We start from the raw sequence: 72,089 nt of genomic DNA, 5'->3' as shown, positions 1-72,089 counted from the left end.
AATTTTACTTTTTAAGCAAGTAAATATCGGTCTCAATAACCCACTGAGGCAAAAAAAATAAAAGTCAATATAAACCATATCCCATGCCATGACACAAAGTTATTGAATTTAAGAGAATTGAAATTATACTTGGGGTAGACACATCATACCAATTGGAGTAGGGGCAGAGCAGAGCCGCCACCCGTGCCCGCAAGGTAGGCAGGCCTGTGACCGACCGGCGGAACAGGCCCAGCGGCCTGCCGGCATGGTAGACACGTCACACCAATTGGAGTAGGGGCAGAGCAGAGCCGCCACCCGTGCCCGCAAGGTAGGCAGGCCTGTGACCGACCGGCTGAACAGGCCCAGAGGCCTGCTGGCGCGGCAGACACGTCACCCCATTTGGACTAGGGGCAGAGCAGAGCCGCCGCCCGTGCCCACAAGGTAGGCAGACCTGCGACCGACCGGAGGAACAGGCCCAGCGGCCTGCCGGCATGGTAGACACATCACCCCAATTGGAGTAGGGGCAGAGCAGAGCAGCCACCCCCTGCGCCCAGGACAGGCCCAGAGGCCCGCCGGCGTGGTAGTCACGTCACCCCAATTGGAGTAGGGGCAGAGCAGAGCCGCCCGCCCGCACCCTGAACAGGCCCAGCGGCCCGCCGGCGTGGTAGTCACGTCACACCAATTGGAGTAGGGGTAGAGCAGAGCCGCCGCCCACGACCGGAACAAGCCCAGTGAACCGCCGGTGTGGAAGTCACGTCACCACAATTGGAGTAGGGGCAGAGCAGAGCCGCCTCCTGCGCCCGGAACAGGCCCAGCGACCCGCCGGCGTGGTAGACACGTCACCCCAATTGGAGTAAGGGCAGAGCAGAGCCGCCGCCCGCGCCTGTAAGGTAGGCAGACCTGTGACCGACCAGCAGAACAGGCCCAGGGGTCCGCGGGCATGGTAGACACGTCACACCAACTGGAGGAGGTGCAGAGCAGAGCCACCGTCCGCGCCTACAAGGTAGGCAGACCTGCGACCGACCTGCAGAACAGACCCAGCGGCCCGCCTGCATGGTAGACAGATCACCCCAATTGGAGGAGGAGCACAGCTGCTGCCCGCCCTGCAAGGGAGACTTTTCAACTATACAAGAGCAATATAAATATATAGGGGGAAAATTTCAAAAACACAACAGTTTCACCAAGCAGAAAGAAATGCAAGCAGTATGAAACGAAAAGCAAAGAAAGGACCACAAGCAATGCAGGTCAACTCAACTTTAAAGAGGTAATAGCTGCAGCAGATGGAATGTAAGATTAAGAATTCAGGATATACATACTTCAGATGATCTGGAGTCTCAAGGAAGACATGAGACAGCAAAATCAGACAATGAAAGATCACTTTGACAAGGAGCTAAATAAACAAATCCAGGAAGCAAAAGATCAATTACACAGGGAGATAGAGGTAATAAAAAACAAACAAATAGAAATCCTAGAAATGCAGGAAGCAATAAACCAACTTAAAAACTCAATTGAGAATACTACCAGCAGAGTAGAACACTTAGAAGATAGAACATCAGACAATGAAGACAAAGTATTTCAACTTGAAAAGAACATAGACAGCTCAGCAAGACTGTTAAGGAACCATGAGCAGAACATCCAAGAAATATGGGATAACATAAAGAGACCAAACTTAAGAGTCATTGGGATAAAGGAAGGTATAGAGCTCCAAACCAAAGGAATGAGCAATCTATTCAATGAAATAATACAAGAAAAATTCCGAGACTTGAAGAATGAGACAGAATCCCAAATCCTAGAAGCCTACAGGATGCCGAATGTGCAAAATCATAAGAGATCCACACCTAGACACATTATAATGAAGATGCCCAGCATACAGAATGAGGAGAGAATTTTAAAAGCTACAAGAGAAAGGAAGCAGATTACATTTAGGGGTAAACCAATCAGGATAACAGCTGATCATTCAACAATGACTTTGAAAGCTAGAAGATCCTGGAATAACATATTTCAAACACTGAAAGAAAATGGGTTCCAACCAAGAATCGTGTATCCAGCGAAATTAAGCTTCAGGATGGAAGATGAAATTAAAACCTTCCACGATAAACAAAAGTTAAAAGAATTTGCAGCTAGAAAACCATCTCTTCAAAACATCCTTGGCAAAACATTCCAGGAAGAGGAAATGGAAAATAACAATGAAAACCAACAGTGGGAGGTAGGACAGTAAAGGGGGGAAAATAATCAAAGAGGAAAACAAACCATGTTTAGTAACATAAATAAACAAATATGGCTGGAAGAACAAACCATATCTCAATAATAACCCTAAATGTTAATGGCTTAAACTCACCAATTAAGAAACATAGGCTAGTTGAATGGATCACAAAACAAGACCCAACAATATGCTGCCTACAGGAGACGCATTTGATAGGAAAAGATATACATAGACTGAAGGTGAAAGGTTGGGAAAAATCATATCACTTATATGGATTTTGGAAACAAGCAGGAGTGTCCATACTCATATCTAATAAAATAGATTTCAAGCCAAAGTTAATCAAAAGAGATAAAGAGGGACACTACATACTGCTCAAGGGAACCATACACCAACAAGACATAACAATCATAAATATATATGCCCCAAACAATGGTGAAGCTATGTTCATCAAGCAAACTCTTCTCAAGTTCAAGAGTCTAATAGACCACCATACAATAATCATGGGAGACTTCAACACACCTCTCTCACCACTGGACAGATCTTCCAAACAAATGTTAAATAAAGAAACTATAGAACTCAATAGCACAATTAATAACCTAGACTTAATTGACATATATAGAATATACCACCCAACATCAAGCAGTTACACTTTTTTCTCAGCAGCACATGGATCCTTCTCAAAAATAGATCATATATTATGTCACAGGGCAACTCTTAGACAATATAAAGGAGTAGAGATAATACCATGCATCTTATCTGATCATAATGGAATGAAACTGAAAATGAACGATGAAAGAAGGAAGGAAAAATCATGCATCACTTGGAGAATGAACAATAGGTTACTGAATGATCAATAGGTTTTAGAAGACATCAAGGAGGAAATTAAAAACTTCTTAGAGTTAAATGGAAACACAGACACAACATATCGGAATCTATGGGACACATTGAAAGCAGTTCTAAGAGGAAAATTCATTGCTTGGAGTTCATTCCTTAAAAAAAGAAAAAACCAACAAATAAATGATCTCATACTTCATCTCAAAATCCTAGGAAAAGAAGAGCAAAACAACAGCAAAAGAAGTAGAAGGCAAGAAATAATTAAAATCAGAGCTGAAATTAATGAAATTGAAACAAAAGAAACTATTGAAAAAATTGACAAAACTAAAAGTTGGTTCTTTGAAAAAATAAATAAAATCGACAGACCCTTAGCCATGCTAACGAAAAGAAGAAGAGAGAGAACTCAAATTACTAGCATACGGGATGAAAAAGGCAATATCACAACAGACACTTCAGAAATACAGAAGATAATCAGAAATTATTTTGAATCCTTATACTCCAATAAAATAGAAGATAGTGAAGGCATAGATAAATTTCTTAAGTCATATGATCTGCCCAGATTGAGTCAGGAGGATATAGACAACTTAAACAGACCAATAACAATTGAGGAAATAGAAGAAACCATCAAAAGACTACCAACTAAGAAAAGCCCAGGACTGGATGGGTATATAGCAGAGTTTTACAAAACCTTTAAAGAGGAACTAATACCAATACTTTTCAAGCTATTTCAGGAAATAGAAAAAGAGGGAGAACTTCCAAATTCATTCTACGAGGCCAACATCACCCTGATTCCTAAACCAGACAAAGACACTTCAAAGAAAGAAAACTACCAACCAATATCTCTAATGAACCTAGATGCAAAAATCCTCAATAAAATTCTGGCGAATCGGATTCAAAAACATATCAAAAAAATTGTGCACCATGATCAAGTAGGATTCATCCCTGGGATGCAAGGCTGGTTCAATATACAGAAATCAATAAATGTTATTCACCACATCAATAGACTTAAAAATAAGAACCATATGATCATCTCGATAGATGCAGAAAAAGCATTCGACAAAGTACAGCGTCCCTTTATGTTCAAAACTCTAGAAAAACTAGGGATAACAGGAACATACCTCAACATTGTAAAAGCATTCTATGCTAAGCCTCAGGCTAGCATCATTCTGAATGGAGGAAAATGAAGGCATTCCCTCTAAAATCTGGAACAAGACAGGGATGCCCTCTCTCACCACTTCTGTTCAACATAGTTCTGAAAACACTGGCCAGAGCAATTAGACAGACGAAAGAAATTAAAGGCATAAAAATAGGAAAAGAACAACTTAAATTATCACTATTTGCAGATGACATGATTCTATACCTAGCAGACCCAAAAGGGTCTACAAAGAAACTATTAGAGCTAATAAATGAATTTAGCAAAGTGGCAGGATATAAAATCAACACTCATAAATCAAAGGCATTCCTATATATCAGCGACAAATCCTCTGAAATGGAAATGAGGAAAAACACTCCAGTCACAATATCCTCAAAAAAAATAAAATACTTGGGAATCAACCTAACAAAAGAGGTGAAAGACTTATACAATGAAAACTACCGAACCCTAAAGAGAGAAATAGAAGAAGACCTTAGAAGATGGAAAAATATACCCTGTTCATGGATAGGCAGAACTAACATCATCAAAATGGCTATATTACCAAAAGTTCTCTATAGGTTTAATGCAATGCCAATCAAAATCCCAATGGCATTTCTTGTAGAAATAGATAAAGCAATCATGAAATTCATATGGAAAAATAAGAGACCCAGAATAGCAAAAACAATGTTAAGCAGGAAGTGTGAATAAGGCGGTATACCGATACCAGACTTCAAACTATACTACAGAGCAATAGTAACAAAAACAGCATGGTACTGGTACCAAAACAGGCGGGTGGACCAATGGTACAGAATAGAGGACACAGAAACCAATCCACAAAACTACAACTATCTTATATTTGATAAAGGGCCTAAAAGCATGCAATGGAGGAAGGATAGCATCTTCAACAAATGGTGCTGGGAAAACTGGAAATCCATATGCATCAAAATGAAACTGAATCCCTTTCTCTAGCCATGCACAAAAGTTAACTCAAAATGGATCAAGGAGCTTGATATCAAATCAGAGACACGGCTTCTGATAGAAGAAAAAGTTGGCTACGATCTACATACTGTGGGGTCTGGCTCCCAATTTCTCAATAGGACACCCATAGCACAAGAGTTAATAACTAGAATCAACAAATGGGACTTACTCAAACTAAAAAGGTTTTTCTCAGCAAAAGAAACAATAAGAGAGATTAACAGGGAGCCTACATCCTGGGAACAAATCTTTACTCCACACACTTCAGATAGAGCCCTAATATCCAGAGTATACAAAGAACTCAAAAAACTAGACAATAGGATAACAAATAACCCAATCAACAAATGGGCCAAGGACCTGAACAGACACTTCTCAGAGGAGGACATACAATCAATCAACAAGTACATGAAAAAATGCTCAACATCGCTAGCAGTCAGAGAAATGCAAATCAAAACCACCCTAAGATACCATCTCACTCCAGTAAGATTGGCAGCCATTAGGAAGTCCAACAACAACAAGTGCTGGAGAGGATGTGGGGAAAATGGTACACTTGTTCATTGTTGGTGGGACTGCAAATTGGTGCAGCCAATTTGGAAAGCAGTATGGAGATTTCTTGGAAAGCTGGGAATGGAACCACCATTTGACCCAGCTATTCCCCTTCTTGATCTATTCCCTAAAGACCTAAAAAGAGCATGCTACAGGGACACTGCTACATCGATATTCATAGCAGCACAATTCACAATAGCAAGAATGTGGAACCAACCTAGATGCCCTTCAATAGATGAATGGATAAAAAAATGTGGCATTTATACACAATGGAGTATTACTCTGCATTAAAAAAATGACAAAATCATAGAATTTGGAGGGAAATGGATGGCATTAGAGCATATTATGCTAAGTGAAGCCAGCCAATCCCTAAAAAACAAATGCCAAATGTCTTCTTTGATATAAGGAGAGTAACTAAGAACAGAGTAGGGACTAAGAGCATGAGAAGAAGATTAACATTAAACAGGGATGAGAGGTGGGAAGGAAAGCGAGAGAGAAGGGAAATTGCATGGAAATGGAAGGAGACCCTCAGGGTTATACAAAATTACATACAAGAGGAAGTGAGGGGAAAGGGAAAAATAATACAAGGGGGAGAAATGAATTACAGTAGAGGGGGTAGAGAGAGAAGAGGGGAGGGGAGGGGAGGGGAGGGGGGATTGTAGAGGATAGGAAAGGCAGCAGAATACAACAGACACTAGTATGGCAATATGTAAATCAATGGAAGTGTAACTGATGTGATTCTGCAATCTGTATACAGGGTAAAAATGGGAGTTCATAACCCACTTGAATCAAAGTGTGAAATATGATATGTCAAGAAGTATGTAATGTTTTGAATAACCAACAATAAAAAAATAAAAAAAATAAAAAAAAATAAATTATACCCAAATGCATATCAACAGAATATATAAACCAGATATATTTCTACAATGGAACATTACTTAGGAATTAAAAGGAATAAACCACTGATACATGAAAAAAAAGAAATTATACTTGGTGTGTTCTTTTACCACAAAGGACACAAACTAGAAAACAGTAAAAGAAAATATCCAAAACCTTGGAAAATAAACTCAATTCTAAATAATGTAGGTCAAAGAAGTTTAAAGGGAAATAAAACAGACAATGAAACTAGTGAAAAACAACATCTAAAAATTTGTAGAATACATCTAAAACAGTACTTTGAAATTGATAGCATCCAAAACACATTAGAAATGAAGAATAAGCACAAATTAATAATCATTTTTTACCACTGGGAAATTTGGGATAGTAGTAGGGGGGTGGCTGGGAAGCAAATAAACCAAAATCAAGCAGAAGAAAGAACAAAGAGCAGAGATTAATTATATCGAAAATAGAAACAATGGAAGAAATCAGTGAGACAAAGACCAGGGTTGTTTATTGAAATGATTAATAAAATTCAAAAATTTGTAATAACATTGGTGAAGGAAAGATTAGACAAATTTCCAATATCAAGCATATTTAATGCTTTCAATATAAATGCATATTTAATGCTATGGTTTGGGTACCATGTGTCTCCACTTCAAATGGTTCATGTATTGCATCTTGTTCCTCACTATGGTGATATTGTGAAATTTTTAAGAGGTGGACCAAGTGGAAACTGAATGGGTAATTGGATATCAGGAATTTGCAAGACCATACCCACTAAGGATGTGTGCTTAATTGATAAGTCCAGGAAGTTATATGATTGTATGGATTGATGTAGAAGCATCTTATGACAAAATCCAACAATTATTGAAAAAATTCTTAGAAAAATAGAAAAAGTGCATGTTATGGGTTAAATTATATCTCTCAGAGTATTTGCATAGGATCTCATTCCACACCTAGGATTAAGGCCTTTTTACCTAAGATGGAGTTATAAGGGAGTAGAGCACCTTTCATTTCAGTATGACTCATGTCCTTATAAAGGAGAGCAGGGCAGGCTACTGGTTCAGTGGGACCTGTGTCCTTATAAGGAGAGCAAGGCAAGTTCTTGATTCACTATGCCTTGCATCCATTTATGATTATTTTCTCTTTTATCTAATTGATTTTTTTCATAGAGTATCCCTTTCATTTTAGGTATGTCCTAAAAATCTATAATAACCTTTTGCTTTGACAGACCACAACACATCTACACTCAAGGTATTCAAATCCTTTTTCTTCCAAATTCAAATAAGTGATAGCACTGCACTCACATGGTGATACTATAATAAAATGCTCTATTCCTTAAGACATCAAATTAAAATTAACAAATTTTAATTTCTAAACAAGTAAATATCAGTCTTCACAACCTAATAAAGCAAAAAAAATGTCTGGAGTCCTTCCTAATTCCTATTCTGAAAATGGAAAATGTTCTGGAGGGCCCAAAGGGCAATGACCTCTGGGGGTTATGGCCAGGCATGATTGGGTGATTACTTGCTCTGATGTTATAAGGAGCCATTGTGAGTAAGTTTTAAGAAGCAGGTATATAAGGGGGTGGCTGCAGCTGGACTTTTGTCCACAAGTACAGGAAGCTCTTAGTGGTGACCTGTGGGAGTCCCAGGTAGTTTGTACATTTGGTGGTTGATGGTTGCTGTTGGTGGTCTTTGGATATTTGTTCTTTGATTTGGATTTTTTGTTTTGTCTTGTTTTGGGTTTTGATTTTGATTTTTTGTTTTGGTCTGTTATTTATTTATTTTAGCTAGCATCCTTGGTTCATGTTCCTACTTAGGATGTATAGCCAAAGTAGTCAGACTAGTGTAGTCTTCAGGGACCATTTTAGGTTCCTGAAGGGAATTGGACATGGTGGGTTTGGCCAGGTAAAACTAGCCTGCCATTGCCTCACTGGGGCAGAGGTGACAGTGAAAATCCTGCTAAAGGTAGCACAGAATCTCCTCATTTTCTCCAAACCAGATATGATGAGGACCTTGGAGCATCCCAATATGATTCAGTCATTTCAGGTCATTGAGACCCATAGAAATATCTACAGTGTGATGGAGCACGCAGATAGCAGATGGCTATTTGACTATGGTCCACAGGGTGATATGCAGGAGAAAGAGACCCAGAGACTTTCCAGGCAGATAGTATGTACTGCAGGCTACTGCCATGACAAGGGCAACATGCACTGAGACCTGAAGCCAGAGAACATCAGGGTGCATGTCAGAGGCCACTTCAAACTCTGGCCAGCCTGCCTTCCATTCATCTCCATTTCCTGCATGCAAGGACACCCGCACCTGATATAGCCTCCCAGGCTGTGCCCCAGACACCCAAGGCCTGGATGATCCTCTTTAGGTGAGTCAGAATAGCAGCCTGCAGTATTCCCTCCTAAGATACATCCACAGGGCAACCCCATGACAATAGAAAGTGCTGGATGGGGGTGACTAGGAAGATTGCTACTTGTGCCTGACAACTATGCTGTTGCGTGCCACGGGTCAGTAGTGAGGTGGCTCCAAAGAAGGAGGGAAAAATGTGACAGATTGATACATAGTGTGGCTCAAATGGAGGGAAGAGCTGAAACATACAAAACTAGTGGATCAATGGGTAGGGATGGGAATCTCTGTGGATCCTGACATGACACATGGGTCATGTGGACTTTGAACAGCTGCAGGAGCAAGATGTGCAACCACCTCGGGTTTCTCTGCAAGGGTTCCAGCCAAGAGCCCTTCTGGATCTGCCAGGACATCAGGAGTCTCCTCTGGATCTGCCAGGACATCAGGAGTCTCCTCTGGATCTGCCAGGACATCAGGAGTCTCCTCTGCCCAACCTGCGGAAGACATCGGAGACTGTTCTCGCTGACACACTTCCCTTGCCCTGCTCCTCTGTCCTTTCTCCATTCTTCTGAGATGTTTCTTAATAAATTTGTTTCAAATTGTGTTGATAAAATTGTTGTTCCAAAGATTAAAAATGGGCTGATTAAAAAAGAAGAGGCCTCAGGTGAAGGCAGGAGCCCACCAGCCATCCTTTCCAAGTCCTGGAACACTGTTCCTCCCCTCCAGTGCAGATGGAGACTCACCTGCCTTTAGCTAGAATACATGGGGACTCACTAGCCTTGAGCCAGTGTGGAGCATTCACTTTCTTTGACCCAGTGCTGACAGACTCATTCTCCTTGAGTGATGGAGACTCTCCCTTTGAGCCAGTGTAGACATGACTTTTAGCTGGTGACCTTGGCCAGAAGGAATCTCTCCCCTAGTGTGTGGACGCAGGGGATGGGGGTGGGATGGCAGCAGTTGGAGAAATCACATCTGAGAAGGCGGGGGACCATCGTATTCTATGGCATTTTCCTCATGGTACTGTGTGCAGGGAAGGAAGAGGTGGTCAGTGGGCAGGGGCAGGAAGACAGGTATTTTTATTACCTCCACAAATCCCTTCATATCTTTTACTTTGCTCCTCCATCCCTGGCAATTGATCACTATAGTTTTACTTAAAATATCATAGTAATAGAGTAATGCAATATATATTCTTTTGCTTTTGGATTCTTTCCCTTTACCACAATGTTTTTGAGGTTTGTCTGTTATGTTATATAACAGAAGTTCACTCTCCTTTTTATTGGTGAGATGTATTCCTTGTATAGGTACAACTGACTTTATTTACTCATTCTTTTTTTTTTTCTTTTTTTTGCTGCTGGGGATTGAACCCAGGACCTCACACATGCTAGGCTAGTGCTCACACTGAGTTATAGTCCCATCCCTACACATTCATCTGTTTATAAGCATGAGGTTGATTTCAAGTTTTGAAATAATAATTAAGTTGCTATGAACATTTGTATACAAATATTTTGTAGTTATGTATTTTCATATTATTTATAATTATTCATTGTAGCCAAACTGAGATAATTAAAACAACAACAACAAAAAGATTATCTCCAAAGTGGATGACATCCCTCCTAGCAAGAAATCAAAAATGTCCTACATACAGGAAGCAGAGCAAACTGATTATTAAAATTGTCATTTAAGTGCTTGCTATTGAGAATAAAATATATTAAGAATTGGGCAAGATTTAAGGTGAGTTTAAAACATTTCTGAAATGTAGTGATCTTACTTGACAGACAAATTATTCTTCTTGAAAACAACATTTTCTAACAAAAAGCTCAAATCTTTTTTTTTTTTTGCAATATTAGAATTGGTAAATAAATAGTTCTGAAATTACAGACTAATCTTAGCCAGTGGAGATTTAAACTTAGTGATGAGGTTCATAATGTTTCAAGCAACTAAATTCTTTGTCTTGGTAATCTAGAATTATAGACTGTCTGCAGCTGTATGGTATTATAGGAGACTTACTGGGCTGAAGTGGGCATAGGGTCTAGCCCCATTCTGCAAGGAACCTTGGGTTTTGTCATGTCCCTTGAATTTCACTACTTAAGGCCTTAATGAGAGGTTTGAGGGTAGTAAATGACTTTTGACTGGAGACTTAGAACATCCAAATTGGGCCATCTAAATAACCATTATTCTGTAAACATCTCAAGGGAAAACAGTACACTACTTAAAAAAATATATCAAAGATGCTCATCTCCAAGATTAGAATGTGGGTTTCACATTGCTTAGATCTGAGGTCTTGTCTTTCACTGAAGCACAAATCTCAAATCTACATCCAACTAGATATTTGCTGATAAAAGAGTGAAAGTATCTAACTGCTTCTGAGAAGAAGAGAAGAGGAAGAAAGCAGAGCAATATGGGCTTTATTCTTAGGGAACTTGACATCAACTCCATTTCGATAGTCAGGATGACTTTTAAACAAACACAGAGTGACCTGCCTACTAGTAACCCCAGTCCAATCAGTGTTCTGGAATCTGGCCACATATGATTCAAGTTCCTTTCCCTTGGAAAAATGTGAGAGTGGTCCAGATGTCTTTGCTCCTCTTACCATTAATCCTACAAAATCCTGTGGAAGGTAATTGAGTAATATTGTACTGAAGTATAATTTGTGGGGTGTGTGCTTCTGGTATGCTTCAGTAAGTTCCTTCTGGACTGATGCTCCCATAGAAAACAACAGTAAACTCCAGGAAAAAATACAAAATAGTAACCACATGAAGACACTGAGGAAGAAACAGAGGCAGATTCTGGAGGAGAGTTCACATTTGAACAAAGAGAATGATATAGGCATAATTTCCTGTACTGTAAGGATTTTAGATTGAGAGTCAACTCCCATCAGTGACAAAAACTCTTATAGAAAACTGGCAGTTCTGCTATCCAAGAGACAGATTTCAGTACAACCAAAGCCACTGGAAAATGAGAGTGGAATTGCATCAAGGAGAGAACCAGAAAGGGAGGAAATGCAGACTCTCCATAAATTCTGCCCAGACTTTTAGCTGACCCTTGAATTAAACATGTGCGTGGTAAACAACAGGCAAAGGCAACCCACTTAAGGATTTAAACATTGAACTAAAATTTTAGTTCCTTCTCAAAAGACATAATTTTCAATTTTGGTTCCATCAGGTTAATTGGCTTCTAAACAAACAAACCAAAATTAGCTCTCTTTAAAGAACTTTAAGAAAATTCAGTCTCCACAACTTAATATTCACAATGTCAGGCTGTAATTTTAAAAAATCCTTGACAAAAAGGAACAAGAAAATGTGTACCATTCTCACAAGAAGTCAATCAATGGAGGCTGACCCTGATGTTGAAAATCACAAAGAAGGATTCTAATGTAGCCATTATAACTATGCTTAATGACATCAAGGGAAATATTCTTGAAATAATTTAAGAGAGTTTTCAACAGAGAAATAAAAGTTTTAGAAAAAGAACCAACTGGGATTCTAAGATAGAAATATATAATATCGGAATAAAATCTATTATTAAGTAGGCTTGATAGCAAAGTGGAGATGACAGAAGGGATTAGTGAATTTAAAAATAGATCAATAGAAAGTAGAAAGATTGATGTTAGATATGGTTGGTTGCTTGAAGAATTTATTATAACATTACATCTACAAGCCACAACTTAAAAATGTTTGCAGAACTAATGTTAGCTTCACTGCCTTCACTAGAGATTTGGCTTCATCATTCACTTATAAAGTGGTTCAAAAGAAACTTAAGTGATCACATACTGATTTGCACATATATCACCAGGAGATGGAGATCTATTTCTCACTGTAAATTAACAAGTCATATTAGGATTTTGGTAATTAACTGCTCTAATTGCTATGGGCTACTCACAAAATCAAAACATTTTCTAATTAAACCTCCTACAATGATCAGTTTTTAGCTCTTGGATCCTTTTGTGATTACTCAGGTAATAATAATAGCTAAACTTTATTGAGCATTTTGGGCTAGATAATGTACTTGGAATTTACATTGCATATTCCCTAAAATGAGAATTAGAAATCATTTTAGTGCTATTTTTAGAGATGAAAAAACTGAGGCTTTATGATGTTACTTATATCTATGTCATATAGCTAGTAAATGGTGGTGTCAAATATAAACACAGGTTTTTGAAGCCAAAGGCTATGTAATTATCCCTCACACAGCCACCTCAGCTCTTCATCATTTTGTAGCAATACCTAGTTCTACATCCTTCAATATACATGAATTAAAGGCATATGTCATTAATTGTAAATGATTCTAACATTTTCCAGTTATTTAAGTTTAATCTGTTCAAGTACCTTTCAAAAGCTACACATTTAATGAAATGTGGCTGATGACTATAAAAAGTACATGTTTTTATAATGTTTATGCATTGCTTCATGTGTGAACTCTGCTCAAGATAAACGGCAATTCTTAAGCATTTTCATTAGCAGGTGGCCTGCAACAATTCTTCACCTGATTTAATGGATACAAAATAAACTATTATGGCAATTAATCCACAGCATATTTTGGAAATATAAAGTAACTAATAAAGATATTGTTATGGTTTTAATTTTAAATGTTTTCTCAAAGTTCACGTGTTGAAAGCTTGGTTCCCAGCTTATGGCATGATTGGGAGGTGGTGGAAACTCTAGAAAGTGGGGGCCCAGGCAAAGAAGTAGGTCTCCGGACATGTGCCTCTGATGTATGTATTTTATCCCCAGTACCTAGCTCTCTTGCTGCTTCTCTGAAGCCATAAAGGAAGCAGTTTTACTCTTACTATGTGCTTCAGGCTATATGGTGTTTTGCCTCACTGCAGGCCCCAAATCAATGGAACCCCATGACACGGATGGAAACCTCTGAAATGTTGTGAGTCAAAATAACTCTTTCCTCCTTTAAGTCATTTTTTTCAGGTATTTATCACATCATTGGAAAGCTGACTAACATAGATTTCATGGTATTTTAGTTTAACATGAGCAATGGAGCCCTTATATACTCTTCTGAAAAGAACCCTAAGACTACTTTGGCTTATTCGTTTAAAAGTATTTTTAGTTTCTGTTAAAATAATCCATATTTGACATCAATCTTTCTACTTCCTATTGATCTGTCTTCAAATTCACTAATTCCTTCTGTCATCTCCATTTTGCTTTAAAATATCAAATAGTCTTAAAAAGGTAATAAATACTAGTGGTACCCCAACACTATTGGACTATTTCCTAAAAGTCAGTCTCCTCAACTTTTTTTAAAGCTATTTTCACTGGTATTTATCATTATTTTTGAATAATATGGGTATTCTGCTATTTTTAAATTTTGAAAACATTATCCATTGAATTTATTCCATCCCAGCAGAAGGGCTGCTTGTGTTTGTTGAGTGGTGAGAGAGAATAGTTTTCTAAAAGATTGCCCATACATACTGAGTTTGGTGAGGATGTGAAGAAATTGGAACTCTCACAACTAATGAAAGGAGTTTGGCAGTTTCTTAAAAAGTTAAATGTGATCTACCCATTCCATGCCTAGGTCCTTTATTCAAGAGAAAGGGAATCATGTGTCTGTATGTAAAGATTTGTGCATGAATGTTCATAAGCAGTTTTATTTGTAATAACCCTCAACTGGAAATAACCTAGATGCCCATCAACTGATGGATGGAAGCAAACTGGTATGTCCAAAGAAAGAGTACTCAGCAATAAAAAAGAATGAACTGATACATGCTTTAATATGATTCTCTCAAAATATTTACATTGACTGAACAGACCCAGGAAAAAAAGAAAACAGTTTAGGATTCTGTTAATGTAGAATTCTAGGTAATGCAAATTAATTTATAGTGACAGAAAGCAGATCACTGGTTATCTGGGTATTATAAGGAATTGTAGAAGAAATTATGAAGACATATGACACAAATTTGGGGGGTCCTGTTATGAATATGTTCATTATTTTGATAATGGCAATGGTCTCATGGATGTATACCTATGTGAAAACTTATTGTATATATACTTTATATATATATGTATGTGTATATATATATATATATATATTTTTTTTTTAAATATATATGAAACTTATTTGTAACCAAAGTGAATTTCAAAAGCCCTAAGTCTATCATTAATTTAGCATACAGGTTAAAAATTTAGTACTAGCTATGTCAACTCACAATTGCTAATTTTCACTTTTCCTGAACCATTTTCATCTTATACTTAGTTAGCATCACACTTTCCTAATATATATTACATATATATTTGAATAAAAGTTACTGTTCAACTTATTGAATCTTTACTCTATGCCAGGTACCATTTTTGAGTCTTTTGCTTATATTTATAAATGTGTGGATATACACATTTAATTTAGCATCTGCCTTTTAAATGCCCTGGTAACACTGGGACATTAGCTGTTCCATACATGCTGTTTTAGTCATCTTTTTCATCACTGTGACAAAAGTGCCTGACAAGAACAACATAGAGGAGGAAAGTTTATTTGAGGCTTATGGTTTCAGAGGTTTCAGGCCATGGATGGCTGACTCCAGTGCTCTGGGTCCAAGGTGAGGCAGCACATCTTAGTGAAAGGGCCTAACAAAGGAAAGGTGCTCAGCTCATGGCAGGGTCAGAAAGCATAGAGAGGGAAGAGGGAAGGGACCACAAGGAAGATGCACTCCCAGTGACCCACATCCTCTAGTTATGTCCCACCTGCCTACAGTTTCCACGCAGTCAGTCCATTTAAATTAGGATGAATTGATAAGGTTACAGCTCTTACAGTCCAATCATTTTACCTTGAATATTCCTTGCATTAGTAGGAGAGTGGGGGGGCACCTCACATTCAAACCATAACACACACCTTGCATTTCTGCCTCCAGATCTATGTACAAGATCTCTGCCACGGAAGTCCCCTTGATCCTTGTTCCTGATTCTCACCACTAGTACCTTATTTGAAACTTAAGCCCTTCACCTCTAAGAAGCAAAATCAGACCACTCCCATAATTAATCTTTCCCTTCCCTACGTCCATATACCATCTGTTATGATGTTATTCCAGTCTGCCTAACTCAGTGCCACTTATGTATATTTGTAAGTTCCCTGTCCTGTCGTGCTAGGAATACTAGAGGAAGAGAGGCTGTTTTTCATCATTCTTCATATTCCCAGCCAGGGTCTGCACACAGGGAGACTAAATCACATTTGTTGATATATAATTTTTCCTTTTAATGGACTATTAATAGCATCTATCTACTGTATTCTATCCACAAGAAACCCCTACCCTTCTAATTCTTGTGTCTGTAGAATTTAAAGCAAAAAGCAATTTTTAAATGTTGGAATGTAATCTTTAGGTTACTTTCTTCACTTTCTGCTTTCACCATTAAATAAAATTTTTTAAAAATCCCTGCATATATGGAGATGATTTTCATTTTTCAAAATCTAATTTCATAATACATAAAACATGTATTATGTGCGAAATATTTCTCCAGTAATCCTTCCGGACAACAGAAAGCCCCAGGGCCCTGGTGCTTTTGTTTGCTGTCATTATGTTCTTTGAAATGTTGCTCTCACATTAGATGCCCTCAGTGTAACTATTCTAAAGTCAAATAATTTCCAGGCTATCCCTCTGACATTTGTTGTAAAAGGTGCTTCCTTTGATTTGATTTTTCCCCCTGATGCTTTGTCTAGTTTTGCTGTTCAAGCAAGACAATGTACTATGGGGAGGAATAGAAGACTCACATATGTAGGAGCTGAATAAACCTTTGTGTTATGAATGAATGAATAGGTGATTTTTATAGGCAAAAAGCCATTACCAATTTCATTCATTCCCTAGAATGTTAAGGGGAGAATCAAATAAAAATCAAGCCAATTTATTTTGGGGGATATGTTTTATTTAGGATCTATATTCAGAGACTCTGTCGATAAGGAGTCCAGAAAAATTTACCCTTGCTCAGTTTTCATGTCTGAAATGTTCTTATTTCTTGGGTTAACTTTTAAAATTAGTTTTAAGTAAAGAATTAGATTAGAAAAAAAATGAAGCAAAATCTCTAGCCTATCTCCTAATCTCCAGACACATAGATCCAACTTATAATTTACATATCTACTTGAATGTTTAAAGGACTTCTCTTCTGTGTTCAGAACTGAGATTCTGATCTGTTCCCCTCAAACCTGTTCCACTAGGATTTTTCCATCTCAGGTGATGGCAGCTTCATCCTTCTGGTTCTCAGGCCACTACCCTTGCAGTCAACATCGACTTGTCTATTAAGCTCACTCTCATACCTTTCTCACCCCCTCCATGTTACTGCCTCTGCCCAAGCTCTTGGGATAACTTGGTGGGATGTGGTGCTCATTCTTAGTGGGCTTTCCTGCTTGTTTTCCCCAGCCTCCTATATTCTATTCTCACAGCAGAAAGTGTGAAACTTTAAAAATGTAAGTCATGTCAGAGCACTTGATTGTTTAAAACTCTGCAATGTCTCCCCACCTCACTCAGAGGGAAACTGAGAGCCCTGTCCAAGGCCACAGACCCTTCATGGTCTTGCTTGCCCCAGTCCTCCTCCCCATCACTCCTGCCACGTTGAGAGCCGCACAGAATTGCCCCAGCACCAGCTGATTGGCTCCTCTGTGGTGATGCTCATCGGGCTGTTTTCCCTGCCCTTTCAGACTACGGAGCTGCTCATTGGGAGACTCTTTTGGCTCCGCCCACACGACCCAGCCAATCAGCCTCAAGAGCAGTTGAGAGGCTGGCCAGGAGAGACCCGGTAGTGGCAGTTGGGCTCTGAGGAAATTCCTGAAGAGCTCGCATGGTGCTGGCATGTGCGGTCAAAAAATAAAGTTCGTTCCTGCTTAATAAGTGGCTAGTGAATTGTGCCCAGCCAGACTGCGGCACTGCCACTCCCTCCACCTTTGCTCCAGCCATGCTGGAGAACTGCTTGTCTTGGTGGAAAGTGGCTTTCCCTCTGGTTGCTCACTCTGCCTATTACATCCCCTTTCCTCGACTAACTTTCTTGGTGTTTTCCAGTATCATCCCTACATTCCAAATCTGCCTTGTCTTACTCTATTCTTTTATTATTATTATTATTTTCCCCTTAAATTTGTTATTTATCTTTCCTACTAGAATATAAAAACCACAGAACTGGGATCTGTGGTTTGCTAATGGATATATCCAAAGCTTCTAAGATAGTGTGTGACACATAATGGAACACAACACATATTCTTTGAAATAATTCATTCTTGTTTTAGTATGTATTGTGTGGCTATAGCATCATACTACAGACTGGGTAATTTATAGAGAGCAGAAATTCCTTTTCTCACAATTATGGAGGCTTGGAAGTCTAAGAACAAAGTGTTGGAATGTTTGGTGTCTGAAAAGGGCCTGATTTCTGCTCCTGAAATGGCTCTTTGAATGCTTCATTCTCTGGAGGAGAGGATTCCTCTTCCTCATTTGGCAGGGCTTTCCCGAGAGCCCTCTCTATAGCAACATTCGTGTCATATGTCCCATCAAACCCCATATTTCAATATAACCTGTGGATGAGGCAAACACATTCAAAAATTGCAGACCTCAATTGGGAAGTGAGGAAAACAAAGATATTAGAGAGCATTCCAAAACATATTTGGGGAGAAAAACCTTTATGTGAGAAACTGGTTTGCCAAGGTGCTGCAGTCTGGAGACTATGGAAGAGGTGACTGCTTTGGCTAAATGAGGCTTCAGAGACAATGGTTTTGAGATTCTGTTTCTGTGTCCCTGGGGGCCTTACTCTGAAATGACAGGACAATATGGGAACTGGAAAGCTCAAGGAATCATAACCGGGAAGAACAGAACCTAGCAGCTGGTTAAGGCTATTAGATATTAAAGTAACATTCATTTGGCAACTAAAGCAGAATGGAAAACAAGAGAAGTTCTTTATTTGCTGGCAGGCACTGAGTAACAGGTTGTACATTTGCAGCCACTCTGAGGAGGATGAGTCTTGCCAACACCATTGGTAATACCTGCCAGATGGTAAGTGGCCACTGGAGAATAGAGAAACACAATGGAAGCACCAATACTCCATGTGTTGAAAGTCACCTTTTAAACACTCAATCCCATTTTGACAAGGCAAAGAGCAGAATAAATGTCAGAAACTACATCTGATGATGGCTTTTATTCTTGGTGTGAAGTAGAATAAAAGGAAAATATTTAGAATTTTTCAAACATGATTTTAACAACCATGTATTTGAATTTGTTATATCTTTGTAACCAAAATCAAAATATGAAAATTCAATTAGTGACCAACCCTTTAAGTTTGGATTTTTATGACCCAAAGCACACCCAGGAAAGCATGTTGAATCATGACATGGCTTTTCTCTTGGCTGGAGAGTCTAGGCTGAGCTATGTATAAAGCAAGAGAAGAGATGAATGTAGGTGACAAGTTTGATTATATTCTCAATTAGTACTGAGGGCTAAAGCTATTTTTTTTTGGGGGGGGAGGGCTCCAGGGATTGAACCCAGGGGCACTTAACCACTGAGCCACATTCCCCGCCCTTTTAAATATTTTATTTGGTGACAGATTCTCATTGAGTTGCTTAGGACCTCACTAAATTGCTTAAGCTGGCTTTGAACTTCACGATCCTTCTGCCTCAGGATCTCAAACTGCTGGGATTACAGGTGTGAGCCACTGGACCCAGCTCCAGAGTTATTTATTGACTTATGAAAAGATAAATAAGGCCAAGAAGCATACCCAACATGACAATTTACATGGAAAAGGGTTTGATTAATTACAGAGATCAACCACAACATACATGGTGATTATAGAAAAAAATCTTATGCAAATTTCTTAATCTCAAGCAGACACACAATGGCAAACTGTATTTTTACATTCCTTCATTGAAAAGAAATGCTTTCCCTCAACGAAGTCTTTTTGTCCCCTGATTTTTGAGTGCTCAGGAGCTTGTCACGCACGCTGTTCTCCCATAGCATTTCTTCTCTTCTTCCTCAAGTCCTTGTTTTCTTTTGAACTCGTTTCATAGTCTTTCCTTATTCTAAGATATATCACTTATCTTTTGCACAGTCTGATACAATCTCTCTGGTTTGTGTTTCTTCTTCTTTTGGGGGGATTTGTTTCAGAACCTGCTGGACTCATCCCTCAATTCTTTCAAAGTTGTCTGTCTCTCCCTTTGAACTGACGTGACCTAAAAAGCAAATGCCTTCTTGAATCTGATATCTTAGGAGTCTTTCTTGTTTTACTCTACTATACACCCTGATGTACACGTGTGTGTACATAAGTTTGTTATAGATTTAACTGACAAAAGGAATGAATAGTACATGATTTATACAGTTTAATATATTTATGTAAGTTACATTTTAAAGTTTCAGTCAAGCCAGATGAATAAGCTCTAGAGATCTGTTGTACAGCATTGTATCTAAAGTTACAATAATTTATGATACATTTAAAAATTCAAGAGAGTAGATCTTATGTTAAGAGTTCTTAACACAATAAAGCAAAATTAAATTAAATTTTGAATAAGAATGATGCTTTACCACAACAGCTTTCTAAGATACCTGCAATGAAACATGAAAGACAGGGCTGTATGAATGAGTAGCTGTGTCAATTTTGGGTGAAACCATGTAACCTTTTCCGGCAAGTGAGTGCTGACTTAGGGTGACCTGTGTCAGTTTTCTGGTAAGCAACTAGGGATTCTGAGATGGTGGCTATTCTATTAGGCTGGATTTCTGGGTGACAAGATGAACAGCACACTTCTGCAGACCTAGTATGGAACCAAAGTGTGAAAAAGAAGTATATCTTTGTTAATTTAAAGCATGAATTCCTTGGATGTTGCTAACACAGTATATTCCTCCCCTAGCCCTTGACATAAGTGCAAATATGAAATTAAAACGTTATAGCATAAATATAAAAAGACTCACTGGAAAGCTGCATGTTTCAAAATTCCCCATTGTGGTGACAAATCTGTCAGATTCATTCAGTTCCACTCAGATGACTAAGGTTCCACCATATTGATAAGGAGGCAAATGGTTAAAAGCAGCTTGAAGGTTGGGGCAGGGAGAGTGAGTTTCAAGGAGAAATATTCAGTAGCTGGAGAAAACCTTACGTTGTCAGCCTAATATTTCTATAAGCTGATAGGGTTTTGTAGGCAGAGCTTTAGAGAACTGAAGGGAACCCTTGAGAACCAAGAAGCTCTGAGAAACCTGAAAATGTCTTCTCCTGACAGTACCACTGCCCTTTAAAAAGCAGAGCAGATATTTATTTATTTGTTTTTAGTTTTTTTCGGCAGACACAACATCTTTGTTTGTATGTGGTGCTGAGTATGGAACCCGGGCCGCACGCATGCCAGGCGAGCGCGCTACGGCTTGAGCCACATCCCCAGCCCATAATTTGCTTAATTGTAGTAACCATTTTGTTTTATGTATTTCATAACATCATGTTGTACCTTATATATACATAATAAACTTTTTTAAAAAATCATGCTTGTAACAGGGCTGGGGCTGTAGCTCAGTGGCAGAGCACTTGCCTAGTATGCATGAGGCACTGGATTCGATCCTCAGCACCACATAAAAATAAACAAATAAAATAAAGGCATTCTGTCCATCTATAACTACAAATTTTTTTTTTTAAATCATGGTTGTGGATAAACTTACCTGATAAGAAAATATAAAGTGAAAATATAAGAATGTATAGGTTACTAAGTAAGTCTTAAGAAATGCAAATATTGAATTCAGGTAAAGAAAAAAAAGGCTGATAAAGGAGATTTACAAAGAGTAAACAAGAAAAAGTAATTCCACGGAAGCCAACTGAAAATAAAGAATGGTAAATTATGTTAGAAATCAAGGTATTTTATTTTTTATCAGGCAAATTTTCAAGCTTAAAAAAGGTAGACTGTTCTATAGTTCCAATGATTTTGAATGAAAATTCTTCTTTCATAAATGACTGCTGAGAATAAAAAAGAAACTTACCTTAAGGAATGGTTACTTAACTCAGATTATTACTTAATCAGATAGTTAAGATTGGAATAAAAAACTTTTGGTCATGAAGGAGCTTTCATTTTTTCAGTTTTTAGTGCAGAAAGCATAAGAGTTAGCAATACATTTTAATTTATATGATATGTCAAGAACTATGTAATGTTTTGAACAACCAACAATAAAAAAAAAAAAAAGCAGAGCAGGAGTATGAAACCAGGTGATGCTAATCAGTGTGACAAGACAAAGACAAACACACTCTGGTGCTTTTCCCACTATTGATTTTATTCCATTTGAGTTATTTAAAATTGTGCACAGTGGTCTAATCAGAGTCTGCATCCACATGAACTCCCCCCAAATCCCTAATATTCCTTTATTTCAAGGTGACCATCTAAGTTATTGTCCAAACTAGGACAATTAAGAATGAAAGGATGTGGTCCTCCTCTTTATAACTCATATATATATATATATATATATATATATTGCTATGAAAAGACAATTTTGATAATTTATATTTGTCTAAAGAACTGTTTGTTTCAAATTTGTTTCCAAATGTATCAACATAGAATTGTTCTAAAATTCTATTATATATTGTCATTTTTATCTACTACACCTATAGCTTTGCCCCTTTAAAGTGAATCTCACCATTGTGTACATCCAAAAGAATACGGTCCTAATTAGGAAGAGATACATTCGATGCTTGTAAAATTATATACAAAATGGATTCTTCTGTCATCTATAACTAATCAGAAACAATAAAAAAGATATTCCAAATAATATTTGTGTGTACCATCTCTTTTCTTTCCTGACCAATCTTACTGGATCTTTTTTTAAATTTAAATGCTTTTTCCCCCTAAGAAGAAACAACTATTGACTTTGGTAATCCCCTCTATTCTTTGTTTTTTATTATACTGATTTCCTTATGTTTACATTTTTTTCTCATCTTTGAGTGAGTTTTGCTATTTTTTTTTAAAGTTTGTCTTATCTTCTTAAGCTTCATGTAGGTTCCATGTTTTAGTCTTCTTTCTCAGATAAGTATTTAAGGCTGTGAATGTAGTTCTTTATGCACATTCTATAAACATAAAATGCTAGGATTTCCATTGTGATTTAGTGTTATTGTTTTTATAATTAAAATATTTTGTTCCATGGGTAATTTGGAAGTATGTCTTTAAATTTACAGATAAGTAGGAGGCCAATATTTTCGTTTCTTATTTCTCACATTTTTAATTTATTCAGAGGATGCAGTTTGTACAACAATAATTCTTTGGTATTTGTTCAATCTTGTGACCTAGCAGGAAGACAATTTTTATAAGTGTTTGAAATTGATGTATATTATTTAATTACTGAGTATTGCACTCTATGGAAATCCTTTAAGGCAATTTTTGCTAGTTGTCTTATTCAATTCTATGTATTGACACATTTTATCTGTTTAATGTACTAATTTAGGAGAAAAAATGTGTTAAGTATTACTGTGATTATAGGTTTGAAATATTTCTTATACTCTGTCACTTTTTAATTTTATTGAAATTAATAGAGCTATTCCATTTTTCTTTGGGTTCCTATTTCACTGATATATATTTTTCTATGTCTTTGCTTGCAACATTCTTTATCCATGCGGCTTAGATGAATCTATGGCAAACAATATACAACCATATTTTGTTGTTTTAGCAATTTAGAATAATTGATTTTTAACTGGCAAGTTTAATTGGTTTGTATTTACTGTAAATTTATATACATTTTGAGGGATAAATGTTTAAAACGAAAGCATAACAGAGAAGGATGCAAATATCATGAATGTCCAGACATTAATTTTTACAAAGTAAACACATCTATTTAACTGCCATCAGATCAAGATATAGAATGTAAGCATCTGGGAAAAGGAGCTTGTGCTCTCTTATTCATTATTGACCCCAGTAAATGACTGTTTTTACTTTTGTTATCATAGATGAGCATTTCCTGCTTTAAGCCTTTGTGTGTACATGGATCCATATGTATACATATTGTGTCTGTTTTCTTTTGCTCAGCATCACGTATCCATGTTGTTGCATGTCTCACTAACTATTTCAAAATTCCATTGTGGTATTATGCCACAATATACTGTTTTGCTGTATTCCCCAGCCCAAGTTGTGCCTACAATAAATATTCTGTTTTAAATATTTCTGTGTATGCTTGTTGCACATATGCAATGCCTGTAATCACATATGCAATTATTTGGGGACATATATAGATTTGGAATTTCTCAGTTTTAATGAAAGAGTTCAACTTTAGAACCATTTTCTAGATAGTTTGCATCAATTACACTTCCACCAGTAGTAGATGAGAGTTCCATTTATTGTCAACTCTTGGAACTACTAAATTTTAAATTTTACCATGTAAATTTCTGGGTATTGGTCCCTGACTATGGTTTTGATTCATATGCTTTTAATTGATGAGCTGTAATATCTTTATGTATTTATTAGTCTTTTATATATTTGCTTTTGTGAAATGCATTTTAGTTTTAATTTGTTATTATTTTTACTGTTTTGGAGGAGTTCTTTATGTATTCTGATTTTTTAAAATTGGTAATATCTTGTTTTACTCTGTGACTTGCCTTTCTGTCCTACTAATTGTGTCTTTTAACACTGTTAATGGCACAAACAGAAATTCTTTATTTTAATGAAATCAACATATTAATCTTTTCTTTAAAGTTTATACTTTGCTGTGTTCTATTTAAGAAATGTTTAACAACTAAAGGTCAGGAGGGTATTGAATACTGACATATAGAAATCTTATTCTTTGCTTTTATAGTTAGGTTGATAATCCATCTGTGAATGTTTTTTGTGCATAGTGTGAGAAAATATTAGACAATCTTTGTTTTTACATATGGTTATCCAATTGATCCTATACTTTGTTGTAAAACAAGTAACCATATGTGCATGGATTTGTTTCTTGATTCTCTATTTTGGAATATTTTTTGCCTATTACACTAACATCACAACACTTTAATTACAGTAATTTTTATGAGGATTGATATCTGATAGGATAAGTCTTCCAATATTCTTCAAAATATTCTTCAAAATGATTTAGTTATGCTTGTTCCTTTGAAATTGTGTCTAATTTTATAATCTACTTGATGAATTTCATTTTTTAAAAAAACTGCTTGGATTTTGATTTACATCATACTACCTCTGTAGATAAATTTTGGAGAATTGATATTTTTTAAAAAGTAAGTTTTTCAATACATGAACATGATATATCACTTCTTTTATTTAGGCATTTAATTTTATTAACTTTTTAAAGCTTCTTTGAAGACATCTTTCATTAGGTTTGAAACTAGGTACAGATTATTCCCAACTTACCAGAATTTGACTTTAGATTTTGATTTTATAATGGGGTAAAAGACATATGCATTCAGTAAAATTGTACTTCAGATTGTTAGGTAGCAGGTAGACATGAGTGGCGGAAACCTGGAGTTTGAAGGGTTAATTCAAAATGACAGCCTACATGTTAACTCTCGGTGTGTATGTCTTTCTTCAAAGCAGCTCACATAAGGCCATTGTGACCCAGCTCTAATTTTAAAAGATAACAGCAACCCAGGTCTAATTTTAAAAGATAACAGCGTGTTACAACCCTTGACTGACAAGCTTGTTATTTTCAGGGTGTTCTTCTTTGTCAAGGTTGACCAATGCATGGCCAAAAACTCCTCCCTTGATGTAAAGAGCACAAGTCACCCTGACCTGGGCCAGAGCCAGAAGAGAGAGGGCCTTTGTGACCTCACACAAACCACAATGACTGAGAGTTATCTTTAGGTAGAAAGATGTACAGCAGGGACTTAAAAATTCGATCTGGTCCTACCGACACTCCAAAGTTAGGAGGTAGTGCTTGGCTCAGATTTTCCAGAAACCTCTTCTCTTACCCCAATAAAACGGAGCTCACAAAGAAGTGAGTTGTCGCTGTCCTCTCTGAGAGGATCCACTCTCTCAGTTGAGTGTCTTTCTTTCTTCTTTCCCTTCTAATAATATACCTTTACTAAGTCTCATATCTTGCTTGAAGTCCTCCCAGGCCAGAGCACAGAGCTGTGAACATAATGCAATCTCTGGTAAGATCTTATCTCAGGTCTCATCATATCTGTTCTCAAGATTTTGAATTTTTTTACCATTTCCCCGGCTAGCATTATGTGGTTCCCTGCTCTCTTGCATCGCTGGGCAGTGACAGCAAGATACAGCCCCCTATCTGCCATGTGATCCCCAGTTTGAATTAAGGCATTCGATAATTTACATGAGATATTCAACAGTTTATTATAAAATAAGCCTTTTGTTAGATGATTTTACCCAACTGTGTTCTGAGCATCTTTAAGACAGGAGAGGCTAAGCTATGATGTTTGGTAGATTAGGTGGAGTAAGTGTATTTTCAACTTCAGATATTCTCAATTTATGGTGGGTTTATTGAAATGCAACCACATCCTAAGTAGAGGAGCATCTTTATTGAATTTTTTGATGCTTATAAGTGATATATGTAAAAAGCTTATTCCCAATATTTGTTCCAAACATTCAGACCTACAGTTGATTTTTACTTATTTATCCAAAGATATTGCTAAATCTCATTTATCCATACATTCCTTTGAATTTTCAGAAGCAATAACAGTTTTCTTTTTTTCGGTTTTTATCATCTTATTTCTCTTCCTAGCCTTATTGCACTAGCTAGAACTTGCAGAACAAGACTGAAAAAAAGTGGTGAAAACAGATATTCTCGCCTACTCAGTCACAGAGAGGAAATTTCAACCATTCAACATTTACTGAGGGATATTTTGTTGTTTATGATTTGTTCGTTTTTTAATAGGCTTCTATTTTTATTTGCTAAGAAGTTTGTTTTTGTAAAATTGTGAGTGGGTTTTGGTAAGTGCTTTTTCTGCATCTAATTTGATAACCATATGGTTTTCTCTTTGTTCTGTTAATTCTAATAGCATTCTAATTTCCCTTGTAGACTAATGTGAATTACATTGATTTATTTTTACTATTTACTTTATTGAGGATAATTTACATATGATAAAATGAATCATTTTCAATGTACATTTCAACAAGTTCTGCAAATTTTTACTCTTGTAACCAACATCAAAATCAAGAGTTACTACATTTCCTCCTCTTCCCTGTCAACTTCCCCCCCATCCTGAGCCTCAGGCACTGATCTGTTTTCTACCACTATGCAGCAGATTTATTTCTTCTGGAGTTTCACACAATTGAAGTATATAGTATATGCTTTTTTTGTGACTGGCATTCTTGCTCAGCATAATGATTTTGAAATTCATCCTCGCTGTTGTCTGTATCAAAATTATACTCTTTTATAATAGCCCATTATGTAGATATAATGCAGTTTGTTTATAAAAATTTACATTTTTCAGCTGTATGAACATGAATATAAAAGACCAGGAGAAATTATAGTTTTCAAAGTACAGTATTTCTCCCTTCTTATGCTTACAGAAATACCAATAATATAAAAATGGTTCTTAATATTTTCTAATTTAAAGTAGGGATAATTACTCTAGGATGATTACCACTGTATATAAAGTCGCAGAGGTCAGGGCTTGCAGTCTGTTATTTCTGCTGATGTATCTTAAGTGTCTAAAACATGGTTCACTATTCATTAAATAGTGAACAAACTAATGAAATTACTTTGAAGAATTTTTAAATTTTTAGTGGCTTACATTTATATTATCTTAAATTAGTATATTTTATTTGATAATTTTGCAAAAAATATAAAAGGAAGAATCTTTAGAATTGAATAATGAATATATAGTGAGAACCAGCCATCTGCCTCAATATTTTTATTTACTTATTTTGTGTTTGTGTGTGTGTATTTGTGTACATGTGTTTAATCTTGCGTGGATTTAAGTAGTGAGGGCCAGAAATAAGGGTTTTTAATTCAATATTTATAGGTTAAAATTTTTATGATTGATTAACTTTCTGAATATAATTGATTTGTTGAAATCACTTTTATTCATTTATTTATTATAAATGCTACCTCTAGAATAATTTTAAATCCACGTGTATTTTTCTTCCTAGGTACTCTGTCGTCTATTATTATGCATATCGTCCAGCTGGAAAAATCTTAAAAGCTGGAGCTAAGACTGGGCCCCCTTGGGATCTGCTGTGGAACAAAGGACAGGTGAGTCTCCCAGCGTTTTTTTTAATGGGCAGGCAGGGTAATTCCTGGGCTGTGAGACATAGGCCTTTCTGCATCTGCTGCGGGGAAAAAGATGGGCAAGCCTCTCCTGGTGGACAGGATGAATAAGTATTCCTCTGGGTCCCTGTGTAAGCAGTACTAAGTTGGGACACCAGCTTAGGGACTGGAGCTGATTAAAAGGGTAACATTCAGATCCACAGCTGAGACCCATGATAACAGGGTATCTAGCCTCTCTATCAAGGCACTAATGTGTGTGATTCTTGGACTCTTTGGCAGATAATTGTGGTTGCAGGCTCAAAGTCATGCAGGGCAATAACCAGGCCCTTTGCAGAATGGGACTATGTACAGCTATGTATTTTGGAGCATAATAGTGGGCTCTGCCCAAGTGGGTGCTAGTCTATATTCTCAAAAGAACTCTCCTGGGTCTTAGGCTCCACCAGAGTTTCACAATCTATCACTTGAAATCCAAGGTTACCATAAAGAGACTTTCATCTGTAGATGGGTGCAGAATTTTTGTTAGGGGTACACACAGGTGACCTCTCATTCTTCCATTTTGCTAATATCACAGACAAGGCTGTACATAGGCAGAGCTTGTTGGCATGTTATGCATTTACCTTTGTACTGAATTTTAAAGAGATTGAAGAGAAGGACCTTGACTTGGAATCTGAGAATAAAATCTTAAGACTTAAATTATAAAGCCTAAGGAGAGAATAAAATTTATATATTATGGTCTCCACAGGCAACAGCATCCCTACTGTGAAATGGATAATTTGAACTGCATTAGTCTGTTGCCTTAAGTATACATAACTCCCCTTATTTGAACTCCAAGTTCAGAAACAACTTTCTGATTAGGATTTGGCTTCCTTTGTACCTCTGCCCTGAGGGCAGATTCTGTGACAGTATCTTTCTCATTGTAATTTAACAAATTAACTTTCTGTTTCTGGCTCTGGTCTCAGTAGTCTTGGTTAAGATGCTGTTACACTAGTAATACTGACAGATTAGGAACCTCCAAGCCTGAATAATAAAACTCTAATCTTGAACTAGTCAATTTACCAATGCTTTAACAATCAAACTGTTTGACTTAGGTGTCAACATACCAAACTAGTACAAGCAGATTCCCTCTCTCCTTGCACAGAAGATCCAGCCATTTCATTCTGGTGCTGATTTCTACACTGGTCAGTGAGGTTTTTGATACCACTCACCTCAGTTCCCAAATTTGCAACCCTCTGATAGGACATTTCCAAGCATATGTAAAACAATAGATACAAACCTCAAATACTTCTAACATGTACAATGTTGTGATCTCATATACACAAGCCCTAGAATTGGATAGGAAGCATTGGAGGACTTGATCAGCTGCTGAAAATCTAGTCTTCCTTCTCCTGAGGAGAAAGTATGGCCTGGGTTCTGGCTGATGAATTTTGAGATACGGCTCCACCAATAGCTAGCAGTATCATCTTGAGGAAATCAACTGTGAGGTTTCATTTGTGAAATAAAGTGCTGGGAGTACATGGCCATATAAGGTTTTTATACCTGTCAGTTTCTGTTAAACCCATACATAGGAGGAACAAAAAGGTAGCACACATGTTTATGTTACTAAGAGATCATTTAGTGGCATTGGCATGGTATTGGATATGAAAGAGCAATTATATTGTATCCTTAAATTTTGTTTTTCTGTATTTCTTTACCCTGTGGATTCTTATTTCCAGTTATGTGTGTAAGTTTCAGATGCCGCATCCTTTGATTTCGAATGCAAAGTTTTGAGTTTATGTGTGCGTGTTTTCTTTGGAATGTGTCAATTTGTTATCAGTTATTACTCAAAGGAATCTGCAGGCCTTGATAGATTTATAATCTCTTATCACAGTCTGTTTCTGCCGCTATAACAAAATGCCATAGACTGAGTAATCTACAAAGAACAGAAATTTATTTCTTACAGCTCTTGAAGCTGAGAAGTCTAAGATGAAGTCTCTGGCCTTCCATGTATGAAAAGGGATTTCTTGCTGTGTCCCCACAGGGTGAAAAAGCAGAAGGGGAAAGTGAACCTAGCTAATAAAAGAACCAGCACTTTTGTAAGGCACCAATCCCATCCACAAAAGCAATGCCCTCGTGCTTCATCTTCTGAACACCCTATATCTTAATACTGTTGTGTTGGGTATTAAGTTTCAACAGGCATTTTGGAGGGGACTCCAACATTCAAACTAGAGTACCCCCAAATATCCAAACCTTACGTTAGGAACTGATTCTTCAGGTTGAATAGCATCAATTTGACTTTCCCATTAATTTCTAAATCTGTAGACATAAATGACTCCAATTAGGGGGGAGTAATTATATGCCTAAGTTGATTATCTTTCCATCTAGCATGGAAGATTGTCATGATAACTCTGATTATATAATTATATTATCTTTAGTAATAAGCTATTATAAAGCTAAATTTTTATTTAATACAAAAATCTATATAAAGAAAGCAGTCAGGGCTCAGTGGCAGAGTGCTTGCCTCTCACATAGTGAGGCACTGGGTTCGATCCTCAGCAGCACATAAAAATAAGCAAAATAAAGAGATTGTGTCAATGTATAACTAAAAAAAATTTAAAAAGAAAGCAAATAGAAACAATAATTTCATGTATATTTATATTATATTTGGTTTTGAATAGTGAGAAGTGAAAAGAACCTAATGAAAGAGTTTTCTTTGGGAAAAAACATTGCACTTTACTTATTTCTGAGCATATGAATTCAGATCAGCTGATATTTAAAGAACAAAGGTACATAAATCTAAAGAAATGACTACAAAATCATTCATGAATCACTCTGCTATTCACACATTTTGCTTTATATGATGTAAATCTCTAATATTTGAAAAAAAAAAGTCTTTGGCCTAACAGAGGACAGATTCTAAAGCATCGACTTTTATTTCAAGAGACATGATAAACTATATTTACAGTTAATAAGTGAGAACTGATTAGAAAGGTAATTTTCTATCAATCTAAGATCATGATGTGTCAAATCTGTGAATTTCAGAGAAACATGGTCCTTTATGAGTGAAGAAATAACACTCTAGTTTGAATGTTGGAGTCCCCTCCAAAATGCCTGTTGAAACTTAATACCCAACACAACAGTATTAAGATATAGGGTGTTCAGAAGATGAAGCATGAGGGCATTGCTTTTGTGGATGGGATTGGTGCCTTACAAAAGTGCTGGTTCTTTTATTAGCTAGGTTTACTTTCCCCTTCTGCTTTTTCACCCTGTGGGGACACAGCAAGAAAGCCCTCCTCATACATGGAAGGCCAGAGCTTTCATCTTAAGACTTCTCAGCTTCAAGAGCTTTAAGAAATAAATCTCTGTTCTTTGTAGATTACTAAAAGTAGAACATCTAATTTCTTTCAAGCCCCTTGTCATTTTGGGGACCCACATAAGGCAGCATTGCTAAGGGTTCAATTTATTGAATTTGTTATTCATGTTATGTTCATATAAAAGTGAGGAGTTTCTCCACAGTATCTTTAGCCAATCAAGTTATCTTTTACCCCACTAATTGCAATTCCAAACAATTCTAATATCTGTTATATTAACTCACAAAAAAACTGAGTTGTTGCTCAGAGATTTTAAAAAATAAACAAAATCCTTTCAGTAACTGTCCATAGCATATGGCTTTTACGTTAAGTATTAGCTGATCAACCCTGAGAGCATATTCCGCATGAGGGCAACTTAACACCTCTTTGGTATAAATTTAAACCAACTGATAGACACATACAAATCATATTGTCTACACTGAAGGTTTTTAAAAGTAAACTACAAACAACATAAACCTCTACACCTATATATTTCAATGTCTAAAAAATAAGATTGTCTTCCTACATGGCCAAAAATAACATTATTGCGTTTGTAAATTTATAAGTCTTTAATAATAATCACATAGCTACACCATATTTATATTTTTCCCAATTGTTCTTCCCTAAATTCCCTTGAAACTGATTTGTAAAAATCAAATTCAATCCAGAATCACATTTTGCCTCTGGTTTTTATGTATCTTACATATTTTTCAATATTTAAGAGTATCTTTTGTGCTTCCACTATGGCTTATGGCTTATTGAAAGTTTATGCTATTTATCTTGGAGAATGTCTTTTTTTCCTCAGTTATATTGGGTACAATTGAAAAAAAATTATATGTATTTAAGTTTTACAATGTGATTATTTTATACACACATATATAGTGAAATAATTACCATAATTAAATCAAGTTAATTAACATATCTATCACCTCACAGTTACTGTTTGCATGTGTGTGTGAATGCTTGTGTTTGGTGAGAACACTTAAGATCTATCTACTCTATTAGCCAGGTGTAATGGTGGCCTGAAATCTCAGCAACTTGGAAGCTGAGGCAAAAAGATTGCAAGTTCAAAGCCAGCCTCAGTAACCTAGGGAGGTGTTAAGCAAAAAGTTAGCAATACCCTGCCCGCCCCCCCCAAAAAAAAAAATAAAATAAAAAGGGCTAGGACAGTCAGAGAAATGCAAATCAAAACCACCCTAAGATACCATCTCACTCCAGTAAGATTGGCAGCCACTATGAATTCAAACAACAACAAGTGCTGGCGAGGATGTGGAGAAAAGGGTACACTTGTACATTGCTGGTGGGACTGCAAATTGGTGCGGCCAGTTTGGAAAGCAGTTTGGAGATTCCTGGGAAAGCTGGGAATGGAACCACCATTTGACCCTGCTATTGCCCTTCTCGGACTATTCCCTGAAGACCTTAAAAGAGCATGCTACAGGGACACTGCCACATCGATGTTCATAGCAGCACAATTCACAATAGCTAGACTGTGGAACCAACCCAGATGCCCTTCAATAGATGAATGGATAAAAAAAATGTGGCATCTATACACAATGGAGTACTATGCAGCAATAAAAAATGACAAAATCATAGAATTTTCAGGGAAATGGATGGCATTAGAGCAGATTATGCTTAGTGAAGCTAGCCAAACCCTAAAAAACAGATACCAAATGTCTTCTTTGATATAATGAGAGCAAGTATGAACAGAGCAGGGAGGAAGAGTAGGAAGAAAAGAGTAACATTAAACAGAGACTTGAGATGGGAGGGAAAGGGAGAGAAAAGGGAAATTGCATGGAAATGAAGGGAGACACTCATTGCTAAACAAAATTACATATAAGAGGTTGTGAGGGGAATGGGAAAATAAACAAAGAGAGAAATGAATTACAGTAGATGGGGTAGAGAGAGAAGATGGGAGGGGAGGGGAGGGGGGATAGTAGAGGATAGGAAAGGTAGCAGAATACAACAATTACTATTAGTGCATTATGTAAAATTGTGGATGTGTAACTGACGTTATTCTGCAATCTGCATTTGGGGTAAAATTGGGAGTTCATAACCCATGTCAATCTAATGTATGAAATATAATATGTCAAGAGCTTTGTAATGTTGTGAACAACCAATAAAAAAAATGTAAAAAAAAAAAAAGGGCTAGGATATGACTTACTGGTTAAGCAGCTTGGGTTCAATCTCCAGTCTTTAAAAAAACCTACTGTATTAATAAATTTCAAGTACACATGGAAGTATTATTAACTATGCCACCATGCTATATATTAGATCCCCAGAACTTATTCATCTTATAACTGAAAGTGTGTAACCCTTGACCAACATCTCCTCAACATGTCCTCCACCTCAGACTCTGCGAAGGACCATACTACTTTTCTATGGATTTGACCATTTTTGAATTCCAAATGTGATCATATAGAATTTGTCTTTCTCTATCTGGCTTATTTCACTTAGTATAATGTTCTCTGTATTCAATTGTGTTGTTGCAAAGACAGGAATTCCTTTTTTATGACCGAATGATATTCTAATTTTATATAAATGAATTGTGTGTATGTGTACACATATACATAGTAAGTGTATCTCTCTCTCTCTCTCCTGCAAGCGCGCGCGCACACACACACACACACACACACACACACACACTTTACATCTGTCTGGTTCTTTATCCATTCATTCATGAATAAACACTTAGTTCCAGATTTTGGCTCTTATGACTAATGCTGCATTGAACATGAGAGTATATCTCTTCAATATAATTTTTTTATTTGTATGATTGCTTTATTTGTAATGTCATTTACCTTGTTCCTATTGTTTTTTGAGGTCAAGACTATAGACTTGTTTAGGTACAAGTTAAACATTTTGACAAAAATATATTTATGGTAATTTGTACTCCCTCCAACTTTTTTCAACCTTCTATACATTTTATTTTTGTTTATTTGTCTTATTTTTATAGTATATATAATTTATACAGAATGGTGGGTTGCATTGTTGCATTTTTAGTACGTTTATGAGACCATAGATTTTAAAATAAGTTCATTGTATGTTATTATCCCCAATATCATGCTAAAATTGTTACAAGTTTGACTTATTTCTGAATCCTTTGGACATTTTCCCATTAATTTTTTTAAAGACCCTTTGCTCTCTGAAATAAAAATCTATTGCAGACTCATCTTGTACTATTACTTCTTTGAACAAGGTATCAGTCATTTCTCCAGACAGCCCTGATTCCTTTAGTGGAAAATAGTCTAAGAGACCAAGAGGCAAGTACTGCATGCTGAGCTCCATGGAGATCATTGCTCCTAGCCTAATTCACTGGTTATAGCTAAAGAAGATATTTTCTAAAAAGCTTGAGTTCATAGAGATACATCTAATTAAGTCCTAGTACTGTATTTCACTATTTCTACTAAATATCATTGTATCTATCATTATACTTCCTTTTTTGTTATGATGAAGGTTTGCATCTGAATGACATTAATATAATCATGTATTCTTTTCTCCATCAATACAAAATGTTTAAAATAACAATATAAACATTTCTAGCAACACTTGAAACATTCAGCATAGTTCAAACATTTATTTTCATTCCTGGAATGTATTATTATTCTACATCTGAGCAAAGTACTATATTATAAAACTGCTTGACATAATTTGCTGCTAAGCAAAGTTGTGTAAGTATTTCTGTTATGTTCAGATAGATTACTACATTTCATTTTGCTCTGAATTTGAGAGTGTAGCATGATACTGCTGTGTTCATAGAAAAGAATAGCTTCTGGCTGCTATAAACTTTTAAACTTTTCATGTCAATTCAATTTTTTTAAATGAAGTATATAAACACTGAGCCACATCCCGAGATAGTTTTTTTTTTTTTTTTAATTTTGAGACAGGGTTTCTGTAAGTTGCTTAGTGCCTCTCTAAGTTGATGAAGCTGGCTTTGAACTTGAGATCCTTCTGCCTCAGTCTCCCTGAGCCACCAGGATTACAGGCATGTATCACTGCACCCAACTGAGTCAATTCCATTTTTTAAATTAACCTTTTTATTTTGAGAGCATTATAAATATCATATACAGTTGTAAGAAATAACAGAGTGACCCTGTGTTTGTATTCTTTCTCAATTTCCCCTAATGACAACGTTTAGTGAAACTGTAGTTCAGTATTATTACCAGGATATTGACATTGTAGCAGTTGAGATACAGAACATTTTTATTAACACCAAGATCCCTCACATGCATATTTATTAGCCATAACCCCTTTTCTCTGCTCCTGCCCCCTCCATAGCCCATGATAACTACTAATCTTTTTGTCGTTTCTAAAATTTTGTCACTTCACAAAAACCCATTCTAATTTTAAAAAGTTGGTAAGAGACATTTCATTATGAGAAGTTACATACGTGATAAACAAGCATACAAAAAGATATTCAGCACCATTAATCATCAATGTTAATGCTAATAAATGTTATATTAAAAGACAATATTAAATTATCAAACCATCAATTTAAAAAAGTGTCAGATATTTTACATTAAACTTCACTTAGAAAATTCTATTGGAGATCATAGATACATATTTTAGACTACTATCTGGCTTATGCTAAAATAAATTCATAAGAGATTCTAGTTTTTGTGGTTTTTAACATACTTTGTAGTAGAAATTTTAGTTTTAATCCTATATTTAAATCACATATAAATACAACTTCATTATTTAGTTTTACTGTAGAAACTACACCTTTTTTATTTCATTTTTAGTTGTAGTTGGACACAATATCTTTACTTCATTTATTTATTTTTGTGTGGTGCTGAGGATCGAACCCAGTGCCTCGCACGTTCTAGGCACTAAGCCACTGATCCACAACCCCAGCCCAAACCTCAACCTTTCTGTGAAGTGCAGATGTATCATGCCTCAGATTCTCTATTTGTACTCTGTACTAATTATTTCTGTGTAATCATTGTCACAGAAGAAAATACTAAATTATCACTCTTTAGAATTAAGGTTAAATATGAATCTCTTCTCATTATACATTGTTTAAAAATCGTATTCCAAAATTTAAAAGACATTTTAGGCACAAATCTCCAAGTTTTGTTGGACAAACAATGTTTACATTTAAGTTTCACCAAAGGGCAGGGGGCAGTTGGTTTTATGTAATCTTATTCTTTGATTTATAATGAGACCTTTTGTTATTACATGTTAAAGTGATAGGTTTTTATTTCCCCTTTGTGTATTTTTGGTTGTTGAGGTTAAGATTATGATTTTAAAAGATTGTGCTTTGTTATAAGCACGGTTACACAGGAGGCCTGCCTAGCATGCAAACATGATCACCTAGATTACCAAACATGCTTGCACATGTACTTGGATTCAAATAATGGCCTTTATATTCTTACCAACAAAACTTAGATTTTTACATCTATATTTTTAAATGATTTCTTTACAATTTACTTTTTTACAAGTTGAAATCTTATGTTAATCAAGTATCTTTAAGCAACTGTTTTGATATCTTTCCAAATAAATAATCTATTTTGAGACCCTGAAATAGCTGAATACTACGTTAAACTTTATAAACATATATTTATATGACTTATGGAACTTTAGTATAGATAAATTTAGTATAGATAGTAAAACAAAGATTATCTCCACATGTCAATCAGGATTTTTTAACAGCTAGACATATTAAATTTTAATTTTCTATTTATAGCCAGTCCTTTGTATTCATCCAGGGATTCAATAACCACACATTGAAAATGATTAAAAACAAAAGGATCTGTATTGAACAAATACAGATTTTTTTTTGTCTGAAAATTTTATTCTATTAACAATATAGTGTATCAACTATTTATATAGCACTTACATTGTGCCAACTCTTAAGAGAAACTGAAGTACAAATTGATGAAGAAACAAAAAAAGAGTTCATTTGGGCTGATCTGAGTTGCAATTTGAGAGACACAAATATAAGTAGGTTGAACATGTGCTCCAAGGTCTTACAAATTTCAACTAAGTTTTAAAGGCAAAAACCACAGATAGGGAGGGGCATTACATCAGTTGTTTGTCAAGAATTAGGCCTTGCAGGCAAAGTAGCAAGCTGTCCAGTGAGAAATAGATTAGGATTCGGTAATTTAAATAATATACATAAAGCACTTTTCAGAAAGGAGGTAAGAAAGATAAAAAACAAATAAATTCTTAGGAAAGGAAGAGAGTTAAGGGTGAGATGCCATCTGTAGGGCAGGAAGCTTTTACTCCAAAGGAAACTATAGTGCTCAGCACATAAACTGTGGGATGTGCCGTGTTGCACAGAGTCAGAAGTTTATTTCAGGACAAATGTGACTGGCACCTGATCTCTCATATCCCCTTGGCCCAGTATTTTGTGTGCTTCAATCTGCCTTTATCTGTTTGATTTTAATTTTTCTACAACTCCATATTTATTCACAATTTCTTCACTCAGTAGCTTCATGCTCTGTGTCAAATCCTGATGACAATGAGTGTTTGAAGTGTCCATAATCTGCTCTGACTGGCCTCAGTTCTTCTGTAAATTGGTCAGTGGTCAATACAGGAGAGAGCTCCCTTTATCTGTTAAATCACTTAGCTAGTTTCCCTTCTTACAATTTTTATTTTTCTAAAGATTGTTGAACATCCTTTCACCAACCAAGGGCAACAACATTTTTCTTGATTCTGCTTCCCACGGTATGGTATTGTCAGATGGTGGGAAGGAGAGGCAATAAATCTTTCCTCAATTCGGGCTGTCTTGCTGCTCCTGCTGTTCTCATTTTCACCAATGCAGCACCATGATCTATTTTGAAAAGTCCCCCTAGTTCCTTCTGTCACTTTTATACAGAATCTGCATCTACACGAACATGGGAACAAGTTCATATTGTTTCTCACCTTCAGATTTTGCCTCCTAGAAAAGATGGTTCGGTCCTGCTTTTATTTAAAAGTTCATTTAAGTCCCACTTTGCTATTTAGGCCAAATTTTACAACTGATATGATCCTGCTATTCCAATTATTTTATTTTATTTTTATTTTTTGGAATCACTATAGAAGTGGGTAAGGATGGCTAGCTCAGAGGTACAGTAGTTGCCTAAGTCCTGAGTTGAATCCCTAGCATCCCAACAACAGCAGCAACAATAACAACGCATGAGAACTATAGGGCTCCTCCTCTATAGGAGACAGTGAAATCAACTCAAACAGAATACTGCCACATATACATGTATTTATCATCCAGATATAAAGAGAAGTCATACAACCCATTACGATGTCTTTTTCCTTTTAAGTAATCCAATCACATCTTGCATAAAAGTTATGTTAAAAAATATGCTTAGGCTCTGCTAACCTTATGGACATCTGTAGACAGCATCAGACATCAGAACTCTTTGAATTGGGAGTGGATACAGGGCACTTTTGGAACCAAGCTTCAAATGTCAGCCTGAAGAGTGTAAGACTTCAAGGCTCCTTACCTTATTATCTCTGATTTATGAAAAAAAATGCGAAATAGCTCTTAAATAATTCTAGTTGATCCACATATTTTACTATTGAAATTTTACTCACAAAAACCTTTAGCCAACAAATATTAGGCTAATGAATAAATCCTCTATTATTGGTGAAAAATAAAGAGGGCTGAGTCCTGAAGGCTTTTGATTAAATTCTGGGTAACCCTCCCTGGAGTATTTTCCCAATTAAGACAACAGCTTCCACAAGAGTGTGTATTAAAACCTCTCCTCTCCTCTCCTGTTTTCTCCTCTCCTCTCGTCTCCCCTCCCCTCCCTTCTCCTCCCCTCCTGTTTTCTCTACCCTCTCTTCCCCTTTTCTCTCTCTCTCTCTCTCTCTCTCTCTCTCTCTCTCACACACACACACACACACACACACACACACACGATGGATGGTTAGATGGAACATCATCTTCAGGCTGAAGCATTTCAAAGTAAATGTAGAGATTTGTTTTGAATAAAAAAAAGGGAAGAAAAAAAATAAAATAGTAGTGAAAGCTCAACAAGGCAAGTCAAAGGCTTTAAAAAATATTTGATAGGAGACAGTGGAGACGTGGAGGAATGTTGCCTGAAAAGCTGGTATGCTGGAGGATTAGAGCACAGAAGAGCTGGGAAGTGAAGTCAGGCTACATTCCAGGGGACATGAGCTCAGACTGCAGAGGCTGGAAGGGCATTTCTCTCCTGAGAACCTAGAATGGTGACCAGTCATTCCTCCACTCAAACTGACAGTTATTGAGAATTTTCTGTACACCAGGAGCAAAATCAGAACCAAAATTATTCGCAAAATAAGCATTTTCTTTGAGAGGAAAAGAAAGGAGTTAACAGTAACAGAGTCCTAGTCTGCATGTTGAATGCTAAATACATTGTCTCATCTAATTGTTACAGAAACTTCATAGAGTTTGATTTAATATTATTGCAACTTTGTGATGATCTGGAATTGAAGTTCATATAGGCAAAGTGACTTGCTCCAGGTCACAGGTATTCAGTGGAAGTATAGGCATTTGAATTCAAGTCTCAATCTTAATATCTGACAACATAGCAAATAAATGTAAAATGGTTATACTAAGGACAAGGAGGGGGGGAAAGGGAAAAACAAAAACCCCAGGGTCAATTAATTTGTTCCAATGTTAACATAATATTTCATAAGCAAGATTGATACAGTTCAGTCCTTCAGTATTTGGCTTTAAGAACAAACAAAGAGCTATAGCAAATCTGAACAGGCAAGAAGATCTTCAGTTATCAATGTTATTCTCTGACAAAGAATAGAGAAATATAATTTTGCCAAGTGCTTTTTGTCTTAGAAGCATCATATTTGTGTTTGTCACTGTAGAATTTAAAGACAACTCTTGTTTGCATTTATATACTAACTGATCTATCATTTTGAATTTGTGTATGTGTGTATATATATGTGCATACAATTACACAGATGCAGAAAATGTTGTTTGGAGAAATTATGTAGCTATCAGGCTTGTCAAGCCAGAGTTTGATCAGTTAGTTCTCCTGAATTTAAGTTCAATGATTTTTCTACTTGACCACAGATACATACTTCCAAAATTGTATTTAGTGCTCTCTTAATGAAATAAGCTAGGCAATATTGAAATTGTGCTAAATCACAAAATCATCTAAATTTTTAATAACTATTGGGAAAAAAGGCTCAAATTATTCCATTGGGTGCCTTAGGCTCTATAGATACTCTTTGAAATATTTAAATTAAATTAATTTAATTAAGTTCATTGCTTAGATAAGGTAAAAATTACTTCACTCTTGTTAACTCACATTACAATGCACATAAATTACCATTCCAAAATATCTCTAATACCAAAAAATTCTATTTATCAATTGCTAGAATTTTCATTGCATAACAATATTCCATCTTCTTGTCTGAATAGTTGCATGTTAAAATTTTGCTTCTACATGGTTCCAATTAAACTTGAAAGCTACTCTTTTCCATGTTTTTGCTAAACTTATTTTTAAAGTGACATCACATTCTCACTAAAAATATTAAAAAGTAAATTTGATAATATCAGCATTAAACAATTTTAGCTCTTTTGTAGACTGGTGTTTTATTTTAATAAAAAATGCTTTTTATAAAGCAAACTTATGCAACCTTTCATCTAAATTCAGACTCTGAAAAACAGAAATAGTTACTTTAAAAAAAAGACAAATAGAAATTACTAGAGTGTTTCACACTTAACTTTAATGATTTCTCTCTTTTCCTTCCCATGGAATAGCTATTCTGAAAGAAAAATCATCTGCAATATAAAGTATTTATATTTTTATAATATATTTTTATTTTTATATTATATATTAATATTTTTATAATGTAAATACATTAGCAGTACATAGTTAGCATTTCATAAATGTTTGGCTGCTATTGTTTTTATTATATTCAACAAACCGATTCACTAGGATTTCTAAATAAAGAATCTTCCTTAGTGAGTGGGTGAGAGTATCTTAAGGTTGGCACTCTGTACTTAGGTAACAATGGGTCCACTAATGCTTTTGACAAGCTGTTTTCTTAGCTAGATTAAGAATAATCATTGGGAATCTGTGTTAGGTTTACAAAATTCACTCTTCCTTAAAAATATTATTTTTTGCTTAGTCTCTATTGAATATTTTCAAATTATAAATTAGTGGAATCTGATTATTTAAAAAAAGAACATTTTGATTTTTCTTATAACTCATTTTACATAAGCATTTTTAGAAATGTGATTTATAGGCTCTCTTGGGGAAAATGTTCTGTGATGAAACATGTCTGTGAAATTCTAAGTACATTTTCAACAGATTTTTTTCAAGACTTCACAGAATCTTTGATAATGTGTCAATCAATATACATTGTGAGTCTCTGATATAGAAATAAAGATTGGAGGCTTTCTTTAATGAATTTCTCTTAAACCTCTCATGTGGTAAATGCTTCAGGAAAGGGGTACAAAGAATTTTATTTGCACAAAGAATTCCTGTGAGTGCATGTTGGTGATGATATTTTTTCCCTTGTACATGATTTTTAAAATTTATTTTAAATTTGCATCTAGTCATTTCTTGGTTAAATCAGTCTCTGAAGCAAGAATGGAGCAAGTATAGTTAATTTTGGAGACAGAGGTACCATTAGGATAGTAGGAAGTGACCATTACTTGGTCAGCCAGCACAGTCAGCCAGTAAGAGATATCCAATTAGGCCAGTTCCCACTGTGAACAGCTAAATCTGGATCCCCCAAGGGACCTCTGCAATTTTCCCAGCTAAAGGGCAAAGGGATTGAGGTTGTTTACCCTCATGCTAACAGTTTGGGCTAAGAGGACTGAGGCTTACATTAATTTATTAATTTGTAATCTCCTGGCCTCCCATGTGGGGAGGTAAAATGGATTCTGACATCTTGAGAGTAACTCTCCAACAAAAATACAGGATTTGATCTTTGGAAGTCACACTGGCATGCACAGCAATGCAAGGGCGTTGAAGAAGACATAGGCTGAGAACTAAAATGCCTTCCAGAAAAAAAGTGTTAAGACACAAAGGTCAAAGTTCAATTTCAACACAACCAATAATTACCGTAGTAAAATAATGAGTTAATATAGTTTTTTAAATTCATTCCTCTGTCAACATAAGATACATCTTTTTAAAAGTATATCACTTTATTTTGGAATAAGAAAGTTTCATTTATAAAACTGTGTGCAAAATTTTAAAATAAAAATTTTCAGTCCTCAAATATGATTGTTGTTTTTTTCATAGATGAGTGTATAAAAAGAAAGTACAAGCCTTTTATTATGAAGATAACTAAACCAAATGGGTCTATGTCACCACTGTGGTCATAGGAAATCTTCAGAAGACAATTAGGAAGTTCTAATTATGGCCTGATAACCTCAGGGTCATAGATCTAGAAAACTGATATTGTACAGAATAAATTTAAGATTCTATTGATGTAAGGCACAAAAATGTAACAATAAAATCCAGACAATCTTACAGGCAGCAAGGAGGATAAATGAAAGCAAAAGCCACCCACTGTGCCAGTCAGGTGACACATTCCCCCCATTTTATCTTGGCATGGGCATGAGAGAGGCTGCCTGCTCTGGTCCTCTTATAACTAATTGTGACAATAAGTGATATATATCACTTATGGCCTAGAGCATTTAACCCTAAGGAAACATCCTGCAAAATTCTCTTTTCCATCTGGCATGGGGAAGAGTAACATTTGAGAGGGTAGCTGCTCCATTAATGTGGGTACCCAAATCACTAGGATGAGCTGAGCTTCCCTATTCATCTGAAACAGAGCAATCAATCTTTGCTTTAAGTCACTAAAATCTGAGACCCTGCACTTACCAGAAGAAAAAGTAGGCCCAGCTCTCCAACATGTCAGCTTGGAAACCAAATTCCTCAACAAGATTCCTAAAGCATAAGAAGTAAAATCAAGAATTAATAGATGGGATGTATCAAACTGAAAAACTTCTTCACAGCAAAGGAAACAATCAAGAATGTGTTCAGCCTACAGATTGAGAGAAAATCTTCACCACCAGTACCTCAGATAAGGCATTAATTTGCAGGATATACAAAGAACTCAAAAAACTTAGCATCAGAAAAATAAATAACCCAATCAATAAATGGGCAAAGGAACTAAACAGACACATCACAGAAGAAGAAATACCAATGGTCAACAAATATATGAAAAAATGTTCAACATCACTAAGCAATTAGAAAAATGCAAATTAAAATCACACTGAGATTCCATCTCACTCCAGTCAGAATGGCAATTATAAAGAATACCAGTGACAATAAATGTTGGTAAAGAGGAACAGAAAAAAGTATACTCATACAATGTTGGTGGGACTGCAAATTGGTGCAACCATTATGGAGAGTACTATGGAGGTTCCTTAGAAAGCTTGAAATGGAACCACTGCTTGACTCAGTTATCCCACTCCTTGGTTGGTACCCAAAGGACTTAAAAAAGCATACTATAGTGACATAGTCATATCAACGTTTATAAAACCTCAACTCACAATAGCCAAGCTATGGAAACAACTTAGATGCCCTTCAACAAATGAATGGATAAAGAAAATGTATATATGCACAATGGAATATTACTCAGTCATAAATAAGAATGAAATTATTTCATTTGCTGGTAAGTGGATAGAACTAGAGAATATCATGCTAAGTGAAATAAGCCAATCCCCAAAATCCAAAGGCCAAATGTTTTCTCTGATTTGCGGATGCTAACTGCAAACAAGGGAGGTTGGGGAGGAGAATAACAGAAATCCATTGGATTAGACAAAGGGAAAGAGAGGGAAGCGAGGGAGGAGAGGAATAGGAAAGAATATAGTTAATTGTCATAACTTTCCTAGCCTTGTATTTGTATACACAACCAGGGTAACTCTACATCATAAAACCATAAGAGTGAAATCCTAAGTGGAATAAGTTATATTCTATGTATACATATGTATACTCTAAGTATAATCTGCCAAAATACATTCTACTGTCATGTATAACTAAAAAGAACAAGTAAAATAAATAAATGAATTACTGGAATCTAAAGTTTTGAAGTTGTTATTGTTACTTAATATTACATAGCCTGACTGATACACTTGACCTGTTTAAATCTGAGCCCATTTTGTAATGTTAGTAAATTTGTAGAGAATGTTTTTTCAACCAAAATTGATGGACCATTATCATTATAGAAAATAATGAAGATAATAAAGATTATTTTCCCTAAAGGCAAATCATTATTTCCCTTTTGTTCACAAAATAAAGGAGAATTTTTTAGGCAAAATAAGTACTTAATTCCAGAAATGAAACATATGTGTTTTGGACACACAAATTTATGTCTAAGTCATGTCACCATGGTTATTTCTGATAGGTCATTAACTTGTATCATAATAAGATTAGAATATTAAAATGGTAATTTTTAATTTAATTTCTTAAAATTTCTTTAAACTTTTTATTTGTCCTTCAATGATTATCATAATGTACAATAAATGACTAAAATTTAAACATACATATATAGTATGACATTCTTCTCTTTACATATACAAAACAGAAAAGGATTAGCTTTATAAAAAATCTCATTCTATTTATTGATGAAAAGAAGACACATTTTGTTTTGTCCTATTAGTAATGTATACTAGACTAATAATGACTTCTAGGGTAGTAATGAATACTAGACTGGATATATGGGCTTTAGAAACAGAACTGGATTCCAATCCTTGAGGTACCTTCTTTTGAAAACAATTGCATTGTCCAAGATTCACAACATTGCAAAACCCACTGCAATATGAAATAAAATTGCAAAATGCCATTGCCTTTTTACCCGGGAGTGACTTTTTTAGTAAGGTGTGAGAAGAAAGCCAGCCTAGGGTGACAGCCAAAAATGCAGTTTTTGCCTACTGTTTCCTGAGTGAAAATCCAAGGAGCACTTTGGATCTGCCTATCAGACATTTCTCTTACACAAGCTTCCATAATGATTAGGCATCCCACTACTCGCCTTACTCTCAAAGACCCTTCGGAAACATGAATGAATATTCTACCTAGTCTTGGGCATTACCCTGCCTGAAGGATAAAACAGATTAACTGCTCTTATATTTTAATGGAATGAACTAACCCATGACTACCTGTTGGTGCAAAGAGATTTCAGACGTTCAGATCTAAGACAGGGAGCAGCAGGAAGCAAGAAATGACAGGGAGCTTTAGTCAGCTTAGAGTGGTAGACACCCTAGACAGCAGCAGAAGAGGGGGTGCACAGCTTGCAAAAAGGGGTAGAGAAGCAAGGAGCACTGAAGCAAAAGGTCCTGGTCCCCATTTCCAGCTAAAACAGACTCTGGCTATAACTCCTGGCCGGCGCGCAGTCATTACAGAGCACTAGTCAAGAGTCAGAGATTGTGTCTAGGGCTGGCTTTTACCCAAACAGCAGGGTTGGGCTGTGGGTGTTCACTACCTGTAGGATATGTTAAAAACAGCATGCTCCCTTCCAACCAGCCTTGGGGCATATCAGTCATAATTAGCTTAGTGCTTTTTTATAGAAGTCTCCACACTGCTTTGTGTTTCCAGACTAATGTTTGAATTTGTTGTATATAGATATTTTTAATGTACCACTCTTCTAGACCTTGTTCTCAGAAAAGCAGCCACAAAACAAAAATGAAAGCACAAAACTAAATATTTTTCTCATACAGAAGGCATAATGTTCTTTCACGTACATAGTTTTTGTGTAATCACTTTGCTTTCTATGAAAAATGCAGATGTGGGTATAGAGAGCAAAACCAAGAGGAAAGCACAGCAGTTTTATTGCCACTTCAATGAGGGTTTAACTGTAATAGCAGCTAAGTGGAAGATTTTACTCTTCCAGAAATTATTTATTTATTGTTAGAATAAACATTGTCTCCTTAATCGGAACAAATCCTTTCTCCCTTCTAGGTTTTTTGTTTGCAAATTTCAGAAAAACACCTCAATTTTTTTTCCTTATCCCTTCTCTTCTGAACTGTCCATTTTGTGTAGATTCTCTTTAAGTTCTGTCATTCTCCTGCACCTCTCTGCTTGATTCCTGCACCTTCCTGCTTAATTGGTCTGAAAAACCTTTATTGTGACATGGCTGTCACAGCAGGGGCCTCAGGGCACTGTAAACATCATCACAATCTTTGCAGATTTGCTTTTTTCCATTTCACACCCAAAGCTTCTTTTTATGTTGTACACTTCAGAGGAAAATGCCTAATTTTACTTGTTGTTGAGCCAAATTTTGGCCACAGAAGGTAGAAGATAATACTAACAATGGAAATGGATTATTGCAGATGATTGAAGACATGGAGGAATGTTTCAGGTCTCAGAAAGATATTTCTGCTTGAACCCCACTGATGGGCTTCTACCCCACTTTTTTCCAGGTCTGACAGAAGTTACCTGAACCCCAGAGCATCTGCCCTTGTTATTGTTGCAACTACATTCTGCTTAGGAAAGTGTTTCTGAAGCTGTTGCATTACAGTATGTATCTCTCTCCACTTTAAAACCACAGGGTGCCTAAGTTCCTGCAGGGAGCCTGTCTATTGCTTCATGGCATCAGTAACCCTGATAAATAGTCATGTATTAAATGCTTTTCCAAAGCAGAGTCCCTACCATGTTTTCTCACATTTCTCAGCTTGTACTATAAAGAAGTGTGATGGGCATTAAAAGCAAAAGTGAAAATTAGACAAAGTTCTGTTTCTCTAAAAACTCTGAACACTGTATATCAAACATCTCTGAGATGACTCTGGAAGGTGGAGAGAAGGCAAACCAGGTAAGGACCTTGGCATCCCAGGAATAGCATAGTGGTAGGTTCTCTGAGTTTTCTTTTTACATCTCAGGCTTGGAGCTGAAAAGCCAGCAACCATAAATGCTAATGGTTTAAACAACAACAACACAAAAAATTCTCAAGCAGCCTGTTCTTTCTCTAACCAAAAGAACAGGAAAGGAGCAATCTAGCTTTTAGACAATAATTGCTATACTCCAATCCAACACCGCAGAAAAATCTGTAGCTTCACTTCTGCCAATGTGAACTGATTGGGAAGCCTAAATGTTCACCCTGAAATATTGTAGCCAAGTGGACTAATATCCACATACATACAGTGTCATAGAAGTTTCTATAAGCAGCCAGGACTTCAACCTACCAGCCTATGACAAGCCTCCTTCCCCTCAGTACTAGTGGTCCTCTGTCACTATCTAGTAGTAATAAAGGATCCCTCCCACTCCCCTCTGGGTAGAGTCAGAGCAGACCTAAGGGGGGATAGCAGTGTCCACCTTTCCCTACCAGGGCAGTGTCAGAAAAAGCCCAAATAGAAGTTTTAAATAAGATGCCTAATCTCATAATAACCCAAATGTCAAGATTTGTACTTAAATACCAAGAACCAGAAATATTTCAAATTGAATGAAAAAAGACAATCAACAAATGCCAACTTCATGAAGGCAAAAATGCCAGAATTATCTGCAAAGATTTTAAAGTAGTCATGGTAAAATTGCTTCATTGAACAATGATAAACACACTGGAAACCAGTGAAAAAGCATGAAGCCTCAGCAAGGACATAGAAAGTTACAGAAAAGGAAGGGGAGATATGAAAAAGAATTGAATGGAAAATTAAAAAATAAAAATGTAACAACTGAAATTAAAAAGTAAAGTTGATGAATTCAATAGCAAATTGGAGAAGGCAGAGAAGATAATCAGTAAAATATAAGTTAAAAGCAATGAACAGAAATATAATAACATTAATAATGTTAGAACTTTTATCTAACATTAATAATTATTATATTATCAAAAGGAGAGAAGAAATGGAAGGAATCAGAAAGTTCTTGAAGAAATAATTGCTGAAAATGTTTAAACTTTAACAAGAGACAGAAACCTACAGATTCAAAAGGCCAAGTAAAATCTACATGGGATTAAAGAAATAGATGTAGAAACACATCATAATTAAAGTCCTGAAAACTAAACACATAGAAACAATCTTGAGGACAGTAAGAGAAAAAGAACAAGTTACTTATAGGAGAAAAACTATTCAAAGAGCAGTGGATTTCTTACAAGAGACTGTGAGATCAAAAGACATGACCTAGAATTCAAGTGCTCAAAGAGAAGAACCAGCAGCTAAGAATCCTACATGCAGCAAATATCCAATGGGAATGAAAGGGAATTGTCCCCTATGTACAGAAACACCTTTGATTTTTGGGTGTTGATTTTATATCCTGCTACTTTGCTGAATTCATTTATTTATTTTTGTATATAATAGCAGAATGCATTACAATTCTTATTACATAGAGCACAACTTTTCATATCTCTGGTTGTATAAATAGTATATTCACACCAATTTGTGTCTTCATACATGTACTTTGGATAATAATGATCATCACATTCAACCATCATTAATTACCCCATGCCCCCTCAAGTGGGGTGATTTGTCTTTTTTTATTTTTTTAAAGAGAGAGAGAGAGAGAGAGAGAGAGAGAGAGAGAGGGAGGAGAGAGAGAGAGAGAATTTTTAAATATTTATTTATTTATTTTTTTAGGTTTCGGCGGACACAGCATCTTTGTTTGTATGTGGTGCTGAGGATCGAACCCGGGCTGCATGCATACCAGGCGAGCGCGCTATCCCTTGAGCCACATCCCCAGCCCCGGGGTGATTTGTCTTTAGGGACCATGGGAGTAGGAAAGATGGTGGAATGAGATGGACATCATTACCCTAAGTACATGTATGAAGACATGAATGGTGTGACTCTACTTTGTGTACAACCAGAGACATAAAATATTGTGCTCTCTATGTGTACTATGAATTGTAATGCATTCTGTGTTAGATTTTTTGTTCCATAAAAGAAAAGAAACAATAGAAGAAGGGACCTTGGAATGTCAGGAAAGGAGAAACATTGCAGCAATAATTTATAGACAAATACTTCATACCTTTTCTCTCCACTCAAGTTTTCTTGATTATGAATGACTGTTGAAACAAAATCATCATATTGTATGATATGGTTCTGAGTGTTATGTAGAGAGAGTATTTAAGATAGTTTTTCTGAGCAAAGGGGCACAAAAGGAAGTAAGACATCTATATTTCACATAAAAGGAGGGAAAAAATATATATCTTGCCAATCTTAATCTTAGGAAAACAGGAATGACTATGTTATTAATAAAAGTAGACTTCAGATAAAAAGAAAATTACGAGAGAGAGAGAGAGAGAGAGAGAGAGAGAGAGAGAGAGATTATAAGATGATCCGTCCACCAAAAAACATAATAACACAAATACATATGCATTAGAAAACAGAAGTGCAAAATATGTGATACAAACACTGACAGGATTCAAAGGAGAAATAAGCAAATCAATGAGAACTGGAGGCTTCGACACTCTTCTCTCTACAATTCATAGGACACCTAGATAGAAAATTCACACACAAAAAAAATAACACAAAATCGGACCTCAAAAGCACCACCATTAGGATCTACTTAACATATATTGAACATTCAACCCAACAACACCAAACTTACAAACTGTCATTCCATTTATATAACATTCTGGAAACAGAAAACAGATTAGTGGTTGCCAGGGGTTAAAGAGAGATGAGGTAGAGGGAAGTGGATATGGCAACAAAAGGATGATCTAAGGGATCATTGTGTTGATGGAACTGTTGTTGCGTATTTCGATGATACTGTCCTGTGTGTGATATTGTGCTATCGTTTTGTGAGATGTTATCATTGGGGAAAACAGGATAAAAGATACTTGAAGTGTCTATATACTATTACTTATAACTGCATATGAGTCCACAAGTATGCCAAAATAAAACATTTTGTTAGAAAAGGAGAAACGTGGGGAGCATGTGAGGAATGAAGGAATTTTAGAAAGGGCAAAGTGGAAGGAGAGGAGGGGAGGGGACAGGGTGTAGGAAAGACAGTGGAAGGAGATGGATATCATGACCCTAAGTACATGTATGAAGACATGAATGGTGTGACTCTATTTTTCGTGCAACCAGAGACATGAAAATTTGTGTTTTATATGTATAGTGTGATTTGAAATGCATCCTGCTGTCATGCATAACAGATTAGAATAAATAAATAAATTTTTAAAAAGAAAAGGAGAAATATTACATTATCAGACCAAAAAAGCATTAATGGACATTCCACATTAAAAATATATTCTGGTAGAATACTCTATGGTTTTCACTTATTCATGTATCTCAAACACACATACACATACAGGTAAGATTGTGGTTCCCTGGGGGTTAGATTTTATTTCCTTTTTGAGTTTTTCTGAGAATCTCTGACAAACTTCAATTTGACTTTCTCTATTCATGATTATAGAAAAAATAAAAGCAAATAAACTTTCCTCTTTCCTTGCTAATAATTCTTATTATCCCTTGGAAAATTAGAAAAAAGTCTTTCCAATTGGGAAAAAAAAACTTTTTAATTTTAGAGACCAATCTGAACTGTTTGGGAGACGAAGTGAGAGGTGTGCTGCTATTTGCCCTTTCAGCCTGTCTCAGCTTCAAACCTAAACACTGACAGGCATCTCTGAGCTGGTTCTCCAGCCCAGTAGGAGAGGAGCATTTGGAAATGCACTTTAAACCCATCTCTGTCGATGCTGGGCCAGTGTCTCCAACACAGCTTTTGGCTCCCAGATGCCTGAGGACATGCCACAGACATGGTGTCTCACTGTAGCCTCTGTGCTCACAGTTATCTAGCTGTCACAGAAGCCAAGTGCATCTATTGAGGTCTGTGCTTCTCTCCAGGCCTGTGTTCAGGATTTGGTGAGAGCAGCAGCTGGGCTTTCTTCTCCTTCCCTCAATTGCTCTTTCCTGGCAGCATGCTGGAAGTCTAAATTTTGACTTCTTGGTAATGATCTGAATTATCATTCTGTTTCATGACAGCAGGTGGCCTAACGTGGGCTCTGTTCCTGGCATTACCATGTGCTCACTGCACAATGTGACTTAACTAAAGTGTATCACCTCCTTGGGCTTCAAGTTCCCTATCCATAAACCAATAATGACAGTAATAATAGCAAAACCAGTTTGTCAACTTTTTAGCCTACTAGCAAAAATTATACCAGATAATACTTGTGCAAGTTCAAGGAAGATATTAGCTATTATGTAATCTTGAGTCTAATATTTAGAATTGAACCACCCCCAGGTCACAGCAAATGGGGTCCCAAATTCTGCCCTTTGGAGCCAAACCTACCATATTTTAGTGTCATGTGAAGTGGAGAAAGCATAAGGAAATTTGCTAATAGTAATTAAGGGTTGTATTAGCTCCTTTAGATTGCCTGGGAATCTTATTTTGAAACCCCCTTCCTGAGAGAGTATTACTTCTTCTCAGTTGTTGTTGTGTTAATGTGCAGGATGCCTGGTGCAGGAAAGCAAACAGGGATCCGGATTCTGAAGCTTAAACCTCAGATTGAATCCAGGTTGGGACTTGCTGAGTGCATTACATCTAACCTCCCTGAACATTAGCTTACTCTTCTATGCAATGGATATTGTGATCCCTTTCTTAATTTTTGTTTTGGCTAGTAAATGAAAAGCCATATAAAATGCTTATCTGGATCATTAACTGAAGAAGTCAGAATTTTATATCAATATTAATTCAATCTCATCTTTATAAAAAATTTATGAACAAAAGTTATGCCCAATGTGGCTTGCTTGCTTGATTTACACTGGGGCTGGGAAGATGAGTAGGAAAGCAAGTGTCTTCTACCTGGGCTAGGAGTCAGTCTCAGGCTTATCTGCTTTTGCATACACTGTTCCCATTTCTTAGACCCCTCCCCTTCCCATGCCACCTTGGCAATATTGTTGTCCTTCAGAAAGTCTTCCCTGATACCTCTTAGGAGGTCTACATATGGCTCCTGTTCATCTCTGTATCCCTTGCCCATATTTTAAGAATAAATTTACTATGTGCATGTCAGTTTCACTGAAACTGTCCTTCAATTCTGCAATTAATGGTACATAACAGACACACAATAAATGGACATTGTCACCAGCAACCACTAACACTTTAATGTAAAAAACAAATCTCACCTTTTACTGGTTCCCCAACTAGCCTTAAACATAAGAGCTATTCTTATTATCTGTCTGTGAATGGGCAATTGGAAGGCAATCCAAAGAGTGAGGGTTGTCTTGTCTCATTGACTTTGAATTTAATTTGCTAGATAGATGCAGCCACATCATGAAGGAAGGAGAGGTGGAGGGCTTGGAGCATTTAAGAGAGCTTGGTTAGAACAAGGAATATAAACCAGGAGGGCAAACAAATGCTGATGAGAATTTCCAGGATGTTTGAAGGGCTCAGTCAGTTGAGATTTAGGGGCAGTCACTGTTAAGAAAGTACATTTTCCAGTAGTGTAAAAGGTCAGCCAAGAAGTAATAGCCAGTTTACAAGCCATATCGTTATCATCTTGGCCATGAATTGGGCAAATGGTCAGGGCACTGCTCACATTATCTCACTAAAGAAGCATTAAATTCTGGAGTTTGAAAGTTGTTGTTAAAGTCACAGTGAACTCCAAGTTAGACACTATTCTTGGTTTATCTTTCTTGTTGTTATTTTTAATTAGGTTCTAATTTTCAGTTACAACTGTCATAAGCAATATATTGTTAATGTATGCATATTACAGAAACCCAATATTAACCTAGTAGACTTAGAATGATTTAACATCCACATGATTCTTTCCTGTCCTAACCAGGATGTGGACATTATTTCCCAAAGTGCAGAAATTGGGTGCTTCAGCCATGGTTTGCTTATGTTTTCCTATATTTTTAAAAAGCTTCTCTTTTCAGTATTTCATAGTCCTTATGATGGAAATTAATTTCCCTTTTTTGGTTTAGAATATCCATGTAATTTAAAAGAAATTGAAATATAGATGTTGAAAACTGAAAAAGTATATAGGGATTAAAATATGATGAGATATTGGCACATACGAACAATTAGGATATTTATCATTTTAGAACCAAATTAATTGGCAAATGAAAGAAGAGGATGAAACTCCCAAACCAGCAAATGTTATCTTCTACAGTCTTATCATTAATGTTTCTTCTTTCTTATGGACTCTGTGTTGTTCTGGAAATGAGAAGTGAAAAAGGAAACTTTGAATTAGGAAAGCCAATGTTTATAGAATGATCTGTTTAAACTACTATTGACATATGTAGCTTTCTTTCCTCTTAATAGGTAGTCTTTGGGAAAGTATCCTTAATTTATTTAATTTTTAATTGTAAAGGAAACATTTATTGGGTCTTTATGATGTGCCCAGACCTCTCAAAAATCTAAAGGCAAAACAGTGAGACTTATAACACATAAGAATTTGTTTTTTTTCAAAGAGACAAACCAGAAAGACATCACAAAGAAAGTGATGTGATCAATGCTCCCCTGCAGGTTCGTGCAGGAAGACCTCTGGGACAAGATTTTCACATCTTATTAGAGATAACATAAATGCTTTATAGAGAAGGTGGCCCTGTTGTGACGTCTGTAGTTTTAATTATAAGTGTATTTCCTTAACCAGTCATTTATGAGTTCCACAAACACTTATAGGATGCTTGCTATGATCCAGGCCAGGCCCTAGTGATTCAGGGTTGATTAAGGCCCAGTCCACATCTACATGGAGGTTTTAGTCATCTTGAGCAGAGAGACAAATAACAGGTCAGGATATGCTAGGTCACGTGGGGAAATAAGAAAAGTCTCCAATGCAGCTCTTGGGTGGCAAGGACTTTTCAGGGAAAGTGACATCTGAGTTCAGTCTGGAAAGAAGCTCCAGCATTAAAAAGGCAAAGAAAGATGATGGGGTATTTCAGGCAAAGGAAGAGATAGTATGTGCAGAGTCACATGGGGAAGACGAAGTAATCTAGGGAAATGTATAGAAACACAGAGGAAAAAAAAAGGAATGATAAATGGATGAGATTGGAAATATGAGCAGAAGCCTGACTTTATTCTAAGGACAAAAAGTAGCAAATTTGATCATGCAATCCTGCTTAAACTCCTCCTATTGCCTTCTGTTGCCTTTGAAAGTGTTCAGGGGAAGGGCTGTGTGTCTGTGCATGTGTGTTTGTGTGGATGTGAGGATGTGTGGGGACTGATGTAATTTGTACTGCAGGAAGATCACCCTCGTCAGTGCAGCCAAGGAATCATGTATATCTAAAGGTTATTCAAAATGAAAATTCCTTTCCTTTTTCTTTTTATACAAATGACCTTGATTTTGCTTAAGACTTTGTAGAAAAGCTAACCTGGAGAAGTTCAGGGTGGTTTGTGAGCAAAAGGTTTATGGATCTGCATGGGTGATCACAATGCATAGTCCATAGTTAGGGCTCAAAATTTGTTGAATAAATGAGTGAGCAAGTGAGTGAATGAATAAATGAATATGAAAGCCAAGTGTCCAGTAGACTGTACACATGAAGTGGATGAGGGACTCCTTATTGCCTATCTCCCTCCTCTCTCCTCAGTTCTCTTTCAATTTTAATGATCTTTCCCCCACTAAGAACCTTTTAAGTTAAAAAGAAGTTTCCAAAATCAGTATTTTGATTTTATGAGAAGAGATGAGTGATGGCTTTAAATGGATAGTGTTGTTTCTTTTTTCTTTCTTTGCTAGAACATAATGATAAAGAAGAAAAATATCACATCAAATGACAATGGGGAAAAAAAATCTGAAATTACAAGGGCAGAAAATAAACAGCACAAATCCCAAGAACAAAGAGCATTTGAAGATCATGGCTTGACAAGTTAAAACAACTATAGAATTGTAGAATTGACTTATCAAACTAGATCTTTTGTTCTTTATGTATGAAAAGAGAAATAATACTGAGAAAACAGGAAGAAAAGTTCTTTATGTCATAATGGGACAAAACTACCTAGCAAAAAGTTAAGCAGACCAGTCCTGCTATCCAGGGCAAAGATGGAAGACGAGTAAGAACCAGTGACTAATATTGTCCCCAGTGGGACATTCCAGGGCATCCTCACACTCATGGTCAAGTGCTCTGGAAACCCCGTTGCCTCAGTATCTGATTACAAGTGTCTTTGTCACATGAAGGTCCAGCTACTCTTTCACACAATCAGACTACATCTTGGAGACTGTCATCAGCTTGGTATCAAAACAGGGTTCACTGCTTCTGAGCTCATCCAACTCCAGAACCCATAACCTCAGAACCGCTATTCTCATCTCTCTCCCATATCCACACTGGCCCATCCTGACCTTTTGCTGTACCTTTTGTCCATGCCCAGGGGCTTTAGGAGAGTTCTGGAGCCAACTGCCTCCTTGATAATACACAAGTCTATTGTGGAACAATAGTTTTATTGTGATCTTTTGTGTGTGTGTGTGTGTGTGTGTGTGTGTGTGATTTAATAAGTGATTTCAACTGGCTATCTTGAGAAAATCTTCAGAAAACAGGAAAAAAAATGTGGCAAGACAGAAAAAGCACCTGTTCTTAGGATTTGATGAAGAGTTATTGGCTAATATGCTGTTTTGAAAAATGGCATTATGTTTCGGGAGAAGTAGGAGGGCTGGATGTTTGGGTCTGCAGCAGCACTCCAACAATAAACTGTATTCAGCACACTTCAATCTGCTGCTTTTTGTAGCATCAATATTTGTATCTCTGAATCAGTAAAGGGAAATAAATACCACTTTATAAAACCCTTTTTGAAAAAGAATAGTGAGTGAAAAGTAGGTCTGCTCAATGCCACACTTACCATATTTTCTACCATGCCTGACACCGCACTGACAGAGACCAACACAAATAGTCCCTGACATGTAGGATCCAGAAGGTACAACCCAGAAGGTAAAATATATATGCACATAATTTTGGGTCCAAGTATCTAGACTTATGTTATTCTTCTCCATGATGTTTAGCCAGGACTGGCATTTGGAGATGGTATAATTTAGTACTGGTCTTCATTTACACTAGAAAACAAATCAGAGGGGGAGAAAAAGAAAACGACTTGGGGAACAATTAATTTTGCTAAGGGGTACAAGAAGAGGGACAGATCAAGGGTGATTTTAGAGGCAGATAACATTAAGCTTTTCCTTGAAGAATGAATTATAATGCATAATGTTGCAAGCTCCATGAAAACAGACTCTCTATTTTGCTCATTATATATCTCCAAACACTATCATGTATGTAGGGGAAAGGACAATGATATTTTGAACAGAAGAACCACATTAACAGAAGCAAGAGAAATGAGAGTGACTCATGTAGAAAGGTTAAGGTAATGCAAGCTGTTATAACAAATAGAGCTCTAAAATTTAGTGACTTAGCACACTATAAGTTTATCTCCAACTTAAGTAAATTCCCATTGTGAATGCTCTTGGTTGGCTTATGGCTTTCCTCCACAAGCCAATCCAGGGATCTAAGCTCCTTGAAACTTGTGGCTGTATCATCACCAACAGCCTCAGAGGGTTCTACATACAGCTGATGGTGAAGAAAAACAAGATACAGACTGAATACCTATTTATCCAGGATAACCACTTAATTTCCTTGGTCATGAATGAATTCTAGCAGTTCTTCACATTCCAAGGTGAGGACTAGTCATGTTTCTTGTCTAGAGACAAGGACAACTGGGAAATGTTATCCTTGGTTGGGCAGCAACTTCCTGGAAATCACTTTACAGTGTGGAAGCTGTAAACAAATTGTTGGCAGACAATTAGCTTTTTCTTTCACAAGAAATAACGACTTCACGAAGCAGGAAGATGGATATAGAGACAAAAGATATGGGTAGGAATGTAAGCAGGTTAGAGCCAGAATGTGTTCATACATAAGAGCACATATACATGACAAATTCAGAGGCAATGTGAAGTACTATTCTGCAAAGAGACAACTTTATCTATGGAACCCCAAGGTATGGAGAAGAAATGCTAAGAGACTTCATGTGACTGTTTATGAAGATCGAATGCTCCCAGCTGCTTAATATTTCTCTGTTCCTATCGCATGTTCCTATTTCTCTCAAAAAAGCCTCTTTCATAGTGAGACATTGGGTATTTCTCTTAGGTTCAAACGTGCCAATTTTTGCTTCTGGAGGAACTCAGCCCAGTTGAAATCTCCCTCATTATATTCTGAAATATAACAGAAAGCCAAAATTTACATTAATTGATGCTAGGGATGCCAGTTAAAATGCCTCAGTTACACATTTTTCCCCCAGGGGCTAAAACACCTCAGTTGGCATAAATAAAGTTCTCACCAGGTGTGAACACAGCAACTTCAAGATGATAGTGCCCGGAATGAAACAGTTAAAACAATCTTCACAAAGACTGCATTTAAACTCAAGTTTTAGAAATGTCTTCAAACTCTGTCTTGACATGAGCTCTTCAAACATTCAGGATTCAAAAAACAAAAACAGTTCATGCTGTTTTTCTCTTCCAGATCATGCTCTAAGAATCAAATTAACTTCTGATCAAGCTGGTTTATGTTTCCAAAAGAGTCAGTGGTTGATTCCATGGTGACCTTAAAAAAATTAAAAATTTAATCTAGAAAATATTTATTGGCTTAGCAATTCCTAATTCACATCTATTCTGATCTTTGAAAGCCATCCACCCACATGTATCTCAAGCAGGTATGTTCTGACTGAAAGAATCCTGGTTCCTACAGACATGGAGATACAGCCCAGGCAGGGGAAGCATGGGGTCTAGACTGGAGGTATCTCATCTTTCTCTGCTTTCATTCACTTCCTTCCCTGCACTTCCATGTGTATGCACACAAGGAACAAGTGGGCAGGGTTTTCTTATGGATCCTGAGATCATCATAATTTTTCAGTCACATTCTTGACACACTGATTCCAATAAATCAGTGTTTAAAGGGTTGAGAATGCAGGTGCTGCCAGACCCTTGGCTTGCTTTATGTGGGCATCCATCTCTTTGTTCCCTGAGTTGTACCCCTTAAGGCTACAGTGATTCTGTGAGAATCTCCAGATTGTGCAAGCAAGAGCAATTGCTTTCAAAAACCTAGTGATTACTTTTTAAAATGTTTTCTGTTCTTCTTGACCCTCCTGGCAGATGCCTTATCGAGTAGTCTACTGAGAACCCAGGCTCTTCTGTGGGAGCATCTTTACATTTCATCTTCTCAATCTTGCATCTTCTGCTTCCCCCCACCCTATCCCTAAGAAACAAAGGCGTTCCTCCAGGGACTTAAGTGCATTTACTTCTTCCTCCTCTCAGCCCTCATTTCCTCAGTGCTCTCTTTTCTCTCTTGCATTTGCAATCTGTTTTTCACTCATACATGAGCCTTCAACTTCCTTTTGTCTTTAACGTTTTCTTGGCTCTACTTCTTTAGCTTCTCTTGAGGCTTGCCCTTCTCTCCTTCTCTTCTTTTTTCTTCTTCTTCTTCAGACCTGCTTTCCTCACTTATCTTTCTTAACTAATCTCCAACTTCCAATTTCTGTCACTGGTTTTCTTCTAAATTCTAAAGAACCTTCCTGTCTCCCTCTGTTTTTTCTTTTGCTCATTAATGTACATATCTTCTTAGGATCTAGTCAAGGCTTTCACTTCCAGAGCTGTTTTCTGTATTTAGTAACCACTTTTATTTCTTGAGTTTCAATGATTACCTGCATGCAGGTGGACCGGGGAGGAAGGAAGATCTACTCTTTGAATGATAATCTGGCCATGTTAAAATATAAGTGCTACAACTCAAAAAGCTGTCATTCAAAATACAATTGAGCAATAATTCCATGGGAGACACAATATAATTGAAGAAATTGCTTGCCTAAAAGCCAAGAGAAGGGATTATGCTCTGACTGTGTTTCTGAATTTTGGTTATATCACATGAAAATACAAAGATTAAATAAAACCACATCTAAAGATTCTTCCATCTCACAAAGCTGATTATTTATATAGAATACTTAATAGTCCTTTTCTTTTTAAAAGGACTTTGTTGTCCCAGTTTCTTAACTTCTATTTCAGATGAAAAATAAAAACATGGCCAAGTACAAAAGATGATTTTAAGATTCTTTTTATAACATTTCTTCAAAAAGGATATTTAAAGAAATTCATTGTTATTAATTTGGGGCTGTAGGAGAAAAGTTTTAATATATTCTTAGAAAAGGATTGACTTGCCAGTACTTAGAATTCAGAAATAAAAGTTGGGGTTACCATAAGAAATGATGTTATTATTGTTTTTGAAAATCAATTCCTACAACCCAGGTACCTGGTTGTGAAAAATGCTCCTTAATCTAAATTTACTTCTTCAGGGTGAAATTGTAGTGCTTCATTTGTCACAGGTCATTGAAAAATATACCTTTTGCCAGATACTGAAGTCTTCAATCAAAAGTAGTACAAAATCAAAGTGTTAAAAATAAACTATTTTTCCTTTTTAATAGGGTATCTCAATAGAACTTTTAAATGTATAGCTGACCCAAGACCATTTTCTGTCACCTTTATCTTGCCCATAAGCAGAGTTGTGAGAAAGATTTCATTGCTTTGACATTCCATCTCTGCTAAGCTGAGCAGCCTCATGAGTGCTAAGGGCCCACATTCATGGTCTCTGTGTTCCAACATCTTCCAAGAGTATGAGGTCAGTTCTCAAATGGTCTGCAAGAGCTGTTGGAAGACAAAATTATATGGAAGGTGAGTTTAAAAAGAACTATTAAAAATTATAATATTAAGTAATTTCACTTTTTAAAAATACATACAGTATTTACTTAACTATACATTTTAAATACCAAACAAGTTATCTATTAAGTTGTTATAATCTGATTTGCATAACAAATGCTATTCTGTTAGTTTAAAAATTAAAAATTCCTTTTCTTGAATTTTACAATCAATCTTTTATTGTTTGAAAAGCACTAGTGGATAATTAGAAATAGGATTTCATAAAAAATTAAAATCATCTTTAGATATTCCATTAATTCACCTTTCTTATGGAGGAAAGACCTTTCAAGCCCTGCTAGAAATCTCTTTCCCTCAGTTCTGTCGTATGAATGTCTTCCTTTCTGATGCTCTTCTCTTCTCTCCAAGCCCATCACTTCTTGGGATGCCCTTCTGCCCTCATTATCAGTTAATAACACATCTCAGGTGGGTCATGGAAGGAGTCTTCAGTAGCTTGAATGGTGGTGAAATCTAACCTTTCTGGTTATTTCTCCTTCACTTACCAATCATTGTCTGGTCCATCCTCCTTCACTCTCCCCTCCCAGATGCTCCCTCACCCAAAGCTTCATCTGTCTCTAGTATTCTTTTTTTCTAAAAAAAAATTGTTCTTTTTAGATATTTATAACAGTAGAATGTATTTTGACATATTATACATACCTGGAGTATAACCTATTCTAATTAGGATCCCATTCTTGTGGTTGTACATGATGTAGAATTTCACTGGTGGTATATTCACATATGAACATAGGAGAGTTATGTCTGATTCATTCTACTGTTTTTCATATCTGCATCCCCTTCATTCTGCTTTGTCTAATCCACTGAACTTCTATTCCCCCACCCACCCCATTGTGTGCTATCATCTGCATGTCAGAGAGAATATTTGACCTTTGGTTTTCTGGGGATTGGCTTATTTCACTTAGCATGATATCCTAGCTCTCTTGATGGTGTATCCAGGTGGAGGACTGGTCCTCTGTGATGCAGTCCAGTTTTTCTCTGGGCAGTGAGCTCTACTCCATCAAGATAAGTGAGATCTATAATAAGCCACTTTACCTTTTTTTCCTTCATAGAGTCTATTTTATTTTGTGATATGTTTCCATATATGTAGTTGAATATAGGTGTATCTAGACTGGAACACATTTTTAAGAAGAGAATGAGGATGCACAAGTAGGGGCCTTCCCTCAGGGAGTCTCAGGAGAGTTCTCCTACTAAAAGATTCAATGCTAAGAAAAGAGAGGATCAGCCATGAGTAATTCAAAGCCTCAACCAACAAAATGACTCTAATGAAAAACCACTAATAGTTAAAGGGACTACTCAGTAGAAGTGAGCTTAGCTGCATAATGAAGTGTTTGACGTTCAAAGGGCATTTTTGGCTCAACTGAAAACTGTATAAGCAAAGGACAAGTAGGGTTTGGGGTATTAAAATCAAGATTTTGAGTACCAAAGTCAATATGTTGTAAAGCAAAGTTTGCATAGAGAAACCAAAATACCCACAATTTATCAGGATATTATTTTTCATGCAAATAAAGAGAAAACATGAAAATTAGCAAATATAATAATATATATTTATTTCATAATATATTACTGTCAAGTGAAAGAAATTGTTTTCAATTAAATAAACTAAGAGCTATGATCAGGCAACCTTAACATTACCTAAGTGTCAATTTCTCCTACCATATAACAGGAAGGAGAAGAAAGATTAGTTAAGGTGGAAAGGCTATTACTAATCTCTGGAGTCCTAGAATCAATCCTGCAGCTACAGAGTAAGCCCAAACAGATGGCTGGCTCTTGCTAAATTGTCCAAAGGTGAACTCATTCATTTTTTCCTTCTTAAAGCTAACTTTAAGTCTCAAATACAGACATAATGAATGAGACAAAAGTAGAAAAAAAAAATGGAAGGTGTTATAATTTTACTTAGTCTCATTGGCTATTGAAATTAAGAATGTGTCACTATCTGTCCTGAAAAACTAACCTCTGACCCTCACATGACCACCAGGGAATAACTGTTTTTCTATCCTAGTCAAACTCAGCATCTCCTCACCTTAACTTGATTATATAATGGAGTCTAAAAACAAAATTCTACTATCAAACTGGGTAAGAATGTTCCAGCACCAACACTATTTACATGACTTGTTTAGTATTTTTTGTTTTTCTACTGAGAGTCAAGAATTGCGAGGCAAAGAATCAACACTTTCCCCCTCACTCTTATCTTGTGGGAGAGTAGGCAGTCTTGATTAAATCAGAAAACATATAGATAAATCCAAACAGGGATCAGGTTTGAAGACTCTTAAAATCTAGCCCACAGATCTGAAAGGTGATCTCACCAGTATTTTTATTATTAATTATTATCAATGATATACTGGGATGTATACATTGTGGTAGAGAACTGAAACAGATTACTTTTTATTTTTGCTTTCATTTCTTTCTTTCTTTTTTCTTTTCTTTTCTGTTAAGTTCTGGGAATTGGACCCAGGGCCTCATGCATGTAAGGCAAGCACTCTCCTTCTAGGCTACATACATCCGAGCCCTTTCCCTTGCTTTATTTTATTTTTTTTTTAATTTCTTACTTTCCCTTGCTTTAAAAAAGATTTTTTATGATTATCCTCACATGTTCCCCATCACTAACAGAACTTGTTTGGGATTCCACATTGCTCTTTTAAAAAACTGTTGTGCAGAGTGACAGCACATTTATTCACATCTAAGATTTATTTACTGATTGTCTATCAAGGAAAATAGTTTTGAATGAGGGTATGGCTTGCTATTCAAATTCACTGGAAGCCCAATACACGGGCTCACTAAATGAAATACGACTGTTGAACTGCAAAATGATTTAATCAAAAGAAGTTTAGCTGCAGTTTTAATTAAGGGAGAAGTGACCATCTTCTTTTTTTTTTCTTTATTGGTTGTTCTAAACATTACAAAGCTCTTGACATATCATATTTCATACATTAGATTCTTCAAGAAATACCGTAAAAACTATCTTGGTGTCTCTGAAGAGGGGCCTTCCCTCAGGGAGTCTCAGGAGAGATAACACTGAAGCATGGACTTAAAATTCAAGATTCCTGAGTGTTCAATCCTCCTTCTGAAGCCCCCATAATGTTTCTGGCAGGAGATGCTTGCAGTGAGGCTGCAAAGTCTGGGATCAGCAAGGTCCCTTTAGATTTGAAGGAATTACTCAATAGGTCTGGGCTTAGCTGAAAAATTAGAAAACTGGAGATTCTTCGTAAAATTGAGAGAGTCCCTTTTAAAAAGGTAAAATCATGACTCTCATAAAAATATAAAATTGACAAGTGTCAAATATTTTATTTAACTTATTAATCAGTGAAGAAATCAGAAAGATATTATGGTCAGCTAAAGAATGAATTACAAGAAAAAATATATATACATATTATGAAATAAATAATTTTGAAATTAATTAACATTTATGCAAAAATGGGTCTATCCAAAGAAATATAATCAAATGTATTCTACCAGACTTGCATTTTCCGGGAACAAGAATCCTTTGTATTGTTAAAGGTTTGCTACAACTTATAGAGTTGTAAAATAGCTCAGTGAAAATAAAAGATAGTGATAACCTGATGGATGAGCTATGTATGATAACTGCTAATATTTTCTTTACCGTTTCAAAGTCTTTTACAATTTTTCCTGATGCAGTATAGTCAAGGGCTTTTCTAAATGCTTTGAATTGGATACCCTTCATAGGACCCTCCACAGACTCTCAGGCTATGGGCTGTGTTTCTGAACCTATCCTATTTCCTGGATTCCCTCTTCCAAGTCAGCCTGATGACTCAAAGTTACCTTACTAATAGTGCTTTACCTTCTGTGACCCAATCAGTGACCTCAAGACAACATAATGCTAGAGAAGCACATGAACAGGCTAGCGCAAAGAGGCCTATTTTTTTGTACATTATAAACATTATATATATATATAAAACACTAAACATTTTATATACATGAATACATATTTTATAAACATTTATACACACTTCTGTCCTAGCTTCCTAATGACTTGAATAGTTATTATTATCCTATTCACAAATCCAGAAAATAAGATTCAATAACAATGTAAATCGTCCAAAATGTTAAGGTTAACAAATTACAGAAAAGAAGTTTAAATCTACTGACTTCCAAAGCTTCTGACTAAGATGTAACTTCATCAGAGACATCAGCAATCAGGGACCCCACAAATTTCCTAATATTATTCAGTTAATGTTTCACCCAGTTAAGCATTTGAACTCTTCACTGGTGAAGTTTTTCTATCGTAGTTTTCTATTGTAGTTCTTTTTTTTTAATTTTTAAATTTGTTTTAATTAGTTATACATGACAGTAGAATGTACTTTTATAGATCATATATAGTGGAGTATAATTTCTCATTCTCTGGTTGTACATGATGTAGAATCACACCAGTCGTATAGTTAAATATAAACATAAGGTAATAATGTCTGATTCATTGTACTATCCTACCTATCCCCTTACCCCCTCCCCTCCCTTCACTTCCCTCCACCTATAAATTAACTCTATTCTTCCCTAGCCTCTCCCCCATTTTGGATTAGTATCCACATATCATCCACATATCAGAGAAAACATTTGGCTTTTAGTTTTTTGGGATTTATTTATTTTGCTTAGCATGGTATTCTCCAGCTCCGCCCATTTACCAGCAAATGCCATAATTTTATTCTTCTTTAAGGTTGAAATATATATATTTCAAATACACACACACACACACACACACACACACATACATATATACACATACTTTTTTTTATTCATTCATTTGTTGAAGGGCACTGTTTTAGTCTTTTTGCTTTGTTTTGTTTTGGTTTTTTGCTGCTGTGACTAAAGGATTGGACCAGAACAATTTTAGGGAAGAGAAGTTTATTTGAGGCCTCATGGTTTCAGGTCTTCGTCCATAGAAGGCCGCCTCCATACCTTGGGGCTCAAGGTGAAACAGGACATGATCGCTGGAGAGTGTGGTGGAGGTAAGCAGCTTGCATCATGGTACTCAGGAGGCAGAGAGTGCTAATGCCGCTTTCCAGATACAAATATATACCAAAAGCTAGGCCCCAATTCCTACCTCCTCCAGCCACACCCTACCACTTCAGTTATCACTTAGTGATTTCCTATCAGGGGGTTAATTTACTGATTGGGTTAAGACTCTCACAACCCAATCATTTCTCCCCTGGACCATCTTGTATTGTCTTACATATGAACTTTTGGGGGACACCTCATATTCAAACCATAACAGGCACCTAGGTTGATTCCATAGTTTAGCTATTGTGAATTGAGCTCTTGTAGTTCTTTATATGCCTCAAGGTGAGATTTCTGGACAAGGTTGTGACTTGTGTGTGTGAAACTCCACATTTTTTTTTTTTTTTTTTTGCTGTGGAAAATATCTCTACAATTCATCACACAGAGTCCATTATGCATTCTTCTTATTGGCACTGTTCAAACATTGATGAGCACGCCTAACACATTGCTGTATATCTTATCAATTTATATGATCACAGGTAAGATTTATCAAATGTATATAAGGCCAAGTGCCTTGTACTTTATTACAATATCTCACTGGATTCTCACTGGGCATCTATGAACTTGAAAAGTGAGGTTTAGAAAAATAAGTAACTTACCCAAAACCACAGAAGGGGAAAGTGTCCACTCTCTCTACATTGTGTCTGAAAGCCCTTTGACCATGTACTTTACCCTTTTGTGAACAAGAAGGATCCAAATGTCTTGTAACATGTGGGCTAAGGAAGACTAATTCCCTCAGCTGAGTACACATTTAAATGGAAAAAAGACATTGCAGTGAATGAAACTCCCACTTTCCTTTCTCATTCTGTGAATATGAGGACCCATGTGGCTATCCTGCATTAAGATGGAAGCCACATGAGCTTAAAGAAAGTGGGGATTTATGAGTCCACATTGTCTTCAGTGGACATGGATTCAGAGCATCAATGCCTTCTCTGACCTTTCTCCTTTCCCCTCTTTTAACCCAGTTCTGCTTCTCTCTCGGGGTTGGCTTTACCATTCCTACTGCAGTTATCTTTTTTTTCCATTTGGCTTGGAAGGAAACTAGAAAACACCTACAGCGTTTATCATTTTCATGGTTCAAACCCTAAGGCAAGCTGATCATGAGGGTGCATGCCTATAATCCTAGCAACCTGGGAGGCTGAAATAGTAGATTGCAAACTTGAGATAAGCTCTGTCAACTTACTGAGACCCTGCTCACAATTAAATACATAAATAAACATAGAGTTGGGGATATAGCTTCAGTGGTAAAGCACCCCTGGGTCAAATGCCCAGTATCATAAAATAGAAGAATGAAGCAGACTTAAAAATAAAGGTAGAGGGCTGGGGTTGTGGCTCAGTGGTAGAGCACTTGCCTAGCATGTGTGAGGCACTGGGTTCGATTCTCATCACCACATATAAAAGATAAAGGTCCATCAATAACAACAACAACAACAACAACAATAAATAAATAAATAAATAAATAAATAAAAATAAAGGTAGAAATAAAGAACACATGTCTACTTAAGTAACGAGAGTTCTTTAGAGGGTGACTAACACTGTGAACAATCTTTTGCAATAAATAAATGATAGCAATGCTTTTAAATAGGTACTGCATGCATAATTCTGCTTCTTTTAAAAAATTCTTGGTGCATTATAATTACACATAATAGTGGGATTTATTATGTCATATTTATAAATGTATATAACATAATTTCGTCAATTTTATTACCTAATACCTTCCTTATTCCTCTCCTAGTCCCTCCCTATGATCTGTTCTTAATTTTTATAAAATAGAACTTTAAATTCTAGATGAATAGAATTGGGCTAATTGAACTTATTAATGATAAAATATGGATTAATTTGAAAGTTAATATTTTAGAAAAATTTCTTCATGTATTTTTGGAAGTCTGCAAATTATGACTAGATTACTTATTAAATATTATACTCTAAGTCCATTTCTGGGAATATGGAACATATTTTCCAACAGAAATAATGTTTTACTCACTAATTGGGTACTCCATAATAGCCCATGAAAAAATACCAGAATATATGTAATTTGTAATATTTATGAAAGCAACCATGATAATGTTCCCATGGGTTCTAATGTTCAGGATTCTGATTTGAGATGCTAGCAGCAAGGCGTCCTTCTTACCCTCCCATGTCGTCTCTGGGTGTGAGAGCATAGTTTCTTAGCATTTCAGACTTTAGCACTGTGATAAGTTCATGTTATATAATAAGCTCAAGTTAAGGATGAAGGACAGAAGCACTGGAGTAGCCTGAGCACAGGACGGAAGGGATATGGTGCAGGGCAGGATTTGAGAACCCATGAGAAATAAGCCTCGTTCCTGAAAATTAACCAAAGTGCAGACTCCTTGGGGGGAGGTGTTATGGTTTAGATCTGAGATATCCCCCCACAAGCTCATGTGTGAGATAATGTATGAAAATTTAGAGATGAAATGATGGGGTTATGACACCCTTAACTAATCAGTGTGTTAATCCCCTGATAGGGATTAACTGAGTGGTAACTGCAGGTAGGGTGGGGTTGGAGGAGGTGGGTCACTGAGAGCATGCCTTTGGGGTTTATATTTTGGTTTTGGAGAACAGAGCTGTCTTTCTGCTTCCTGGTCATCATATCCTGAGATGCTTTCCTCCACCACACACTTCTGTCATGTTGTTCTGCTTCATCTCAGGTCCTAAGGAATAGAGTTGGCCTTCTATGGACTGACATCTCTGAAAATGTAAGCCCCCCAATAAACTTGATATTTTCTAAGATTCTTTGCTGCTTATGTTCGTGAAAACATGGGATGGGGCAAAACATACTACTCCTAAGCTTTCTTTCTCTATTCATTATTTTTTCCTGCAGTTCCTGTAACAAAATCAAAAGGTCCATGACATGCAAATGGTCTTCATATGCAAACAGACAAAGGCAGAGCCTAGATCATTTTAGAAAAAAAAAAAAAATCCAGGCAGCATTAGTCTAGGCGTTTCCCTATCCAGGGGCCCTGGAAGTCACCATGGCTCTGGGGAGAGAAGCACACTGGGCAGGGGTGGCTGATTTCCATCAGAAACACGTGAAGTGTGAGAATCCATGGCAGTATATCCAGTTCCCCTGTAAATGCTTGAGATAATATGACACAAATCTTGTCACAAAGGATTTTGCTCACTCAAGAGTTTTTTTTCCTCCCACATTTTATACTTGTTCCCAAGCACAGAACATAAAAATCACATTATCAAAGAACATCTATCTGTCTAAAATTGAAATTGTACTCTGCAGAAAACCTCAAGGCACAGGACTGACACCATACTATATATATGAATATACTAGGCTTTGGTGAAGCATAAATTAGTTTTCTCTTGTGGAAAGAAGCCAATCATTATTCTATCATAGGGGTTATTTTGAAGTACCCACTGGCCTATTGATAGGAATAGAATTGAATCACAAGTTATGTGAAAAGAGAGAGATGCCTTATTTTCTTCAGGTTTAGTTTGAAGTTTCCAGAAAATTTAAGTCACATAATACATGAGGCAAAAACATTCAGTTTTAATCATGGAAAACAAATACTATCCTTGTTATTTACTACTTTAAAGTTGAACGGCCTTTGATCAATTTTCTTCTCAGTGTGGCAGGCCAAACATTCTTGTAAATCCCTCCATAGTTATTTTACAAAGAAGCACCAGCCCACACACTGTAAAACATTTTCTTCTTTTCCTGGGCCCTAAAATTGTATGTTCCACTAGAGTCTACATAACTCCTAATGTCATTTTGCAGCCTAATGCAATTCGGTCACTTCCTTTTTTTTCTATCTGCTTTGAATCTAACAGCTTAAATGTTAATAAAATAAATTTGGTTATAAAGTAGTTCATATATCCCAGAAAGTCATAACACTTCGATTTTATAAGTAATATGGCATCACCTTCAATATATTCTCTGGAATACTATCCTAGCTCCCTTTGTTCAAAGACCTACTAGGGAAAATAATGATGCCTGGATTAAATACAATCTAGAATATTGATTCTGTCACTTTGAATACAACGAGAGGTCATCCTGCTTTTAATATCGGAATATGCACTTTCAACCCAGACATTAAAAGAAGTGGTTTCAACTCTTCATATATAGAGTGAGGTAATTAAAAATCTCCCTAAAAGTTTTTTAACATAAAACTATATATTAAAATCATCATACTTATTTGATTGTATTATTATACTTTTTGTCAAAAGATAATATTTTATTTTTAAAATTATTAAAGGATTCTAGTAAAATGGGCAGGGCATAGAGATATGTGGGAGGGGGGAAGAGTCTTGATTGTTCTTCCTGACACCAGAACAGAAGTGGCCCTAAGTGAAGATGATTTGAAAATCTAATTGCTGCCATACTGTCACTTCATTCATAATTTACAGAGTATCTCCAATAGGATGAATGGGGGCATCTTAAGTTTTTAATCATCCCTTTTCTCTTTGAAAATGTATACAGAGTAATACAGAACAAACATATGCAATTAAAAAACTGCAAATTTAGAGAAAATTGAAAAGAGAGAAAATAACCCACAAATTAAAGTATATATGTTTGTGTGACCTCAAAATGTGAGAATAGCAGCACCTAACTGGGCAGTGCTGTGGTCTGAATGTGTGTATCTCTTCAAAGTTGATGTGTTAAAACCTGTCCCCCAAGGTGATGGTGACCCCCAAGGTGGGCCTTTGGGAACTGGTTAGACCATCAAGGCAGAATGGGATTAGTGCTCCTGTACAAGAGGCTTGAGGAAGCCCTTTTGCACCTCTGCAATGTGGGGACATAGCAAGAAGGTGCCATCGTGGAGCAGGGAGTAGGCCCTCATCAGACAATAAATCTGCTGGTAGCTGACCATGAGCTTCCTAGCCTCTGGGACTATAAGCAATGCATTCCTGCTGCTTTTAAATTACCCAGTTTAAGGTATCTTGTCACTACTGCACAAAAGGAATAAGACAGGTAGCAACATGGAATTGGTCACTTTTTTGTGCTCCCTTTCTATACTATACTCTTTGAAAGGATGTTACTATGTGTGCCCCACACATAAGGAGCAGGGATTTTTATGTTCAATGCCTTGAAAGGTGAATGAATATTTCCTAATTATTTGAAATTTTACAAGGCAAATTGGTCTGTTCCATTCCTTCTCACTTATTTATTCATTCTTTCCTTCTGTGTATTGGTGTGAATTTGTCGATATTTATTTGATGTTTAGTGTTGCAATTTAGTGCTGTGTTATGCAACTAGTTGCTCTGATTGTTTTAGCTTTGGCCACTGGGAGCTATTTCAGTTAACTTTTACATCGATTTGACATCTTCATTGATGTGCTGCCTTCCTTCCCCAAACCCATAACCTCAGTCTAATTATGAGAAATCAGAAAAATCCCAACAGAGTGACATTTGACAAAACTCCTCAAGAATGTTAAGGTCATCAAAAACTAGAAAAGTTTGAAACATTTTCATAATTATCATGACTAAAAGTTATGCAGTATCTTGGATGGGATTCTTTAATAGAAAAGAGATATTAAGTAAAAACTAAGAAAATTTGAAAAAAAGCACACATGATGATAATGTGTCAATATTTGTTCACTAGTTGTGACAAACATTAAAATCAGATGTTAGTAGTAGGAAAAAATAGGCATGGTTTATGAAAACCATATTATCTTTTCAACTTTTCTGTAAATATAAAGCTATTTTAAAATAAAAACTTTATTGGATAAGAACATAGTAGGGTAACTATAGCTGGGGAAAAGAGAACAAACGGATTGAACACTTTCTGGATGATAGGGAATTTCAAATTTACTTAGTAGAAAACAAAAAACGTAAGACAACAGGTCAGTTTAAAAAACTAGTAAAAGCATAAAAAACTAAGTTGGAAAAAGTGGAAAATTTATTTTAAAATAGCAGAAAATAAGAATATAATGATCAAAAGAATATAATTCATGAAAACAAAACCAGTATCTTTCAAATGTTAATAAAAGAAAAACAGAATTCTAGAAAGCCTAGTCAAGCAAAACAATAGATAAAACATAAGCAGTAAATATTAGAAATGAGAAAAAGAACACAATTGCTCATATGATGTGGACTAAAAATTCCAATTCAATGTTTATCCAAGCATAAACATACTGCTTCTAAAATACAAATAATCAGAAAAACTGAAGACTTGACACAGTAGAGGCCAGAAGAAAATGGAATAACGGGCTGGGGATGTGGCTCCAGCGGTAGCGTGCTCGCCTGGCATGCGTGCGGCCCGGGTTCGATCCTCAGCACCACATACCAACAAAGATGTTGTGTCTGCTGAGAACTAGAAATAAATATTGAAAAATTCTCTCTCTCTCTCTCACTCTCCTCTCTCACTCTCTCTTAAAAAAAAAAAGAAAAAAGAAAATGGAATAACTTCTTCAAAGTATTGAGGTAGTGTTCAACATAGGTTACTCTAATAAAATTAGTATTCAAGAGTAAAATTTAAATAAGATTTCAAACAAAAATAAGAAGAGAAAATAAAGAAAAGAGTAAACACTAGAAAACAGAAGGAAATAATAAAGATGAGAACAAAAAAATAATTCGATAGAAATTAAAAAGGAGGTAATCTTCTCATGCTCTTCCTCTCTTCCCCATTTTGAGTCACTCCCTATGAGAAGACATTTAGCATTTGATTTTTTGGGGATTGACTAACTTCATTTAGCACAATCTGCTCTAATGCCATCGATTTCCCTGCAAATGCCATGATCTTGTTATTTTTCAGTGCTGAGTAATATTCCATTGTGTATATATGCCACATTTTTTTAATCCATTCATCCATTGAAGGGCATCTAGGATGGCTCCACAGGTTAGCTATTGTGAATTGTGCTGCTATAAACATTGATGTGGCTGTGTCCCTGTAGTATGCTGTTTTTAGGTCTTTGGGGCATAGTCCAAGAAGAGGAATGGCTGGATCAATTGGTGGTTCCATTCTCAGCTTTCCAAGGAAGAGAGGAAGAGCATGGGAAGAAGATTACCTCTACATAGGGAAGAGGGGTGGGAGGGAAAGGGAGAGAGAAAGGGAATTGCATGGATGGTGGAAGGAGACCCTCATTGTTATACAAAATACATGTATGAAGATGTGAGGAAAAAAAGAATAGCATTACCTTAGATTAGGTAGAGAGAAGTGATGGGAGGGGAGGGAAGGGGTTAGGGAGATAGGAAGGATAGTAAAATGAAACAGGCATTATTATTACTGTGTGTATATATGTGAATGCATGACCAATGTGATTCTGCAACCTGTATACTCAGAAAAGTGAGATATTATATCCCATCTGATTCAAATATA

Source organism: Spermophilus citellus (genome assembly GCF_964194105.1).
Source record: "Spermophilus citellus genome assembly, chromosome: 5".
Classification (NCBI taxonomy): Eukaryota; Metazoa; Chordata; class Mammalia; order Rodentia; family Sciuridae; genus Spermophilus; species Spermophilus citellus.
The sequence above is the reverse complement of the archived record's forward strand: the minus strand, read 5'-3'. Positions refer to the sequence as shown.